Raw genomic sequence first — 72089 nt, 5'->3', positions numbered from 1 at the left:
TACCTTTAGATGCCATTTTTGATTCGGGAAAACTATCATGGCTTTGTCAGTTGACAGCGGAAGGACACAGGGACATTTATGCATTGAGTGTCTTATGAGCGCTGGGTTAGCCTTGAAAGGCAGAGGTTTCCCAATGAAGTTGGATTGAGCAAGGCATTGGTTGACTAGTTCCATGTGTATATGCATCCTGTGAGGGACAGCAGGGGTCCAGTTAAAGAAATGCTGCCTGAGGGACTGAACATCATTGGTCATAAGTTCAGTGGGTTGCTTACCATGGGTGGACTGGCCGTGGACCCAACAGGAAAATTTACCAGTGAGCCATGGCCCAGAGGGCCGCCCAAGCCCTGCCTCTTGGCCGACAGCCAGGCAGTGACGTAGCAGTGGGTAGCCAGCACCCAGGGAAAGCCACGTATTGTGCCCCCGAACCGGTGGCCACGCCCCTCTTTTGGTCAGATAATGTAGTAGATATAACTTGCAGTCATACGAAAAACCAAAGATAACATAGTGATAACTCTCTGAGTACAGATAATGTAGTAGATGGGTGTGAGCCCCCAGAATTCAGAACACACACAGTGTGACCTAAAGTCTGGGGCCAGGCTGCTACAGTGTGGGCCAAATTCTATATCCACCCTCCCATCACTACAGAACATATAGGCTAATACAGCACCCCATACCTCTTCTATCTAGTGACTTCGCTTTCCCCATCTTCTCCTTTCAGACCAGACCACCATTTTTTAGCCATTTCTCGTCACTGCAGTTTGACAAAAAAAAATAATCTTAGTTTACTACTTTTCCATCATCCTCCCATCTACTGGACAAATCATCCTACCACCCCCGATACTTTGCTCCCCAATATTATACTGCAGAAACAGATAAGCCCCCTGAAAATACTAGTACCACACAGATAATGCCCCCTTCCATAATTATTGGCACACAGTGCCCTAAAATAACTGTGCCCAGCAAATAGTGCCCCTGACACTAATAATGTAAACATAACGACCCCCAAATATAATTGTGGTAAGCTGATACTGTTCCACAGTAATAGTGCCCCCAAAAGTCTCACCAATAGGAATAATTCTCTGCTAGAGCAACCTAGTAGTAATAGTGCTCCTACAGTGTCCCAAACATGTCCCCACTGTGTCCAAGAAGTAATAATGCTCCCATAGTGCCCATACTAGTAATCATGTTCCCCATAGATCCCCAGTAGTAATAAAGCCCATCATAATACCCCCCGTAGTAATAATTCTCTTTATAACGTGACAGTACAAAAAATGCCCCCTTATAATGTGTGCCAGTGCAAAAAATACTCCCTTTTAATGCCCCCAGTTGAGCTAATGTCCCCATAGTGCCCCATAATGTGCCAGTATAAAATACCCCTATATAATGCCTCCAGTAAATGCCCCCATAGTGCTCCTCTCCCCCCTTCCTCTTATTGCCCCCCATAATGTACCAGTATAAAGTGTTCCATATATAGTGCCCCAGTAGATGCCCTCAGTGTCCCTCATAATTTTCAAGTACAAAATACCCCTTCTTAGTGCCCTGTATAGATGAGCCCATAGTACTCCTCTCCCCCCTACCCCATAGTACCCACCATAATATGTCCCAGTATAAAATCCTATACAGAGCCCCCCATATAAAATACCCCTTCTTTGTGGCCTCAGTAGAAGCCCCCATAGTGTTCCTCTCCCCGCTTCCCCCATAGTGCCCTCCATATAAAATACCCCTTTTTTGTGGCGTCAGTAGAAGCCTCCATAGTGCCGCCAATAATGTGCCTGTAAGAAAGGCCCCCATAGATGCCACCATAGTGCCACCCAATAATGTGCCAGTAAAGAGTGCCCCAATAATGTGCCAGGAAGAAGTGCCCCCATAGATGCCCCAACAGTGCCCCCCAATAATGTGCCAGTAAGACGTGCCCCATAGATGCCCCCCAATCATGTGCCAGTAAGAAGTGCCACCATAGATGCCCCCCAATCATGTGCCAGTAAGAATTGCCCCCCATAGATGCCCCCCAATCATATGCCAGTATGAAGTGCCCCCCAATCATGTGCCAGTAACAAGTATTGTACCATATAAAAAAATAAACACTTATACTTACCTCCATCAGGCTGGCAGCGATGCGATGCAGGCCTCTTCCGGCCTGTGTCCCATGCTGTACGGCTCAGGCAGCGTGATGACATCATCGCGCTGCGTGCATCAGCCTTTGATAGCCTGCAGGCCTAGTGCCTGCAGCCTATCAGAGGAACGGGGAAGGGAGAATGCCTCTCCCCTGCCCCGCTCCATCTACCTGAGGACAGCGATACAGATAACTATGAAGATGAGCGCTTCCACAATGGAAGAGCTCATCTCCCTGTGCCTGCCCCCGCCCCCCACTTGTAACAAGGTCCGCGCTGCCTGGGGCAATTGCCTCACTCTGTCTTATTGGCAGTATTTTGTGCTGCACTGTGGAATTTGGTTCTGACGAGTCAGTATTTAGTGCTGCACTGTAGTATTCGTTTCTTCGGGGGCAGTATTTTGTTCTGCACTGTGTTATTGCTGACGCCACCTACTTCTGTTGTCCCTTCTTCTGTCTACAACAAGCAAACAGCAATGTGTTGCCATCTGATGGTTTTCTACAAGTATGTATGTCCACTACCCCTGTATAAACATTACTAAAAAGTGAGAAATCCAAGAAATCTATATGATTGACATGATATTAGATTTTTATTGAGAAAACAAGTCACCTATGGTATAGCCATCACACTATACCCCCAAATAAATAGGATGTCATCAATATATTGGCCATACCAGAACAATGACTCCATAGGGCCCTCCCCATCAGGGGCAAAAAGGTGAAATTGTTCCCACCACACTACATAAAATCTGGTGAAGGAGTGCTCTTGTCAATCCACCTCTACATTCCCTTCTATAAGACTGATGGAACTCTGTCTATGTCAGTTCCATATCCATAGGTATAAATGGAATGGTGAGCCCAGATGAACACTACTGCTCCATTCATAGAGGGAACTCAGGGATCCTTGTGCTTAGGATCACTGTGGCCCCCTGCAGTAATATCGGCCTACAATATAAATTGTATAACTTATCTGGTGGACAACTCCTTTAAGATGTGCGAATTTACTGTATATAAAAAATAAAAATAAAAAATTCTTTATTTCTTCAACAATGTATCTCATATACAGTATCAAAGACCTATTAGCTCCACATGTTAAATAGTCAGGCATTTACACAAGACAGACATGATGCCACGATTATGCTGTTCAGTAGGGTTTATTAACAGGTGCTTTTTGCCACTACTACTGGATTCCTCTCGGCATTCTTACATTTCAATGTAATGATACAGTAAGCTGCTTTGCTTATGATCGGTGTTGCTGTTGATCACACACAGTATCTCCTATGATACACTTATGTATTATTCATGTGACAATATTGCTGCCACTGTAGTAACTATCCTTGTACTGGGAGTGATTTTCAGCACCACACAGGGTTTTCCCATCTTAAAATATCTGAACCATCTATTAAAAGCTAAGAATCTTTAACAACAGAAAATTAACTGACTGGTTTATAGCTCAGGATTCTCACAAGAGGAAACAGAATGACTTTTATTGTGCAGAATTTATTTTATAATAAAATCATCATATATTATGCACCAAGTTATGTTAAAGAGGAAATAACATGAAATTATAATGGAAAAATATTACGTAAGTTTTTTAAGCCGGGAAACATTATTGTTGAGATATTTTTTTCTTAGAATTAAAGTGTCCTTCATGAAAAATGTTTCTAGTTTTTAATTATACTTGTAGTGTACACACAGAACAGCTTGCTAGAGTTGGTGTTTTCACTAATATCGATATACATATTTTGTGTGTGCTTATATATAATTTTGATTGTACTCTTGAACAGGGGTAATATGAAGCTCTTGAGACAAAATCCTAAATCTTACCATGTGCCATTAATATTGGCATCTTCTTATGAGGACATAGGAACCCTTAAAGGGTGTCCCTGGATTAAATATGAATTCTCTATGTTTGATTCCATAAAATATAGCAATTTAACAGTCCATAGAAAATGCCCATTTCTAGATATTGCTGGTACATATGCCCCCTGGTGTTCTTTTGATTCCCTCTCAGAATATCCACCAAATTGTTTAGTGCATACCTTTTTTTAAACTATATTAATCTAAATTTGACTTTTTTTGCCCACTTCGAAACTTCAAGGGGTAGTTCATGCTTAGGGACCTTTTCTGCAGACCTCCCAGCAAATCATACTTACAGACTCCTGGGTTCATAGCTTCTGGTTCTTCTTCAGGGAGAGAATAATTGCATTACAAGTTTGAAACATGTCTTTTGTGAAAGTGTATTTTCAAACGCAAATAACACAGTATTCAGAAATCTTACCAGCGCCAATGTAGCATTATTCCCTAAGTGAATTATTTATTAGAAGTGGAAGGACCTTTAATTGCACCATTGTCTTCAAGTTACAGAAAACATGCTTGCAAGGTTGCCATAACCGTTCCATAATTTGTGTGACTATTTGCCAAACCCCTGACTTTTCATTTAGGAAAATCATGCGTTTAGATTAGGCCTTATAATAAAATGTCTAGAATAAGGAAGAGTTGAAATACCCAGGCCTTGTCCTCCCAGAGCCAGAATGTGGGAAGGGCGGCACCAGCTATTGGCTAGAAGTAGTAGTAGGCCATAGTTCTCCCTTGCTACGGAAAGGCGAAAGATTACAATTGAGAAGAAAAAGGATGAGATTGTGGATTGTGAGTGTATGACTCACTCCTGCTATCAGTGACAGCAGGATGATGCAACGCCCACTTCCTGAGTTTGACACCATGCCTTGGAGCCAGGGATGCATCTAGCCTTTCTGCTGCATGAGGCGAAAAACTGAAACGGCGCTCCCAACCTACAATGCCATTTTTTTTAACCTAAACCCTTCCCTCCAGCCCTACTGTTAAAGACATACTTGGAAAACATTACATACAGTGCTACAAAACATACAGGCTAATACAGCACCACATACTGTGCCCACTGTGATTCCCAATACTATACTGCAGAAACAGATAATCCCCCGTCTGCTGTCTACCTCTTGACCGCTACCTGGTGCTGCCTGAGGAAATCGCCTCACCTCATTGGTGGTGCACCTTTGCTCTGGAGCCAGAGGACCTGTCAACATAAAGTGCAATGCAATCTGAAAGCACCGTTTTATAGAGCAGGAGAAGCTGAGCAGATTGATATGTTTTATTCCTGTATTTTATGTATTTATCTATTTGCTATTAGTACAGGGAGGAGGTGTTATCAGTGACAGCTATCTCTGTATGGCCATTTTATGGACAGAACCTCAGTGCGGACAGCACAAAAGACTTTGTAAACAACAGCTCATACCTTATGAAATATAGAAAATGGTGCAGAATTTCAACAAAGGCTGTATGAGTAAGTGCTATATAATCGTATTATAAACACATGGATCAACAGTAACCAGAAAGTGGCCAACCTTTTAAAGGATAATAGATCGGGACTGCTCATCTTATGGTGTTACGGTGAGAACGTAACACATCTCTGTACCTTAATATATGTGGGTCAGATGCTCCATGCCTTCCTTCTAGGTCTGCGAACAGCCAGAGTACAATGACAATGCAAGAAGATAAATACTGGATGTGGCGCTGCTGAATACCCACAAGGATGAATCGTTGAAGAACTTTATATTTGTTGACAATAGAACAAGGGATGAACTACCCCCTTCATCAGGTTCACAAAAAATATATCAAATGTTGTTATTTGTTGTTTGTGAACATGACAAAAGGAACTGTTCGTCCTTGATATAAGCAATCGTCGTTGTGGGTATTCAGCAGCCCTGCATCCAGTATTCATCCTTTTGCATTGTCATTGGCAGCATATTGCCACTGCCAGGCACCCCCAAAGAGAGGGAGAGCACACTGTGCATGGACAGCATGCTCTCCATTTACTTCTATGACCTTCTGAACAGAGCTAAGCAAGCGCATTTGACTATTTATGGAACTCCCATAGAAGTAAATGTAGAACACAACACACAAGAGTATCCACTTCTCCATTCACCTCTATGGGAGTAGGAGTCGGCGCTTGGCTATTTTCAGTACTCCCATAGAAGTGAATAAAGTATGGCCATGCTTGTGTGGTGCACCCTCATTTACTTTTGGGGACCCTCTAGAGATAGATGCAGGTCCTAGCGATATACCACATGTTTGGGATGAGCCAACTTCTTTTAAACAAAATAAGAAAGTATGTGACATAAAATTGCCACTTGTGTATCCAATTGGGCTTGGGGAGATTGAGACTCTCAACCCAAGCTGGCAACATCCCCTTCACTATGTCTGGTCTCAACATATAAAGGAAACCCCTCTACTGAAGCACTGTTGTGGTAGAAAAAAAAGGACAATGGTGTTTTCACTTTTATCTGTTTCAAAAATCTGTTGTGCAACATCCCAATAGGCCCCAGAGGAAGTCATAGTTTAGGGCAATACAAGTTAGAGCATTCTCATAACTGCAGCATCTTTGCAGAACTATACAGGTGAAACTCGAAAAATTTGAATATCGTGAAAAAGTTCATTTATTTCAGTAATGCAAAGTAAAAGGAATTGCATTAATGCAGCTTAAAATTTGAATATTGTGAAAAGTTTCAATAGTCTAGGCTCAAAGTGTCACACTCTAGTCAGCTAATAAATCCATATCCCCTGAGCAAAGGGTACCTGAGATTGTGACTTTGGGGTTTCATAAGCTGTAAGCCATAATCATCCAAATTATACCAAATACAGGCTTGAAATATCTCGCTTTGCATGTAATAAGTCTATCACATGTGTTAGTTTCACCTTTTAATTTGCATTACTGAAATAAATTAATTTTGCACGATATTCACATTTTTTTCGAGTTTCGCCTGTATCACTATACCTACCAATATTTTTGAACATATGTACTAAGTAACATACATATAATCTTTGAGGAGATCCGCCTATGAATATTTCTGTTGGTTTTTTAAGATGAATTCATAATGTATTATTTAATTTCAGTTCAGCATGTCTGCAAAGAAAAACAATTGCATTACGCATTTGTACAGACCCATAGACTTCAATGGGGCCACCTCCTGATTTTCACTAACAAGTATAGGACATGTTTTATTTGTTTTGCGGAGCTGAAGAACGGAAGAAAAGGGACCCATAGAAATTAACAGTTCTGCATCTAATCTGCAAAAATCTACATTTTTGCGGACAGCATACGACCATCTAAATAAGCCATTATGGGGAGATTTATGAAACTGGTGTATAGTAGAACTGGCTTAGGTTGATCAGATTACACCTTCCATTTTACAAAAGAGCTGTGAAAAATAAATGGTGTAATCTGATTGGTTGCTATGGGCAACTAAGTCGGTTGTGCTTTACAACAGTTTCATAAATCTCCCCCTAAGTTTTTAAACTTGGGTCTGAACCAGCTGTTAAATTCTGTTCAGCGTTTTGAATCAGTATTTGTAACACTAGAGTGCAACATACAGTAAACACTAGAAAACTATAAAGATAAGATTTGCACTATCCATAGTTCAAGAATGCGTTTCCACCATCTGAATGGCACCTGTAGAGATGAATGAAGTTTTGAAAAATGTGATTCAGCCAATTTGCCAACGTTCACAGAGAAATTAGATTTGTAGAGTCGATTTGTCACAAATCACTATAAATCAGGTGTACCTAGGACACTCTGCCTAATCATATTCTTCTCACTTGGAGGACCAATCTCAGTGTGAAGGCTTTGAAGTTAACCCTTTCCCAACACTGATAGTAAATTTACGTCAGCTGCTGAGCATTTAAAAATTTCCCCCACTGGCCGCCGGGTGTCTGCTGTTTTACAGAGCAGACACTTGGCACTAATGTCCACGACCGATGGTCATGCTGGTCACAGACTTTTAACCTTTCAGATGCCGTGGTCATCCAGGTGTTCTCCGACTTCCCTGGCGGGGATCAGGGAGCCGGAGCGTGTACGTGGTAGCCCCTGTCCTCCTCTGTGATGGTACCAGAGATGTACAAAGCATTTAGGCTGGAAAACCTTCCTCAAAGCAATAAAATTGAGGGATTCACAACAGGGATGACCATAATCCCATGTGGATCCCACCATAAGGTCCAGGATCCCTCACTAGTGCATGGGCACTTGCCACCCCTCTCCCTATGCTCAGCTGACAGTACAATGGTGGAGACTGCATGGGATGAGGTTTTTATAGAGCTGTGACATCACAGGGGTTGGCTACCAGTGGATTGGCTGGCCGCACAGCATTATGGGTCTCACATTATTGGGCTTCTTACTTTCACTTTGTAACACGTGCAGCTACCATTTTAGGAAAACCTGATTTGTTACCACGAAGAGAGTGCTTTGCTTCGCTCAACACTAGGCACAAGTATTGTATTATGCAACCATCTTCCATATTGAATGCACTTGTTTCACTTGGTACCATTCGGCATATGTCACAGCACTCTCTCCAGTGAAATAGAGTTTTAATTCCTGATTTCATCTCTCCTTTTAATTTATAGTATACTGTACACATTTTGAACAGGAGGCTTCCCAAATGTGGATCACATCTAAATCATGAAGCGTACAATAAGATTTATTTATTTATTATTGTTTTAGCTGCTTGGTATAAACATTAAAAAAATTGACATTTTTGTAATTTTTGAGTATACCCCTACTTTTTGTGTGACCTCTCCAATGTGAATATTTGCCATGTGACTTATACAAATGTTACACCTGCTAAACATTTACTAGACTGTGCTCCCGTTACTTGTATATTTTGCCCCATGCCATGTTACCCCTCGTTCACATCTGTGATCACTTCTGAGTTCACCGGGTCGGGCATATTCAGATAGTGCCATGCACTGCCGAAACCCATTGACTATAATGGGATCCAACGGACATCTGGAGGCTCGTCAGTGTGAGTGCCGGTTTTTTGTCCAGCATAAACCCGGCACTCATGCCATAAACCAGATGGATCTCATTATAGTCAATGGGGTCTGGCATTGAACGGCAGTATCCAGGTATGCCAGTTATTGTGAAATCTGTTTGCTTATTACTCTAGTGGAACATAATACAGGATCATATAGAGCAAATACGCACGTTTTCATATATGCCCTTCTTTTATTCGCATGTTTCAGAGATATTGCTACCATAAGCAGCGTGTTCAAAGTTCTCATTCAGTTCTTAGCTTCTGCCAATCATCCCTCCTACAGCTTCTATTAACGGAGCATAAGAAATGAGTCTGGCAGAGGTCATGGTGTGCCCCATTAACTTCATTATCATAGGATACCAAATAGCATAAGCTGCTCTGTGAACCATTACTAGGATTTTTACACTTCTTCAAGTGCTGACTGATGGCTTGTACATGTTAATGCGTCTCTGCCTTTTTGTTCTCTCTATCACAATGCTCCTTAGGATTTCACTTAATGGGCTCCCCGGATCATATCACCTTAGTCCAGGCAATTTCTCTTGTAATTCATTAGATTGGGCATTAAGCTGGTTAACCATTTATGTTCCAAGACATTTTAGTTCCTAGAAAGGATATTAGTATGAAAAGTACTGCTGCCTCAATCCCACTGAAGTGTGTAAGATCATGATGATAATAAAAAGCAGTGAGACTGGCTCCAAAATAAATGAGTCGAAGAAAGCTGACATGGCTTTTTTTCTTAAATTGATCCCATTTAGGATAAAATCATTTCTAGCAACAGGAGGCCGGCAGTCAGATTATGGCACTCAACATGGATATAAGCAGCAGAGGCAGAGAGCTGATTTGAAGAACGTACCCCATGAATGTATAATGTATATCATAAAAGCTGCACGGCGTGGTATGCATGTGTCAATATCATATTTTAGTTGACTCGTGCTATTCTCTTTTTTTATGTAGTTCTCTTGCTTTTTGTATCATAATGTATTGCCTCCACGCCTTCTTAGGTAGAGCTTTTTGTGGGTGTAAAGTCTGAAAGGTAAAAGATCTTAGTCAGCTTTAGTAAGTAACCTGGTTCAAGGTAAGTTATGCGGCTGACTTGTCAACGATGATGCAGTTTTCAAAAAGCTCCTTGAATCAACGTGATCATTTTCAGTTCATACAGTGGGGAAGATTTACTGATCCTAATGATAGAATAGACTTGGTGTCCTTATATATGGACCAATGATCAGGCAGATTATTGGGAACCAAGCAGATATTCCTGATAATTGTCTGATCTTCAGTGGAGATGAGGGCTGCATTTATCTGACTTGCTTGGTTGTCATAATTTGTGAATTTAACTGCAGAACTTTGATGCAATTTTGGTTCTCCAGGCTAGGCTCAAAATATTTATCTAAGCCTAGAGGCTCCAAATAGTTCCACATAATGGTACAATATACAGTCAGACATCACTAACTTAATCAAGCACTGTTTTTGGTAAAAATTATATTTCTGCATGGCAAATAATTTACTAGAAGGTGTAGTAGAGTAATAGAAATCCAACAGACCCAACAGTCATGGCATGCATGCTGCTGATTCTGTGTAATTCAATCACTTATTGAAAGGGGCATGTTCAAAATAATAGCAGTGTGGAGTTCAATGAGTTAGGTAATTTATTCTTTGAAAAACAGGTGGCAATTATTGTCCTTATTTAAGGAAGGAAGGAAGCAATGTTGTACATGCTGGTTACAGTGCATTTCTCTCTGAAATTCTGAGGAAACTGGGTTGTACCAGACATTGGTCAGAAGAACAGTGTACCTTAATTAAAAAGTTGACTGGAGAGGGGAAAACATATAATGAAGTGCAGAAAATGATAGGCTGCTTAGCTAAAATGATTGCAAATGCTTTAAAAAGGCAACCAAAACCAAAGACGTGGAAGAAAGTGAAAAACTACCATTCGAATGGATAGAAGAATAGCCAAAATGGCAAGGACTCAACCAACAATCAGCTCCAGTAAGATCAAAGAAGGTCTAAAGTTACCTGTGAGTACTGTTACAATTAGAAGACACCTATGTGAAGCCAAGCAAGAAGCCCCCTCAAAGTCCCACTGTTGCAAAAAAAAAAAAAAAGACGTGCTGAAGAAGTTACAATTTGCCAAAGAGCACATTGACTGGCCTAAAGAGACATTTTGTGGACGGATGAAAGTAAGATTGTTCTTTTTGGGTCTAGTGGCCGGAGACAGTTTGCCAGACGACCACCAAACACTGAATTCAAGCCACAGTACACTGTGAAGACAGTGAAGCATGGTGGCGCAAGCATCATGATATGGGATGTTTCTCATACTACGGTGTTGGGCCTATTTATTGCATACCAGGGATCATGGATCAGTTTGAATACATCAGAATACTTGAAGAGGTCATGCTGCCTTATGCTGAAGAGGAAATGCCCTTGAAATGGGTGTTCCAACAAGAAAGACGACCCCAAACATACCAGTAAATGTGCAACATCTTGGTTCCAGACCAACAAGATTAACGTTATGGAGTGGCCAGCCCAATCTTGCATCTTAATCCAATAGAAAATTTGTGGGGTGACTTTAAAAAAAATGCAGTTTCTGAGGCAAAACCAAGAAATAGAGAAGAACTTTGGAATGTAGTCCAATTATCTTGGGCTGCAGTACCTGATTACAGGTGCCAGAAGTTGGTAGACTCCATGCAACACAGATGTACAGCAGTTCTCAGAAACAGTGGTTATACAACTAAATATTAGTTAAATGATTCAAAGGAAAGCAAAATCTTCAAACATTTTTCAGTTTATATAGTGAATGTTTGAGTTTGTAAATAGAATACAAACACTGCAATTTTTTTTTTAACAGTCTAATATTCACTTTTCTTAATTTTTTTTTTGAGGAACAACACAAATTTTATATATTTTTCTTCATGGTTTAATTTGGAATAGAATATGTAGTGTTCCTATTGCATTTGTGTGCATGGAAATAAAAGGTATTAGAAGGATTTTGAGCTTTATTAACTTTTTTTTAACATACTGCTATTATTTTGAACACAACTGTATATGCCAGAATCTAATTGCAGTCATATTAGTAAATGCGTCCATTAAGGTATTATGCAGCTGATAACTGTAAAATTCCAAGGCAAGGCACAATTCCAAGGCAAGTCACTATCAGTGTCGGACTGCGCTGCTTGGGGTCCACCAATAATCATTCTGAGGGCCCACTGTAAACTATATGAAATTTTACCTGCTTACACAGTGGCAGCAAAACTCTAAATATGATTATGGGGGCCCCTGTGGTGACATTTAGAGGGCAGGTTCTTAGGGAAGGATGGTATTGGCTGTCCTTCCTCTGAGCCTAGAAGTCATCTCAGGCCCTGATACACCTGTAATAATAATGTAGATACTTTGTTAACTAAAAGTGCTTATCAAGATGTAATACTATCAGTGCCATTTGTGTAGAGGTTGGGGAACTAGGGGCCACCTTGCTCGGGGGCCCACCAGGCTATTCACTTGTTCCCCTGTGGGCTTGTCCAAGTCTTGGCACTATGCAAATCTTCCCAGATAGTGATATATGGACATAAGCAAATATGGCAAGGATGGAGGTTCTGGTACTCCCTCTGTTTTTCCAAAGTCTCTCTGCAGAATCTAAGGTTGAACACCAAAAAGGAAGGATGGGTGGCACAAAAGAATATGGATAAGTATAAACTTTATTGAGGTCTCAACGAGACAATAAAAATAGAATACAGATAAGAAATAATATTGAGGTGGATACAGAGCACACTGGAAAAAGTATATACATATAAACACGGTACCACTGATGTATATACACGTACATATATAAAGGAATATCTGGACTAATAAAATCATCCAAATAGCATCATAAATAACATGAACCGGATACCTAAAAAGTATATATTAAGACAAAGCCACACTGACAACCCAGAATGGAGATCCAGAATGATACAAACAATATAAAGTGCATAGTGCAACCATATATCAAACCTGGATAACTACAGAACAACTGCCCACAATGGAGCCATGGCATAAGTACCTGAGTGGTAAACCGAAACCCCAACGCACGTTTCACGTAAAGCTTCTTCAGGGGGACACATATACCTTCTCCCCTTGAAGAAGCTTTACGTGTTCTAGCAGACGTCCTTCTCTACCTCTTGTATGATGTTCTTTGTTTTGGTTTCACTTTCTCATCTATTTTTCTTTCTGCCAGGTGTCACTTATTTAGACTAATCGTCTTCCTTTATATTCCCATCTATACTGCCTCACTTTGCGGTTTATACTACTTCCTGGATGAAGTGTTCACTGCTGGAGGCTGCTTCTGCTGTTTGCTCAGATAAGTCTTTTACTTTATTCTGTTTCCTTGCTGGCTTGATTCTAGATGACCCTGACTCCGTCCATATTAAGTGCAGGGAGCCAGTGGTCGTGTCCCCTCACTATTATAGGGTTTTCAGGTGTCGCACAGGCTTAGGTACGAGGGCATGCAATCGTCTACCATCGAGACCTTTGCATGTGCATAGCAGTCATAGAGAGCTCTTAGGGTTTTATAGGGCTCACCTATAAGCTTCTTAGTTTGGGATCAAGCCAGTCACTCGTATATTTATAACTTCCAGTTATCTGCAAACTTCATCCGTGACATTATAAACCGCCATAACCCTCTTAAGCATGGATCCGGTTTCAGCCTTGATTGACCGCATGCAAGCTCTTTCGCTGGAGGTAGCAGATCTCCGTAAAACTGTGTCTCAGTTTCAGATGACCAGTTCTGCTGGTGTTCATGGAGTTTGTTCCGAGCCTAAGATCTCGCTTCCGGATCCGTGGTAGTGAGATTTTTTTTCTCTTTAGAGAGGCTTGCAAACTCCATTTTCGCCTACTTCCCCATTCCTCTGGTGATGAGGAGCAGAGGGTGGGGATCATCATCTCACTGCTCAGGGATAACGCTCAGTCTTGGGCCTTTTCGCTGCCGGTGGGGGCACGGCCCCTCCGATCGGTGGATGAATTTTCTGTAGCCCTGGGGCAGATATATGATGACCCGGATCGTATTGCTCTGGTTGAATCTAAGCTGCGTTTTTTATGCCAGGGTAAACAGTCCGCAGAGATATATTGTTCTGAATTTTGGAGATGGGCAGCTGATACTGGTTGAAATGATGCTGCACTCCGAAGTCAATTTTGCCATGGTCTTTCAGAAAGATTGAAAGATGCATTTTCTTTTCATGAGAGACCAGCGTCATTAGAGTCAGCCATGTCTCTAGCTGTTCATATTGACAGGCGTCTTAGAGAGAGAGAGGAGACTACTCTTTCCTGTCATATTCAACCCAAGGACAGTGGGGCTGTCTTATTCAGTGCTCAGGGGTCTCAGTCTGTCTCAATCCCTTCTGAGGAGGAGGCCATGCAGATGGGTTTGCTTGCCTCTGATAGTAGAGGATTCAGCTCTCAGAGGAGGGTTTGTTTCTGTTGTGGGGGTATAAATCATTTAGCTAATGTTTGCCTCTCTAGGAGATTCATGAAGTTTTCTGAGGGTAATAAAAACAAAACAAAACCTCTAAAAACTTTCCATTTGCTACTATTGGCAAGTTTGATGCGGAAATTAAAGGTTTGCCGTTTGCTTGTAGTTCCCGTTTTTTCCTACCTGCCAGGGTGACGCCTATGTTGAGGATATGTCATGTTTCATCTTAAGCGGATTACCTACTCCTCTAGTGTTGGGGCTACCCTGGCTCACTAAACATAATCCCACCATTGATTGGCAAGCAAGGCAAATAAATGGTTGGAGTGAGTTTTGCAGAGAGAATTGCCTCACGGCATCTCTTTCAGAGGTTTCTACCAAGACAGTGCCATCTTTTCTCTCTGAATTTTGGGATGTTTTTTCTGAGAGTGGTGTCCAGGAGTTGCCCCCTCACCGGGAGTATGACTGCCCTATTAATCTCATCCTAGGCGCCAAGCTGCCAAAATCACGACTATACAATCTCTCCCAACCTAAAAGGGTCGCTATGCGTACTTATATCTCTGAGAGCCTGAGAAAGGGACACATCTGACCCTCGAACTCACCTGTTGCCGCTGTTTTTTTTTAGTTAAGAAAAAAGATGCTTCTTTAAGACCTTGTCTGGATTTCAGGGAGCTAAACCGTATCACGATTCGTGACCCATATCCGCTTCCTCTGATCCTGGATCTGTTTAACCATATTGTTGGGGCTAAAGTTTTTTCTAAGTTGGATTTAAGAGGGGCATACAACCTAGTCAGGGTCAGGGAAGGGGACGAATGGAAGATGGCCTTCAATACCCCTGAGGGTCATTTAGAAAATTATGCTCTTTGGTTTGATGAATGCTTCGGCCATCTTCCAACATTTTGTGAACAGCATTTTTTTATCATTTAATCGGGAAATTTGTACTGTTGTATTTAGATATTTAGATGACATTTTGATTTTTTCTCCTAATTTCAAGACTTATCGGGACCACCTGTGTCAGGTCTTGCTGATTCTGCAGGAGAATAAATTGTACGTTAAACTGGGAAAATGTGTGTTTGCGGTTCCAGAGAATTTCTTGGTTTTCTTCTCTCCGTTTCTGGTTTTCGGATGGACCCTGAGAAGGGTGCTTGATTAGGAGCTTCCTGAGAATCAGAAGGCGCTAATGCGGTTTTTGGGTTTTGACAATTATTACAGTAAATTAATTTTGAATTATTCCTCTGTTGTTAAGCCACTCACGAATATGACTAAAAAGGGGGTGGATTTTTCCTCGTGGTCGGTAGATGTGCTTAAAGCCTTTTCTAGTATTTTTTTTTTTTTTTTTAATCTCTTTTTTATTATTTCAGTATATCAAAATGACAAATCACAATATGACATTCCATAAAAATTGTCATGAGACATTCAATATCACTGTTACAAAGATTGCAATATATGGAAAATAATCATATCTTGAATTCAATAAATCCTTAGAGTACAATTTAAACAAGGGGATATAACACAGTGAAGGGGGTTGGAAAGTGAGACAGGGGGAAGGCACTTAGAGTTAAGCAGATAAATGACCCTGGAAGGGCTTGTTGCAACCGTAGGCTTACATTGGAATTTATGGCGAGTAAAAAAGAAATACTAAATCAACGTATTGTTCCCATTGATGTGATGTATTTTGCACCTTAATGGGATGTAGCAGTCCCCAACTGGTCCAAAACCTCAGTATCCTTCACCTCTAGTGCTTTTTTCCAAGGCGACCAAACCTCTAGGTATTTGCTTCTATTACCTCGGGCCCAGCCCATCAATTCCTCCATCCTATGCAGTTGGTGCATTCTATCATACCACATCCTTATATCTGGGGGATTGGTGTCTTCCCATTTAGTAGGGATAAGTAGTTTCGCTGTGGCAATCATGTGTGTAGGGAGATTATGTTTAGAAGGGCGAAGATCAGGGGTCGGGACCCACAGCAGTACTAATTCAGGAGAAAGTGTGATAGAGGTGGCACAGATCCTATTAATAGAGCTTTCAACCTCCTTCCAAAATTGCTTCAGTAGGGGACAAGACCACCAAATATGAACCATGGACCCACTTTCCGCAAGACATCTCCAACACCGGTCGCTAGGAGAGAGACCAATGGCGGACAGGTAAGCTGGGGTTCTGTACCACCTTGTGACTGTTTTATAGGAATTTTCCTGAAAGCGAGTACATGTGGAGAATCCAGTTGCATGAGACAAAATATATGAAGTTTCAGAGTCTGTAAAGCATCTCCCTAAATCTTTCTCCCATAGGCGTATGAAATATGGCTTAGCTCTGATAGACAACTTTAAAAGATTGTCATATATGATAGATATTGACCTCTTCAGAGGGTTAGGTAATATAGAGAAGTTTTCCAACCACGTAGGTTCGGAAAGTGTAAAACCTGGGTCTTTCTCAATTCTTTTACATGTGTTTTTTAAAATCCCATTTTTGGATTGGGGAAGGGAGCCTATTACCAAATTTGGTGAATATTTCTTCTAAAGGTAACATGCGTTTGGACTTCATCACCTCCCCTATTTTAACACCTCCCAGGGAATGCCACCAGCTCTTAACCCCACCACCCATTTTATCAAAGAGGTATGGAAGAACATCTACACTACGTGCAGAATTATTAGGCAAATGAGTATTTTGACCACATCATCCTCTTTATGCATGTTGTCTTACTCCAAGCTGTATAGGCTCGAAAGCCTACTACCAATTAAGCATATTAGGTGATGTGCATCTCTGTAATGAGAAGGGGTGTGGTCTAATGACATCAACACCCTATATCAGGTGTGCATAATTATTAGGCAACTTCCTTTGCTTTGGCAAAATTGGTCAAAAGAAGGACTTGACAGGCTCAGAAAAGTCAAAAATAGCGAGATATCTTGCAGTGGGATGCAGCACTCTTAAAATTGCAAAGCTTCTGAAGCGTGATCATCGAACAATCAAGCGTTTCATTCAAAATAGTCAACAGGGTCGCAAGAAGTGTGTGGAAAAACCAAGGCGCAAAATAACTGCCCATGAACTGAGAAAAGTCAAGCGTGCAGCTGCCAAGATGCCACTTGCCACCAGTTTGGCCATATTTCAGAGCTGCAACATCACTGGAGTGCCCAAAAGCACAAGGTGTGCAATACTCAGAGACATGGCCAAGGTAAGAAAGGCTGAAAGACGACCACCACTGAACAAGACACACAAGCTGAAACGTCAAGACTGGGCCAAGAAATATCTTAAGACTGATTTTTCTAAGGTTTTATGGACTGATGAAATGAGAGTGAGTCTTGATGGGCCAGATGGCTGGATTGGTAAAGGGCAGAGAGCTCTAGTCCGACTCAGACGCCAGCAAGGTGGAGGTGGAGTACTGGTTTGGGCTGGTATCATCAAAGATGAGCTTGTGGGGCCTTTTTGGGTTGAGGATGGAGTCAAGCTCAACTCCCAGTCCTACTGCCAGTTTCTGGAAGACACCTTCTTCAAGCAGTGGTACAGGAAGAAGTCTGCAAGGTAAGAAAAACATGATTTTCATGCAGGACAATGCTCCATCACACGCGTCCAAGTACTCCACAACGTGGCTGGCAAGAAAGGGTATAAAAGAAGAAAATCTAATGACATGGCCTCCTTGTTCACCTGATCTGAACCCCATTGAGAACCTGTGGTCCATCATCAAATGTGAGATTTACAAGGAGGGAAAACAGTACACCTCTCTGAACAGTGTCTGGGAGGCTGTGGTTGCTGCTGCACGCAATGTTGATGGTGAACAGATCAAAACACTGACAGAATCCATGGATGGCAGGCTTTTGAGTGTCCTGGCAAAGAAAGGTGGCTATATTGGTCACTGATTTGTTTTTGTTTTGTTTTTGAATGTCAGAAATGTATATTTGTGAATGTTGAGATGTTATATTGGTTTCACTGGTAAAAATAAATAATTGAAATGGGTATATATTTGTTTTTTGTTAAGTTGCCTAATAATTATGTACAGTAATAGTCACCTGCACACACAGATATCCCCCTAAAATGGCTAAAACTAAAAACAAACTAAAAACTACTTCCAAAAATATTCAGCTTTGATATTAATGAGTTTTTTGGGTTCATTGAGAACATGGTTGTTGTTCAATAATAAAATTAATCCTCAAAAATACAACTTGCCTAATAATTCTGCACTCCCTGTAATGGGGCTAGTTTAGATAATTTATTCCCTTTAGGGGGGCCAATGGAGAGTTGTAATGGCAGAGAATCATACTTTTGGTTAGCACACCCATCCCCGGACAAAGAGAGAGAGGGGCTTCTTGTGACCAAAGGATAGCATTCCCGTGTATCCCAAGCATCGCCCTTTCAATATCAAGAAAGGGGTTATTTATTTTGTCATTGGTCAAGAGCGCCCATCTAGCCAATTGGATGGCTCTGTGATATAGTGCCATATCCGGTAGTGATATACCCCCTTTATAACTTTTCTGGGAGAGGATGGAATAAGCCAGTCTAGGTCTCTTAGTATTCCACAAAAAAGTAGAAAATAAGCTTCTGATCTGAGAGTAGTAGGACGCAGGGATATGTATCGGGAGGGCCTGGAATAGATATAGAAATTGTGGAAGGACAAATGTGGAAAGGAGGTTTTTCTTTCCAAACCACGACATATAGGGTACTTTTAAAGAGGAGACAAAGGATCTAATTTTAGAGATTAATGGGGTATAATTTAGTTTAAACACTAAGTTCAAGTTAGCGGGGACATTTACACCTAGGAACTTAATTGATGATGTGGGCCAATTAAACACAGAGGAGCGTTTAAGTGAGGATAAAACATTATTAGGAATGTTAATAGGGAGGGCCTCAGATTTAGAAAAATTGATCTTAAAATTGGACACTGTACTGTATTCATCAAATAAGGACATAATGGTGGGGAGTGCTTCTTCAGGATTAGAGATTACTAATAACAGGTCATCTGCAAATGCTGCAGACCTATGGTGGTATTGACCTATAGATATGCCTTGTATCTTGTTTGATTGCCTAAATTTAAGAAGAAGCATTTCCAGGCATAAAATAAAAAGAGAGGGTAAGAAGGGGGCAACCTTGCCTGGTCCCATTTTTAATGGGGAAGGCGTCCGACAAGGTCCCACTAACCAGCACTTGCGCTGTAGGACACAAATATAGTGAAAAAATGGCCGAGACAAAAATTGAGGGGAAGCCAAATTTTTGCAAGGTGGCTCTCATGAAATCCCAGCTAACCCTGTTGAATGCCTTCTCCGCATCTGTACCTAATAATAGCATAGGTGTTTTTGTGACATGGGAATTGTGAATCAAGTGGATCAACCTCCATATGTTATGTTTCCCTTCTCTTCCTGGGACAAACCCCACCTGTTCCGGGTCGATAAGTTTATTAAGAAGAGGGGAAATCCTGTATGCTAGCAGTTTAATAGAGAGATAGGTCTGTAGCTCCCACATTCCTCAGGGTCTTTCCCCTCTTTATGTAGGATAGTTATATGAGCCCTTAAGGCCTGAGGAGCTAGAGACGCACCCCTCAACAGTGAGTTGCATAGATTTGTAAAGTGGGGGAGCAACCGCTCCTTGAACTTCTTGTAATAAATGATGGGGAGGCCATCTGGACCTGGGCTCTTCCCTACGGGATAGAGCCAAGTACCCTCTCTACCTCAGTTATGGAAAAGGGCTCAAGGAGCGACTGCTGTTCTTCTTCTGAAAGCGAGGGAACCTTAAGCGAGGATAGAAATTTCTCTATGGGACTCATGCTGGTTCTCTCACCGGGGTCTAAGTCAGTGTTTGGGACAGAAAGATTGTATAGATTGGAATAAAATGTCTGGAAAGCTTTAGCTATGAGGGGAGTGGAGGTAACTCTTAAGGAGGGGTCGCATTTAATTGATGAGATGAAGGTTTTATCTCTCCTCTTCTTAATTAGGTGTGCCATCATTTTATTTCCCTTATCTCCGTGTTCATAAATTTTACTCTTTAAGTGTAAGAGGGACTTGGTTTCTTTAATATTGAGAAGGTCTTTAACTTTCCGTCTGACGATTGTTAGAGCTTCTTTGTGGACTTCTAAGTTTGTTAATTTATGCAGTTTTTCTTGTGTCTGTATCTGAGATAATAGAGATAGTAGCTCCTTTGTCGATTTCTTTTTAACATATGAACCCAAGGCAATCAGTTCTCCCCTAATATAGGCTTTGTGGGCCTCCCAGAGTATTGGGGTAGAGGTTTCAGGGGTGGCATTATATTTGAAATAGTTCTCTAATTTGTCCCCTAAAGCGTCAAGGTGGTTTTGTGATTCTAGTAGTGTGGTATTTAACCGCCATGACCATGCCTTATGTGGGAGGCACTGTAAGGATAAAGACATATGGATGGGGGCATGATCCGAAACCACTATGTTCCCTATCTCAGTACCTTGAACACATTGAATATAGGAATCTGGTACAAATAGATAATCTAACCTACTGTACGAGTTGTGGACATGTGAAAAGAAAGTAAAATCTTTCTCTGTAGGGTGTAAAGTCCTCCAGACATCAATCAGATGCAACTCTGCCAAGGCAGTCATCAATCTCACAGTTTGTTTTCTATTTAGGCTGGAGGATTTATTCGTGGGGGTATCAAGCGAAATGTTTTGATCAGCCATGGGACCTGGCGAGAATTAGGAGCATAAATGTTTGCTATTGTAATCTTAAAGTTGAAAATGGTACCTTGGATTATAAGTAGACGACCTTCTGGGTCAATATAAGTTTTAACAAGGTGGAAAGGAATAGATGGGCTTATAGCTATCGAAACTCCTCTAGAGGCAGATGAGTGGGTGGCATGGAACCATTGGGAGTATTTGGACTCGGGAAGACGGGGAATATGGTTGTGACGGAAATGGGTTTCCTGCCATAAAACTATATCAGCCTTCTGTTTATAAAGCAAGTTGATGATCTGTCTTCTCTTTTGAGGAGCATTGAGCCCATTCACATTATGGGACAAAACTTTTAAGCTAGCCATATCGCTTCAAGACCAATGACATTGTTTGCATTCTAAGCGCCTTGAGGGTATGAATAACTAGGGGAAACCAATTTTTACAGAAAACATTAGTAAAGAACCAGGTGTAAGCGTACCAAAGAAGTGTGTTCTGAAGTTGAGGTGGTGGCGTTTCCTTGGGCCAAGCCCCGCCACCCCCAGATGAAATCCGAGGAGGGCAGGACCGCCCCGCAGAAACACCCCACCCCGGCTGAGAGGGGGGGGGTAACCTTTGGCATCTAGACTGGCTGCCTTATGCAAATATATAATAATACACCTTAAATATAAACGGGTTGAGAAACCTGTAAACAAATGCAGGTAAATCTGAAAATGTGTGAAAAGTCATTATAAGTGAAAAGACTGTCGCAGTTAATATAAGATATGACACTAAAGAAAGAGTACAGATGTGAACTCAGACCTACCTACCACCCTAAATTGATGACTAGTGAGTCCGGCCCAATCATAAGCTCACACAAGTGATCTATCAACAGTGTCATAAGGTGATTATAGAAAAAACATTTATGTATAACCGTCAGACCATAACGTATGGAACCTTAAACAGTTATTTTTAGAGGGTCTCCAAATGACCCTCTACGGTCAACAGAGCTAGGTGACCATGGGATTGAGAAGGAGAAGCTCAGGAATGCTGCACAGTTCCTCAAGTGATCCTCCTGTTCTTTGGAGACTTCGGCTTCTTTACAACCTGCCATGTAGGAATCTCCGGCAGGTCAGGAATACCCAGGTCTTCAGGTATTGGCATCCAGGGTTGTACCTCTACAGGATCAATCTCAAGCTTTTCCCATGCATCCGCTAAGTCCTGCGGTGTTCTTATAGTAATCTGTTGTCCCGCTTTAGAAGTGGCCAGGCCAAAGGGAAACAACCACCTTACTGGGAGCTTATGCGATCTGAGCGCTTCCGTTACAGGTTTTAGTGCTCTTCTTTTCGCCAATGTGCTGGAAGCTAAATCTTGATAGACCTGTATGCGGGCTCCATTATATAAAGTCTCCTTCGATTCTCTTGCAGCCCGTAATATAGCAGCAGTGTCCAGATAGTTCAAAAGTCTGCAGATTATATCCCTTGGGGGACCATTCTCAGGTGGTTTTGACCTCAGGGCCCTGTGGGCTCTCTCAATTATAATCTGGGAGGCTTTTTCCTCTCCCACTAGAGAAGTGAAAATGGCCGCAACCACATTAGAGATCTTTCCAGGAGGCACGGTCTCAGGAACACCCCTTATGCGGACATTCTTCCGCCTGCTTCTATTCTCCTGATCTTCTAAGTGGAGAAGAGCAGAAGTAATATAGGAGTTATGGCCTTGTAGGACCTTTCGGACAGCTTCCCCGTGGGAGACAACCGCCGCCTGCGTTTCTTATAATGCCAAGACGCGCCCCCCGATCTGTTTTACCTCAGTCTTAATGTCCGAGATGTCTTTGTGCAGGGGTTGCAGCGCTTTGTACAATGTCTTCTTGAAGAAGGCTCTGGACAGCGGGAGATCCACATTCTCTGCCCCTTCCGACATGGCGCATGAACTTTCTCCATCCGAGTCTTCGGTCTGCGCAGCAGCTCTGGCACGCTCCGGCGCCATCTTGGATCTGTGTGCCGGGGAGAAACTTCTCTTTTTAAGAAAACGGTCCATCTCCGCTTGGGTATGACTCGGTCTCTGCATGCCTGAGGCAGAGTCGCTTCTGTCCTTCTTAGTTTTTACCATGACAAGGAAATATATCACCCGTTATGCTAGAAAGGCAGCAGCGTCTGTGAGGAGCTCTGAGACTAAGCGGCCATCTCGGCTCACGGCTAGCTCCGCCCCCCACCTTTTCTAGTATTAAAGAGAGTTTTGCTTCCGCTCCCATTTTGGTACAACCTGATGTCTCTCTAGCTTTGATTGTTGAGGTGGATGCTTCTGAGGTGGGTGTGGGTGTGGTTTTATCTCAGGGTCCCTCTCCTGCCAAATGGCGACCGTGTGCCTTTTTCTCAAGGAAACTATCCTCTGCAGATAGAAATTACGATGTGGGAGATGGGGAGTTGTTGGACATCAAATTAGCTTTTGAGGAATGGCGCCATTGGTTAGAGGGAGCCAGACACCCTATTACTGTGTTTACCGACCATAAGAATCTGGCCTACTTGGAAATGGCCAAGCGCCTGAACCCGAGACAGGCCAGATGGTCTTTGTTCTTTTCTAGGTTTAATTTTGATGTTACGTTCCATCCCGGGGTTAAAAATGTGAAGGTGGATGCCCTGTCACGTTGTTTTCCGGGAGGGGGGAACTTTGAAGACCCGAGTCCCATTTTGGCTGAAGGGGTGGTCGTCTCTGCTCTTTAGCCACAGTGGATCTTATTGCTCGGAGATTCTGCTGGCCGGCTCTTCGTAAGATGGTTGAGGGTTTCGTGGCAGCCTGCGAGACCTGCGCTCGTGCCAAGGTCCCTCATTCACGGCCATCGGGTTCTCTCCTCCCATTACCCATTCCTTCCCGTCCTTGGACACATCTGTCAATGGACTTCATTACGGACCTGCCTCGTTCCTCGGGGAAGTCTGTGATTCTGGTGGTAGTGGACCGTTTTAGCAAAATGGCACATTTCATTCCCTTTCCTGGGTTACCCAATGCTAAGACGCTGGCGCAAGCGTTTGTTGATCATATTGTTAAATTGCATGGCATCCCTTTAGACATCGTTTCTGATAGGGGCACGCAATTTGTTTCCAGATTCTGGAAGGCCTTCTGTTCTCGCTTGGGAGTTCGGTTGACGTTCTCTTCTGTTTTTCCCCCGCAGTCGAATGGTCAGACTGAACGCGTCAATCAGAATCTGGAGAAATATATGCGCTGTTTTGTGGCAGAGAATAAGGAGGATTGGTATTCTTTTTTGTCCCTTGCTGAGTATGCTTTAAATAACCGTCGCCAGGAGTTCTCTGATAAGTCACAATTTTTTGGTGCATATGGGTTTTATCCGCAGTTTGGGACATTCTCTGGAGAGGAGTCTTTTGGTTTACCTGATGAGGAGAGATTTTCCTCGTCTTTGTCATTTATTTGGCAAAAGATTCAGGGTAATCTGAAGAGGATGAGAAAGAGATATAAGCGTGTGGCAGATAAGAGACGTGTGCCTGGTCCGGACCTGAATGTGGGTGATCTGGTGTGGTTGTCTACAAAGAATATCAAACTAAAGATTCCCTCCTGTAAGTTGGGTCCTAAGTTTATTGGGCCTTACAAGATCTTGTCCGTCATCAATCCCGTTGCCTTCCGTCTTGATCTTCCTCAGACTTGGAAGATCCATAATGTTTTTCACAAGTCCCTATTAAAACCTTATGTCCAACCCACTGTACCCTCCTCTTTTCCTCCTGCTCTGATTATTGTTGATGGTAATCTTTAATTTCAGGTCTCTAGGATTGTGGATTCTCGCATTATCCGCGGTTCTCTTCAGTACCTCGTTCATTGGGAGGGTTATGGTCCTGAGGAGAGGATGTGGCTCCCAGTGGTGGACATTAAGGCCACTCGTCTTCTCAGGGCTTTCCATAGGTCTCATCCTGAGAAGGTGGGCTCTGAGTGTCCGGAGTCCACCCGTAGAGGGAGGGGTACTGTCACCGCCAGTTCTGTGAGAAGGTCTGGCAGACGTTCTTCTCTACCTCTTGTATGATGTTCTTTGTTTTGGTTTCACGTTCTCATCTCTTTTCCTTCTGTCAGGTGTCACTTATTTAGACTAATCGTCTTCCTTTATATTCCCTCCCATACTGCTTCACTTTGTGGTTTATACTACTTCCTGGATGAAGTGTTCACTGCTGGAGGCTGCTTCTGCTGTTTGCTCAGATAAGTCCTTTACTTTATTGTGTTTTCTTGCTGGCTTGATTGTAGGTGACCCTGACTCCATCCGTATTAAGTGCCGGTGGTCGTGTCCCCTCACTATTATAGGGTTTTCAGGTGTCATACAGGCTTAGGTACGAGGGCATGCAATTGTCTACCATCGAGACCCTTGCATGTGCATAGCAGTCAGGGAGAGCTCTTAGGGTTTTATAGGGCTCACCTATAAGCTCCTTAGTTTGGGATCAAGCCAGTCGCTTGTTTATTTATAAGTTCCAGCTATCTGCAAACTTCATCCGTGACAAGACCATAGAGTGTTGAGGTAGCAGCAGCATGAGGAGACCTCAGAGTGGCCCAGTGAAAGAGTGGGAAGGTGGGGGGTAATACCAGTACCAGTTGAAGATGTTGGGTGGCAGTAGGAGCTCCTGGCAGGTGTGTGGCATCAGACGGGTTGAATCATCAGAATAGTAGCTGAAGTAGATAGCAAGAAGAAACGGGTCTCTTTTGACAATGTTTTGGTGTGGCACTATTAATTATCTAGTCTGATGCATCAGGCACTTGTGTGTGGAAATCCTGGCTGATCCACGCCTGATTCATCTTTGCAAAGGTCAGTTTCTCCACATTTTAGGTGGACAGGCGAGTTCTCCTTGGGGTAACTATGGCCCCCTCCGCACTAAACACCAGCTCTGATGCCACACTACTGGCAGGGCAGGAATTCTTGTCCAGAGCAAACTCGGCCAGTTGTTGTTACAAATCGAGCTTGGCTGCCCAGTAGTCCAGGGAATCTTCAATGTGGGGTGGCAAGGTGCAGTCCAAGTATGCCACAACCTGCTGGTTCAGGTTCTGCTCCATGTCTAGCTGCTGCTGGTGAGTAGTTTCTGCACTAGGCGGGTGAACAAAACTGCTCATCAGCTAATCTAGACTTAAGTTGCTGCTGAAGGACATGGTACTGCCCCTGTCAGCAGCCATGGCGGTGGAACGTGAGTGCAGAGGGTACTCCCAGTCAGACCTGCATGAGGATTGGTGATTGCACACATAGGCAGCAGCCAACTGACTACATAGGATGTCTCAATAGTAGTTTAGTTTCTCCTCCCTCTCAGCGGGTTTAAAAAAGGCTCCCATTTTGGACTGGTAGTGAGGGTCTAACATGGTGGAGAGCCAGTAGTCATCCCTCTGCCGAATGGTGACAATTCAGCTGTCACTACACAAGCACCTGAGCATGCATCAGGCCATTTGCGCAAGAGACTCAGAGGGACTCCCTGTCTCCATTTCCACTACATACTGCCACAGTGTGTCTGAGTCATCTGCCTTGTCTTCCTCATCCCCCTGTAGCTCCTCTGGCTGATCCTGCTCCTACTCTCCTGTCACCTGTGTAGAAAAACCATGCATTTCTCTACTCATTGCTTGTGCTCAAATGTCCTCCTCCTCTAGTTCAGCCCCCACAGGGCTCATGTGGCCGTGAGATGTTGTCAACACGTCTCCTGGCCAGCCAGATTTAGCAGCATGTGTTCCAGGACATGAAGCAATGGAATGACGTTGTTCATCTCGTAGTCCTGGCGACTGACAAATAAAGTGGCCCGAGCAAACGGCAGGTGTCACACATGAGCTGCCGCTGGCTAACATCAAAGTTACACAGGGGAGTACCTCTGTCTGCCTGTATCATCAAGAAATAGTTTATGGCCTTTCTCTGTTCATATAGTCTAACATATGGAGGGTGGAGTTCCAACGGGTGGAAACGTCGCATATCAGACATTGTTGGGGAACTCCATTCTGCCTTTGCAGCTCAAGGAAGGTGTGCTTTGCAGTGTGTTAGTGGCTGAAGTGCATGCACATTTTCAGGATGTCTTGCGGATGGGTGGAAGACTTCAGGAACCTCTTTACAATCAGATTGAACACATCCGCCATGCAGGGCGCATGGCTCAGACCTCCGTGACTTAGCGCCAACACCATGTTCTTCCCATTGTCGGTGGCAATGGTTCCAATTTTGAGTTGTCGAGGAGAAAGCCAGAATTCTATTTCTTGATGAAGGACACAAAGCAGATCCTCACCTGTGTGACTCCATTCACCCAGGCAAACTAGGTGCAAAACAGCGTGGCACCGCCATGCCCTGCACATGTGGTATGCTGGAGGAGCACTGTGAAGTATCCCTGCAGTGGAGGCTGAGGACATGGTGGAGGATGAGGAGGCAGAAGCGGACATTGTCACAGGACCAACGGCGTTAGAACGTGGAGGCGGAAGAGGCGTCACCTGACCAAGTTGCTGGTGTGGCTGGATAGGAACCACATTTACCCAGTGGGCTGTAAAGGACATATATCATTCTTGACCATAGTTATAGTTCAACACTTTGGCGCTGCCTTGCACTTTGGTGGACGCCATCGGAGCCTGAGCACCGTGCCAAGATTTCTCAAGTAACTCAAGACCTAATGCTAAACCTACCTGTGCCGTATGGGCAATACTAGGAGCCAATGGGCAAATTACAGGAGCGCAAGGTTTGACTCACAGCAAACTCCAAATTACCTCCTGCATGCAGCCATGCTTACAATGGGAGGAGGGAGAGAGCTCTGATCCATGAGCTCTGCACAGTGCTCGGGGTCCAATATGTCCTCCACAGTAGGATATAGTCTCAATTTTAACATCAGGTTGAGGGTCTAGTCAGACCGCAAAGTGCACCTGTCTTTGTAAGGTTCCATTCACTCATCCGCAATTTTTTTTCCGCATCCGACCCACAAAATTATGGAACGGATGCAGAATACATGCAGACCCATTCAATTCAATGGGGCTGCAAAAGATGCGGACAGCATTCAGTATGCTGTCCGCATCCGCAATTCCATTCCGTTCCGTTATGTTGATCCGCAAAAAAAGTATAGCATGTCCTACTTTTGCCCGCAAATTGCGGTCCATGGCCCCATTGAAGTAAATGGGTCCGCAAAAATGCGGATAACATGCGGAAAGGTACCAAATGTCATCTGCAATTGCGGATCCACTGGAAATAGTAAAAAAAGATTCTTCCCCATGTGACCTTCAGCACCAGACAGGGTCTAGGTCTGAATCATATATACTGTTTTACTTTTTTACTGTTGTAATCCCCATTTAGTATGTGTTGCACAATTTACAACACAGTCCAGTGCACATCTTGCATGATGTATGCAGTCCTGGAACAGGAGTTCAAGGGTGCATATCTTTGTTCTAGATGTGAGCAAATAACCCGTTTGGAATCGCAAATCGAGTCTCTAAATGGGCAAGTTGCAACACTGAGAGGCATTGATAATTTGCAAAAGAGTTTGCTTCTCACCGAGCAAGCACTCTTTGGGGTAGATGAGGGGGAGGGTGACAGAGAGGAGGCTGAGGAAAGTGAGGTAGCTAGCTGGGTAACAGTTAGAAAGCGGGGTAGAGGGAAGAGTGCCAGGGAGGCTAGCCCTGATCTGACACACCCCAACAAGTTTGCACGTTTGGCAGATGAGGGGGATGTCAGTCCGGGGACAGCACTGCTGCAGCCGGACACTTCCTCTGCCAGTCAGGGGAATGTCAGCTCCAGTAAGCAGGGAACCAGGAGAGCAGGCCAGACAGGTGCTGGTAGTGGGCGACTCCATTATTAGGGGAACAAATAGGGAAATCTGTCACAAAGACCGTGATCGCCGAACAGTGTGCTGTCTTCCTGGCGCTAGAGTTCGACACATTGCGGATCGGGTTGACAGATTACTGGGAGGGGCTGGAGAAGATCCAGCGGTCATGGTCCATATCGGAACCAATGACAAAGTTAGAGGTAGGTGGAGAGTCCTTAAAAATGATTTCAGGGATTTAGGTCAAAAGCTGAGGGCAAGGACCTCAAAGGTAGTATTTTCCGAAATACTGCCTGTACCACGAGCCACACAAGAAAGGCAACGGGAGATTATGGAGATTAACAAGTGGCTCAAGAACTGGTGTAGGAAGGAGGGGTTTGGGTTCCTGGAGAACTGGGCCGATTTTTCTATCGGCTACAGGCTCTATCGTAGGGACGGGCTGCACCTCAATGGGGAAGGGGCAGCTGTGCTGGGGAGAAAGATGGCTAGAAGGTTGGAGGAGTGTTTAAACTAGGGACTGGGGGGGAGGGTAATTACGTTATAGGACGGGAAGATAGTGCAGATAGAGACCGGGGGCAAAGTAATGGGACTGGGGGAGGAATGGAAGGAGGGACTAGAACAGTTCAGAAGGAAAGGTGTAGGGTAAAAAATATACATAAACCTCTCAAATGTATGTATACTAATGCCAGAAGCCTGACTAATAAAACTGGTGAACTGGAATTAGTGATGTGTGAGGAGAACTATGACATAGTGGGAATAACTGAGACATGGCTGGATGATAGCTATGACTGGGTGGTTAATGTACAAGGTTACAGTCTGTTTAGAAAGGATCGTCAAAACCGGAGAGGAGGAGGGGTCTGCCTCTATGTAAAGTCCGGTCTAAAGCCCACACTCCGCGAAGATATAAATGAGGGACATGAACATGTGGAGTCACTGTGGGTAGAGATACATGGAGCTAAAAACAACAATAAAATTACTAATAGGAGTTTACTATAAACCACCTAATATACCAGAGTCCACAGAAAATCTATTACTAAACGAGATAGACGAGGCAGCAAATCATAATGAGGTGGTTATTATGGGGGACTTCAACTACCCAGATATAGACTGGGAAACTGAAACTTGTATATCTCATAAAGGAAACAGGTTCTTGGCAATAACCAAAGACAATTACCTCTCCCAACTGGTTCAGGACCCGACTAGAGGGACGGCCATACTGGACTTAGTATTAACCAATAGGCCGGACAGAACAACAGACGTGCAGGTTGGGGGACACCTGGGAAATAGTGACCACAAAGTAATAACCTTCCAATTATCATTCAAAAGAGCGTTTCTACAGGGAGGAACAAAAATACCAAACTTCAAAAAAGCTAAATTTAGCCAACTAAGAGAGGCCATAGGCCAAACTAACTGGGACAAAGTCCTCAAAAATAAAAATACAGCCACAAAATGGGATATATTTAAAAACATCCTAAAATCTCATTGTGAGAGGTACATACCGTATGGTAATAAAAGGTTAAGGAATAAAAAGAAACCAATGTGGATAAATAGAACTGTAACGAAAGCAATAAATGACAAAAAGAAAGCATATCATTCACTGAAACAGGAGGGGAGCATGGAAGCACTGAAAAACTATAAGGAAAAAAATAGAACATGTAAAAAACAAATAAAAGCGGCCAAACTAGAGACCGAGAGATTAATTGCCAAAGAGAGTAAAACTAACCCTAAAATGTTCTTCAATTATATAAATGTTAAAAAGTATAAATCTGAAGGTGTCGGCCCTTTAAAGAGTAATGAGGGGGAAGTCGCAGAGAGCGATGAGGAGAAAGCAAAGCTGTTAAATATTTTTTTCTCGGGGGCGGAGCCTGCAGCCGTGCTGAATGGCTGTGTGAAGACAGAGCTCCGTTACAAAAGTGCCCTTACAGCCTGTATTACAGCGTGATTAGGCCGAATCATGGTCAAGATCGGAGGCTCCAAGGCAGGGGAATCTGCTGCCCAAGTGAAATCTGCTCCAGCAAGCGGCGATATGGATAAATTCATTAAAAAAGCTGCCGCTACCTACGTTAGCAGAGAAGCTAAGATGGCGCCGGCGTCTCCACATGCGGCCAGCAGAAGACAAGGTGAGGAGATTATGGGCGCGCACGGAGGTGAGGATGACTCCGATACCCTCCCGATCTCCCGTTCTTACCTCAGGGACACCCTGACTGCATCGCTGGCATCTGCTTTAGAACCGATCAGCACTGACATTGGGGCGATAAAACAAGATGTCCGCCACATAGGCCGCAGGGTGGAAGCGCTGGAGGAGACACAAATAGCCCTGTTGGATCATCAATCAGTAGTGGCGCAAAAGCTGCAGGCGGTACAGATAAATCTGAACACAATTTATAGCTCCTTAGAAGATCAGGAGAATAGAGGCCGCCGCAACAACCTCCGTTTCAGGGGGATACCTGAAACGGTTAATCAGAGTGATATCCCTAACACTGTGATGCAAATATGCTCTTCCTTGCTGGGCCCAGACTCAGTTCATGAGGTGTTATTGGAAAGAGCCCACAGGGCTTTGAAGCCCAAGCCTGCTCCCCCAGCACCACCGAGAGATGTCATCTGCAAATTTTTAAGCTTCCCAGTAAAAGAAGCAGTGCTAAATAAAGCCAGAGATATGCAAACGGTGCAGTGGGATGGTTATGAGATCCTTGTCTTTCAGGACTTAGCCCAATCTACACTGAGGAAAAGGAGATCCCTTAAGCCACTAACGGATTGGCTTAGACGGAACAGCATCATGTATAGATGGACCTTTCCCTTTGGCCTTACGTTTGTGCATGATGGCCGCAGGATGTCGGTCTCCTCATATGTGGATCTGGAGGCGGTGTATGAACATTTGAACATAGCTCCACTGGATATCCAGGACTGGGATCCGGTCCAAGATCTCTGCGGATTACCTGCTCTCCCTCCTATTGAAACCTGGGATAAACAGCATACACCCAAACAGCAGAGAAACAGGAGAGGGATCCAGAAAACCACCCCGAGAAGACTTCCAATGGGAGAATAATTCTCCTCCAGCTTAATGAAGGACTAGAGGTCTTATTCTATCCGCACTTCTCCTCCTACTGGGGTATTTCCCCCTTAATTTCTCGCTTGCATCTTATTTTTCCCCTTCTTGATATAGATCTTTACACTCCCTCCTTGATCTAACCAGGCCACTTTCTTGTCATAAGGGCACTGATACTGATCATATTTTTTTTTTCTCCCCCCTACTTTACCTTTCCTACGGGATACTATTTTCAAATTCCTTCCTCTATCCTATGATTGTATTTGAATTTCTATTCAATCCTTTATGTTTCCATTTTTTACCACATGACCTCTTTGCTGAGTGTAAAGCAAAAGAGTATGCGGTATAACAGTTACCTGTTATCATTGGTTATATATGTTGTTCTTATAGGTAGGATTATCACTGACATTTTCGATTTGATATATTATTTTAGGATGATGACGATGCAGTTGATGGCTGTATCTGGGAAGGCACATCTATACCCCTGGCTTCTATGGTCACTCGAGCATTCAATGGGTCAGGCACTCCCACCTCTGAGGTAACTAGATGGCGGATTTAAATATTGTCTCTTACAATGTAAAAGGTTTCAACGCGCCTTCCAAAAGATGCCAGATTCTTTCCCTACTTAAAAAAAAAGACTGCTCGATCCTGATGTTGCAGGAAACACATTTCAGATTTGATCATTATCCAAATTTATCCCACTCAAAATTTCCGCTATGGTTCCACTGTGGCTCCAACTCCTCGGCATCCAGGGGAGTCAGTGTGGGAATCAGGGATGATGTGCCTTTCCAATTGTGTTCTCAATTACAGGATCCAGAAGGACGCTACATCTTGATTAAGGGATGTATTTCAAACCAGGTATACACGTTTATTAATATATACGCCCCAAACACTAACCAACAACAATGGTTCCAGGGTCTCTCCCCAATAATTGAATCCTTTAAAGAGGGTATCACTGTGTTGGGCGGAGACTTTAATCTGGTCATGGACCCCTTGAAAGATACATCTTCCCATAAATCAGCCCTCTCCCATAAAGCCTTGGTGTCCATTAAGAAGCAAATTCATAACCACGACTTCATTGATGTCTGGAGAACCCTCAATCCAGAAACTAGAGATTATACCTTTTTTTCCCAGGCCCATGGCTCATATCAAAGGCTAGACCATATTATGATCTCCAGGGAGCATATTCATTTGTGTTCTAAAGCATGGATCGATTCTATCCATTTATCCGATCACTCCCCTATTTTAGTTAACATTTCTACGCCTCAATTATCCCCAAGGTCTTTTATGTGGAGGCTTAATGAACAGCTCCTATCGTCTAAAGAACAAATTCTGGATATCCAGAATTCCATGGAAGAATTTTTTACATTTAATGCGCTTCCTGAAACTTCCCCCCATGTAGTCTGGGACACTCACAAGGCCTTCATACGAGGTCAGTTCATCAAGGCAGGCTCGATTCTTAAGAAAAAGAGGAAGAAACATATGGACCACCTAATGTTGGAAATCCGTAAATTAGAGACCCTTCATAAAAGGTTTTTGCAAGATTCCCAGCTCACCAGACTTAGCGAACTGAGAGCGGAACTGAAAAATTATCTTAACACACAATCCGCGAAACTTTTTTTGCATTCTCAGTATAAGTTCTTTGCTCATGGTGATAAAACATCTAGATTTATGATGAGTAGAATAAAAAAAAGAAGAGCCCATAATTATATACATAAAATTATCAAGGCTGGAGGTGACCAGGCTTTAACTACAAAGGAGATAGCCCACCAATTCCATGAGTATTACAGGGCCCTATATAATATTCCTCAAACGAGCGGGGATACAGACTCCACATTATCACCTTTATTAATTTAACAATTCCTCGGTCGGATCCCCTTACCCAGCCTAGATGACTCCCAAAGAAGTAAACTTAGCTCTCCATTTACTTTAGAAGAATTGCTGCTCACTATCAAGCAGCTCCCTAAGAATAAAGCCCCTGGCCCAGATGGCTTGCCTGCTCTTTACTATCGTACCTTTAGTGGAATTCTAGCCCCCCCACCTGCTGAAAATTTGTAATCTGTCCCTAAAAGGCCACCCTTTGACCCCTGAAATGTCCAAAGCGCACATAACTATTATTCCCAAAGAAGGGAAGGATCCCTCCGCTTGCGCTAATTATCGCCCCATATCTCTCCTAAATTTGGACCTAAAGTTACTTGCGAAAATGTTAGCTAACCGCCTATCCCCTTTACTTCCCCTGCTGGTACACAGAGATCAGACGGGCTTTGTTACTGGGAGAGAGGGTAAAGATAACTCAGCTAGACTGCTAAATGCCCTGTTTTCTGCTAAAAAACACTCCACCCCTCTAGTCTTTCTCAGCACAGATGCTGAGAAAGCATTTGACCGGGTCAAATGGGATTATATGACACTCACCCTGGGAAAGTTTGGCCTACCTCCAGAGTTCGTGGATGCTATCCACTCAATGTACAATAGAGCCTCAGCAGCGGTAATAGTCAACAGCTCCCTCTCTCTTCCTTTCTCTATTCAGAATGGAACGAGACAGGGATGCCCCCTCTCTCCCTTCTTGTTTGTTCTGGTTATGGAGCCCCTTTTACAACTTATCCGTCAGGAAAGGAGGATAGAGGGTGTTAAATTAGGGGGTCAAGACCATAAAGTTGCCGCATTTGCGGATGACCTTATGATCACTACAACAAACCCGGAGATATCTTTGCCTATCATCTATGGGATATTGGAGACCTTCAGCCCGATCTCAAACTTTAAGATTAACCTGAAGAAGTCCAACGTTTTGGCTGTGGGCATGAAACCCTCAGTTAAATTAAAACTAGCTAGTACTTCCCCCTTTAATTGGGACACGCCTTATATTACTTACATTGGCATCAAAATACCCGATGATTCAGATAAGCTTTTCTCCCTTAACTATACTCCTCTCCTTAAATCAATACAGGACCAACTAGCCACGTTACACTCTCCCTTTCTATCCTGGTTTGGTCGTAAGAATATGGTGATGTCCCTGGTCCTCCCCAGACTTAATTACCTTCAACAAGTCCTCCCTATCCCTATTCCGACAAAGTTTTATGATACCCTCTCTAGGGCGATTAGAATGTTTATTTTGAATAAAAAGAGGCCTAGGATTTCGTTACCAGCTCTCCAGAAACATAGATCAGAAGGTGGTATAGGCCTCCCAAACCCACTTATGTATAATAGGGCTATTCTCTTGACGAGAGTCCTAGATTGGTTCAGGCAACCTCCTCATAAGTCTTGGGTAGGCATGGAAGTCTCCCAATCCGGCTACTTCTTCAGAGGTCTTCTGGTCGATACCACTAGTTTTCCTTTTAAGGATATAATGGCTAGCCCTTCAACTAAGGCGACTCTAGAAGCGTGGAAATGGTTTCAGGCCTCCAATTTGGGTATACCCACCCCCTCGCCGTTGGTTCAGATAAGGGACGTTCTCGACCTAGCCTCCAAGGCATTGAAGCAACATATTCCAACAGCTCTTCGCCTTTCAACTACTCCCATCATATCTCTATATACAGAGTCTGGAGTTCTGCTGGAGGGAGATGCCTTTTGTGCGGCCTTGAATGTCCCTTATGCCAACCCTCTCATTATTTCCTTTTTAAAGAACCATATCACTAGACTTGTTCCATTTCATTCTCTTCTAAGACCTATCACATGGTTAGAACATATGATCCAGACTCAATCTCCCCCTGTCAAACCTATATCACAAATATATAAAAGGCTTAACTCACCTGTCATGCCACCAAAACCGGCTTTCATAAGCCTTTGGGAGAAGGACCTTGACTGTAGTTTTTCCTTGAGGGAACTGACACGCATGTACATGACCCCGCACTCCTCATCCCGTTGCGTAAGGATACAGGAGAACGGGTATAAGGTATTAACCAGGTGGTATAAGACCCCGGATATAACATGCAGATATAAAGAAGGGAACTCGGATATCTGCTGGCGATGTGGCCAAGCAAGAGGTACCTTTTACCATATTTGGTGGCTATGTCCGATTATCTATAAGTGGTGGGTCACAATTTTCGATAAATGCAACCTGATCTGTGGCTCAAAAGTTCCACTGTCCCCCCTACTTGCCCTCTTAGGTAGCCCTGAAGGGGTCAAACCAATTAAAGTTCCCTTCCTCTTCTACCAGCTAATTATAGCTGCACGTTTGTTGGTCCCGCTGCAATGGCTGTCTCCAGACACCCCATCGGAGACTTCTTGGGTTAACAAAGAAGATGCCTTATACCGCTTTGAGGAGATAGCCTCATGGGAAAATAGATCCCATGCTAGATTTAAGAGAAAGTGGGCGCTATGGGAAAGGTTTAGGAAGTTCTAAACCTGTTTGTTTGCCGTCTTGCCATTAAAACATTGTCCGTATTGTCCTCTTATAACTCAAATTTGCCTACATGTCAGTCACTTCATACATGCTTTTAATGTGTGCGCTTTCTACCTATTATTTGTGTTTGTGTATGTTCTGTTCGGCCTAGGTCGACAAATATTTCTTGATATGCTTATTGCTATGTATCACATCTTATTTGCTCAATAAAAGTTTATTAAAAAAAAAAAATATATATATTTTTTTTTCTCCAATGTATTCACTGAGGAAAATAAACTGTCAGATGACATGCAGAATGCAAAAATAAATTCCCCATTAAAAGTGTCCTGTCTGACCCAGGAAGAAGTACATCAGCGACTTAAAAAGATTAAAATAGACAAATCGCCAGGACCGGATGACATATACCCCCGTATCCTAAAGGAATTAAGTAATGTCATAGCCAGACCCTTATTTCTGATATTTGCAGATTCTATATTGACAGGGAATGTCCCACAGGATTGGCGCATGGCATATGTGGTGCCAATATTCAAAAAGGGGCCAAAAACAGACCCTGGAAACTATAGGCCGGTAAGTTTAACATCTGTTGTGGGTAAACTGTTTGAAGGTTTTCTGAGAGATGCTATATTAGAGCATCTCAACAGAAATAAGCAAATAACGCCATATCAGCATGGCTTCGTGAGGGATCGGTCATGTCAGACTAATTTAATCAGTTTCTATGAGGAGGTAAGTTCTATACTTGACAGCAGCGAATCAATGGATGTCGTATATCTGGACTTCTCCAAAGCATTTGACACTGTACCACATAAAAGGTTAGTATATAAAATGAGAATGCTCGGACTGGGAGAAAACATCTGTATGTGGGTAAGTAACTGGCTGAGTGATAGAAAACAGAGGGTGGTTATTAACGGTACACACTCAGATTGGGTCACTGTCACTAGTGGGGTACCTCAGGGGTCAGTATTGGGCCCTATTCTCTTCAATATATTTATTAATGATCTTGTAGTAGGCTTGCATAGTAAAGTATCAATTTTCGCAGATGACACTAAACTGTGTAAAGTAATTTACACTGATGAGGACAGTATACTACTACAGAGGGATCTGGATAGATTGGAGGCTTGGGCAGATAAGTGGCAGATGGGGTTTAACACTGATAAATGTAAAGTTATGCACATGGAAAGGAAAAATGCAAGTCAACCGTACATACTAAATGGTAAAACACTCGGTAACACTGACATGGAAAAGGATCTAGGAATTTTAATAAACAGCAAACTAAGCTGCAAAAACCAGTGTCAGGCAGCTGCTGCCAAGGCCAACAAGATAATGGGTTGCATCAGAAGGGGCATAGATTCCCGTGATAAGAACATAGTCCTACCACTTTACAAATCGCTAGTCAGACCACACATGGAGTACTGTGTACAGTTCTGGGCTCCTGTAAACAAGGCAGACATAGCAGAGCTGGAGAAGGTCCAGAGGAGGGCAACTAAAGTAATAACTGGAATGGGGCAACTACAGTACCCTGAAAGATTATCAAAATTAGGGTTATTCACTTTAGAAAAAAGACGACTGAGGGGAGATCTAATTAATATGTATAAATATATCAAGGGTCAGTACAGAGATCTATCCCATCAGCTATTTATCCCCAGGACTGTGACTGTGACCAGGGGACATCCTCTGCGTCTGGAGGAAAGAAGGTTTGTACACAAACATAGAAAAGGATTCTTTACGGTAAGAGCAGTGAGAATATGGAACTCTCTGCCTGAGGAGGTGGTGATGGTGAGTACAATAAAGGAATTCAAGAGCGGCCTGGATGTATTTCTGGAGCGTAATAATATTACAGGCTATAGCTACTAGAGAGGGGTCTTCCTCTGGATCAACTTGCGGGATAACAGGCCGAACTGGATGGACAAATGTCTTTTTTCGGCCTTATGTACTATGTTACTATGTTACCAGGGAGAGCTGTGGAGAAGTGGCCAGAAGGGAGACTGAATCTGAAAGTGATACCAAAATGAGTTCCTATGATGTGAAAAAGCTAATAATTCTAATCCAGGAGCAGCCAACCTTGTGGGACACAAGAGCTGAAGAAGTTTATCATGACCGGATAAGTAAGGATAGATCATGGGAGGAAAAAGCAAAAGAGTTGCTTAAAACCACATGGACCTCTGCCTCAGTTTCAAAGAAAGAAAAAATCTGTGAGTACATAATTTTATAAAAAAATGTATTAGTGTATTTTTAATTGCTTCATACTCACATCCATGGAGCACGGTCTCCCAGCCTGCCATGCTCTGGAGTGCAGGAGTGCACTGCGTCATTTGCTGCTATGATGCTGTGTGCTCCTGCACTCAGCAGCATGGCAGGCTAGTTTTACAAATTTTTTAATAAAAATAAATAAAAAGATATTTTCTTTTATTATTTTCTTTATAGAACAACAAATCAAGAAACATTGGAATACTTGTCAGGGTGATAACGGAGGCAAAAAGAAAAAAAACTGCATGTACAATTGTCACCTACCTAAAACCTATTATGGATTTGTGTTTTATATTTTTAGTATAGTGGAGTTTTCACCAGTTTATAATTAATAAAAGCAGTACCTCACACTGTAGCCCATGTAACCTAGATGTCATATTGCAATTTTTTTTATATGCTCCTTTGTTGCACCGCTGTGCCCCTCGTTCTGTTTATGCATCCTGTATGCTGAAACGATCCAACCAAACCCTGAACACAGCCATGAAGCAGCAGCTGCACCCGTTTGCTGTTCTTCTGGCAGACAAGGCCGTAGAGTCATAACCAATTCTGGTTTAGATCTTCGAGGGCAGGTAGATATGATGGTAATGGAATATCTAAACTGGAATCGTTCTGACTGCAAGGAAGAAGCGACTTTAAAAGGGCTTGCTCCTTCCTTGCGCCGTGTGCCACAAGAATGGCAAACATGGTGCCTTTCTGCATTGGCCATGGTTATTGTTGAGTTTGCCGGTCCTCTAGAACCACAATAAGTACTTCCCTTTTTGGAGAAGTGCAGGGACAAAAGACTAACCTTTATCACCCCATATTACCAGATCGAAACCCCCAATATTTCACAGCCCTGGCCCTTTTTCAAGAGAATTATTTGATATATATATATATATATATATTTATTTTTTTAAATAAAATATTGTTCTATCGTTACTATTGCGTCAGTGTTTAATCTATTCAAAAGTGTAAAAAAATGTGTTTTTAATAATGATGACCTATTATCTATTTAGATCATTATTATAAAAAAAAGTTACAATTATAATAAAGGACACATGCATATGACCATGTCCGTATTGTGGCCCAAAAACAGAGAGTCCACAATATGCATGCACCTTCCGTGTGCACCCTGTATCACAAATGCGGACCCATTCTTTTGAATGGGTCCACATCTGGAAGATGCAATACTTTGTGGAATGGAAGCACGGTTTGGAAGCCCACATAAGCACTACCGAGTTTCGGTACGTGCCTCCGCACCACAAAATTTTTGAAAAATTTCTATTTATTTGCGTTGTGGACGGATCACAGACCCATTCAAGTTGAATGGGTCTGGATACGTCCCAGTCACAGCATGGACGTTGCCCGTACCTTGGGGACTGCAAATTGTGATCCAAAATACACGCAACGGCCACACAGCAGAGAATCATCTCTCTGATGATACGGTACATAATGACTTCAAATTTTTTAATCACAACAATGCTTGAGCAGAATTGAGTTTGATTAAACAATAGAAGTTATGAAGTTATCATGTACTCTCCCCTTTTAGATTTTAGGTTCATAGCTGAACCCAGACGTAACCATATTTTCACCCAGGCAGTCCCCCCATATTTTCACCCAGGCAGTCCCCCCATATTTTCACCCAAGCAGTCCCCTCATATTTTCACCCTGGCAGCTTGATTGTGTATGGAAATGGGTCGTTATGTTAAAAAATCACACTGTCGGGCAGATGCTTATGGCAAGTAGTGTGTTTGTTGACATCACCAGCACTAATGTGGGGGCTTTAGCGCTGACCTAGCTAAAAAGGCTAGGGCAGTGTTGAAGCCGGCCCATCACAGCCAGTGATGTCACCAAGCACACTGTTTGCCAGAAGCATCTGCCCGGCAGTGTGATTTTTTAACATAAAGAGCCATTTCCATGCGGGATCAAGCGCATGGCAAGGGAGAGCATCAAGGGGGGCTGTCTGCCAAATACTGTCTTGCGTTTTCTGTCCAGACAAGAGGTACTCGTATTAATGAGTAAAACACTCTAAAGGTTGCTAACAACTTGTGGCCTGTCTTTTTCACAAAGACCCTCTGTTTCCCACCTATCAAGCTTTACGACTGTCAAACTTGTTCTGCTCTTAAAGCTTCAGTCAGCCTTTGGACTGAATAAGCAGTTCTGGGAGACGCACACCATGCCCCCCACACCTTTTGAAATTTGGGCGAGCAGCCTCTGTTCTTATATACTATGTTCTCATATGGTATAACAGTGTTGACCAGTTGTTTCCATTGCGCTAAGGTAGGCGCCCTATCACCCATCCATCTCATGGCTATTGCCTTTCGCGCTAAAAACAATGTTTCTCTCAAAAATATCCTAGTGTGATGAGAATACACAGTTTCATCTAATATTCCAAAGAGACAAGTTTTCGGATGTAATGGAACTGTGCTATCGAGGATATCCAGGAGTGTAAATTTATTACCTCACCCCAAAATGTTTGTATAACTGGACACGCCCAGACAAGGTGCCAGAAGTCAGCGCCCTCTGACATGCATCTGTGGCACTCAGAATGAGTACGCCTGCCCATCCTATGTAATCTAAGCGGGGTTAGGTAACTTTGATGTATTATACACATTTGAATAAACTTGTTATTTATGGCTGGTGACACTAGTGTGGGGGATTCCAGCACGTCCTCCTCATCTTCATTAGATAAATCAGGAATCACAGCTTTCCATTTATTTAATGCTAACATTGGGGTACCTTTCAGTTTGACATCTAAGAGGTGGGTATATAGTGCTGATATGAAGCCACGCGGTCCTTGAGAGCGTAAAACACCAATCATTGGAAATGAGGACAAAAGGATTGGGGTATCTCAGTAGTGTGTCTGCAGGGCATGCCTCAATTGTAGGAATCTATAAAATGCCTGTCTCAGAAGTCCATATCTGCGACTCATGGATTCATAATCATTGAAAACATTATTACTGTATAGGTTTCCCATGATAACCCCATGTTCCTTCCAGAATGTTCCATCCCGCAGTGTCATCAGATTGGGGAACATGGGGTTATCCCAAATCGGGGTTTCCAATAGATCCGCCTCCACATTATGTATCCGCTTGCAAGCTGTCCAAACTTGGACCGCCACTCTATGAATTGGTAACAGCTTACGTAGTAACAGTTTAGGTTGCTCTAGAAGCGGCCATAGGTTAGTGAGGCCCAGGTAATCAGCGAGCTGTTTCTCCTGTCTATAGAGAGAACCTCCCGGATATAACCACGACTTAATATTCCTCAATTGCCCCGCTAGGTAGTATAAGTAAATGTCAGGCAAAGACATGCCCCCTTCTTTTTTAAAGCGAGTTAGGTTCACCTCCGACAACTTGGGCCTATTTGCACCCCAGATAAAAGGTGAGACCAAGGAGGTAAGTTTCTGAAAAAATTATTTTGGTACTAAGTATGGAGCGTGTTGCAGGACATACAGACACTTCGGCAATATGATAAATTTTATCAGATTTATCCTCCCTGACACTGACAAAGGTAATCCCTGCCACACCCTACATTTTTCTTTACAATATGTTATGAGTGGCTGAATATTGAGGGTATGAAAGGATGTGACATCCTTTGTTATGTATATACCTAGATATTTATAACTATTCACAATGGGTAGCTCTCCTCGGGTGAAAGTATCTTCCAGCTGATATAGTGGACACAGGGTCGATTTGGACCAGTTTATCCTTAGTCCGGAGAACTAGCTGAATAATTCTATTATAGTAATCACCCTAGGGAGTGTGGATTCTGTCTGTGACATGAAGAGCACGATATCATCAGCGTATAGACCTACCCTATCTTCCTGCTCCCCTATTTGGATTCCACGGAATTGCGAGTCCGCCCTTAAACTATCTGACAGCATCCCATTCACTAATATATCCGCCCTGGGGTGTTTGCACAGCATTTCCACCCACTGTATAAAGTTAGGGCCGAAACCAAATTTTTTAAGGACCTGAAATAAATAGGGCCATTCAACAGAGTCAAATGCCTTTGCTGTGTCCAAAGACGCTAAGGCCCATTTCTCCTGCCTCTGGAGTCCTATCTGGGTCACCACTTGCACCCTCCTAATGTTGTCAGTGGTGGACCTGCCTGGCAAAAACCCGGATTGATCCGGGTGCACCAAAGTGTTGGCTACTTTACCAAGGCGCATGGCCAAAATCTTTGCTATGATCTTATAGTCAATGTTTAATAAGGATATCGGACGATATGATCCACACTCATCCGCATCCTTGCCTGGTTTCAAAAGCACAACTATAGTTGCATCATATAATGACGGTGGGAAGCATCTATTTCTAAATGCGTCCCCATACATACGTAGCAGAAGCAGGTTGATGTGGGCCGCATATTTAATATACACTTCCAGGGGAAGTCCGTCAGGACCGGGAGCTTTCCCCCTAGCCAGCTGTGCTATGGATTCCTGCAACTCCAAAACAGTTATTGGGGCCTCCAGACCCTCCGCCGCCTCGTGCGTCAAAGTAGGGAACTCCAAATCCTCAAGATATTGCATGACATCATCTACCTCATAGTTTACTTTGGACTCATACAAATCCCTGTAGTACTCTTGAAATCTACTTGCTATAGTTTCCGGGTCAGACAGTATCTGTCCATCTAGTGCTTTGGCTCGCAGTACGGCGGTGGAGGTCTGGTTTTGCTTAACAATGTGGGCTAGAAGCTTGCTAGATTGATTGCCCAGTTCAAAATATGTTTGTTTGTCAAAAAACATTTTCCTTTGAGCTTTTTCTTTAAGTAAGGCTAGGTATTGCCTCCCTGTTGTTAGCCAAGACTCTCTATTTATATCACTGGGATCGGCTATATATGCTGCTTCTAGTATAGAACATTCTGTCGCTAATCCCTTCTCCTGTCTAGCCGCCGATTTTTTAATATACAATATAGTGGATCGCAGGCAGAATCTAAGGTATGCCTTCATAGTTTCCCACAACAATGTACTATCCGCTTCTTCTTCATGACCCTCCAGAAAAACCGCCAATTGATCGGGAATGCAATCAGACGGTCCGAACAGGGTCAACCAAAAAGGATTAATCCGTGTTGAGCATCTGATCACACCCCCACCTAGCATCAGCTTTAGTTGCACTGGCGCATGATCGGATATACCCCTAGACCCATATTCTATATTGTACGCTAAGGAACACATATGTGAGTTGCCCAGGGCATAATCTATTTGTGATAACGTATTGTGACTGGCTGAATGACATGAGTACTGCCTGACGTCAGGATATTTAAGGCGCCACATATCCAACCATCCCACCTCCTCCAAAAGTGCTGCAAGGGACGTCTTATTATTAAAGCGATTATCAGCAGCCTCTGCCTGAAGGTGTCTATCCAGTTCCCTGTCTAGAGTCATATTGAGATCTTCAAGACCCACTATACGAGCTGATGGATATGAGGCTGCGAAACTCACAGCCTGTTGTATCACCTGCAAGGAAAAAGGCGGTGGGACGTATATATACCAAGAATAACATACAATGTACAATTAATATACGTCGCTACAAACACATATCTCCCCGCCGAGTCTATCTGACACTTTTCCAGTTCCCATCTAAGGGACTTATGCACCATTAGAGACACTCCCCTGGACAGATTCGTATAGCATGAATGTTGTGCCCATTGTGCCCAGGGCTTTTGTATCCGCCTTGTATTTTCGGCTGTCAAGTGGGTTTCTTGCAGGCAGAGAATATGTGGATTGAAACTCCTGACAGCCGAAAATACCATGGTGTGTTTCCTTGCAGTTCCCAATCCTCTGACATTCCAGGACATTAAACGCAATTCTGACATGTTAATTTGACGTTAAGGACCTCATTTACCTCTCGTCCCTCCCCCAACACTACTTCATGATTGATACAGCACAGAACAAATAACGATTAAACTGTCAGGCTCTCCCTGACATAAACTGTGAGTGCCTGCATGATGTAACTGAGGACCATACACAGCACTCTCGGCACATAAAGACAAAATACCACGTTTGTTAGGTGGCACTTCAAGCACTATAGATCTTGTAACTGATATGAAGGTAAACTGTAACTAAAGCAGGAACTCAATCCCTAACTTCTAACGGGGATCCGGTACAGGTCCCGGATAACTAGGCCAGCAGGGGACTTCATGCCCATCCGGATTTCTCAGCTTGCACTTAACGTCCATATCATGTGAAGCTATAATCCTATCCATCCCACTCTTCTCCTATCACATTTCTCTGTCCCTATCTGACTATTGTCATATACAGATATTCATATAGGAGGATCAATATAACAGGGACTGAAATCAACTGAGCTTCCAAAAGGCTGGGTACTTAGTCATTTAAAACGTTACCGCTGGTAACAGGTTCAAGTCCCCGGGTCCCCTTGTCATGCCGTCAACAAAACTTAACTGTCCACAACTTTATCTTGGAGCTCTTGCGTTTCTTCCTCTTCCATCCAGCCAGTCAGTGGCCTCTTCGGGGTTGTTAAAGAACCGACTCACATCCCCATCCACTACTCTTAAACGGGCCGGGTACACCATGGAATAGGGCAGATTCTTCTCTCGCAGCCTCCTGTTCACTGTGCCGAACGTCGCCCTTCGTTTCTGCAGTTCAGATGAAAAATCCGGGAATATCATGATTTTACTGTTCTCGTACTTGAGCTTCCGCTTGGTACGCGCCATCTGTAGCACATGATCCCTGTCCATAAAATTCAGGAGTCTTGCAAGCAGGGGTCTCGGTGGGGTCCCTGGTGGAAGGGGTTTGGCGGGTACGCGATGTGCGCGCTCTATAATAAACGCTGCTGAGAAAGTCGCCTCTGGGAAGGGGTTGCGCAGCCAAGTAGTGATGAACTCGCACAGATTATTGCCCTCTGCTTTTTCAGGCATTCCAATTATCCGCAAGTTACTGCAACGTGTGCGATTCTCGTAATCGTCAAATTTTTGTTGCCAAAAGTTGACCTTCTGCTCCAGCTCCTGTATTTTCATAGGAATTGGCTGCAAGCGGTCTTCCACATCAGAGATCCTGTTCTCAGACTCTTTCACGCAATCCCGTATAGCCTGCATGTCATGGCGGAGTAGGCCTATGTCCACCTTCACTTCCTCCAGCTTACCCACCATTGACGTGCGGCAGGTAGCTATTGTTTGCAGTAGCTGCTCAGTGACCTGCTTAAGGGATGGTTCGGCGGTTGTATGTTCCTCTCCCACATGCGCAGGATCCTCCATTGCCCCTTCTAATGATGAAGAGCGTGAGCCCGCGCCATCTTGGTCTTCCACACGGGCAAACTCTCGGAGCCGGTCTGCAGCAGACTGCGCTCTGTTCGGGACATGTTTACGTTGCGGGACTTTCCCGACCTCCTGCTCGATCTGGAGGTAATTTTTGCGGCAGATAAGTGTCAGAATAAAGTAGAAGTTAGGGATTTGGGTCCGGAGCTTCTCTACATTCGTCCGCTCATACCAGCTTCCGGCCACGTCCCCCCCAGGAATACACACATTTACAGTAATATTAAAATGATTAAATAATTATTATAAGCAGTAATTAGAAATGAGGTAATAGAAGGTATTTAAACCAAATTTTTTACCTCAGCCCGCAAGCCCACGTCAAGGGTCCTCATTCTCTTGCGAGTCCCTAATCTAAACTAACAACAGGGGATCTAACTAAACTAAGAAATAATATTTTGTTTTAAAATTTTAACCAGATTCCAGCTGAAATCAACGACTTCCATGGATGGTGTCCAACTGCCACGACAATGTTACCTCAGGGATGCAGAAGTAGTTGGCATACAGTTCCCGAACAGCTAGTCCAGCTGTTCCAGGGCGTCCAGGCTGGCTCAGGTCTAAACTAACAGAAGAAGTCATATTTAGGCCCAAATCTGCATCTGTGGAGGTATCATGAATCCTTTTGAAGTTGTGTAGCAGCACACAAGCCTGTATCACTAGGGTGGCATTGTCCAGATTCATCTGTAGGGATGACATGAATACTCTCCACTTAGTGGACAGTATTCTGAAAGCGCACTCCACATACCGACGGGCGCAAGTCAATCGATAGTTGAAGATGCACTTCCGGTCATCCAGATCGCGTCTAGGAAAGGGCCGCATCATGTGGGTGACAATGCAAATCCTTTGTCTGCCACAATCACAAATGGAGCTGGCGGACCTGCAGATCCGGGTAGTCTTCTGGGCTCTTGCAGGGAAAGCTGGTTTGTCTGAAGCTGTTGACCTATTCTGGAAGCACTAAAGATGCGGGTGTCTGAAGTGCTCCCATAGGTCCGATAACAACAATTACAAACTTGTAGTTACTGTCAGCCAAGGCTATCAGCACTACAGAAAAATATTGCTTGTATTTAAAGTACCGGGACCCTGAGTGTGGCTGCTTCTTTACACGGATGTGCTTACCGTCCAGTTCCCAAATGCAATTAGGAAACTGCGCAGATTGGTGAAATCCCTCGGCGATACGAAGCCAATCTTCCGCCTTGGGGGTGGGCATCAACGCTTCCCTGAGACTCTGCCATATCACTTTGCAGGTATGACAGACAATCCCAGAGATTGTTGAGATCCCAAGGAGAAACTCAAAATGCAATGAAGCAAATGAGTTTACAGGTAGCAAGGAATCTAACAAAAAAAATAATGTTTTTACATTCATTTTCATATATTAATATTCAATATACAGTATATAAAAAAGGAACATTCACTTACCTCAAGGTGACAATCAACCGTTGTTCAGCAGATATGCAGCGCCTCATACTGGTGTCCAGGAAACTCAGGTCAAGATAAAGACGGACCAGCAGATGATTGAATGCTTCCATGGGCATCCGGCAATAGCTTTTGAATTTAATGGGGTCACGTCGCAGATCGTTATATAAATTATGAAATTGTCCTTCCTAAAAGGCGCTGAGCGACAATGGGATGGACCCACTGCCGTCTCCTCTTTCTCCCCAGTTCTTCATCCAGCATTGGTGACTGCCGTCTGAATTGCCGAGAAAAAATCCAGTAAAATAGTAAGTTATCAAGGTCTTCTGCCATGATGATCGCTGAGAAATCGGTAGAAAACAATGCCAGCCGAGCAAAGGTTTCTCACACAGCTCTGAACGACACCAAAAAGCACAATAAAATGGCGTATGTACTATCACATGTCCTCTGTTTTAAACATCTTTTTTTTTTTTACAGAAACACGGAACGGATGCGAATGCACTTTTGTAAAAACGGGAGGTTTTTGTGGAAACACGGATCCGCAAAAAAAGGACCGTATATCTGGAAAGGATATGAATGTGCCTTTATTTCCATCTACAGGCAACATTCTGGTGCACATGTGAGGCCTGGGCTATATCAGCCAGTCTTGGGTGGGGCTCAGAGCTCTCTCCATCCTCCCATTGTAAGCATGGCTGCATCTTGGAGGTAACTGGGGGTTTGCTGTGAGTCAGACCTTGTGCTCCTATAATTTGCCCACTGGCTCTTGGTATTGCCCATACGACACAGGTAGATTTAGCGTTAGGTCCTGAGCTACTTGAGAAACCTTGGCGCGGTGCTCAGTCTCTGATATGTCCTCCACAGTAGGATATATTGGCTAAACTCTCAATTTTAACATCAGGATGAGGGTCTAGTCAGACCGCAGAGTGCACCTGACTTTGTAAATGTTATTGTTATATTGTTTCTGTCTTTTTCGCAAAGAAATGACGGTTTAGGACTCTCCACCTCAGCTCGGCAAAAGCCATCAGTTCTCTGAAAGGTGCAGAGTCCACCATTTGGAAAGGGAGGGACTGCAGCACCAGCAACTTGGCCAGGAGCACGTTCAGCTTCTGCGCCATTGGATGAGTGCACGCATACTGTTGTTTTTTTGGCAGTCGCTTTGGTGATCGAATGCTGATGAAATGACTGATGAGGAGTAGGAGGACAAGGAGTAGGAGCATCAGGACCAGTAGATGATGGGAAGGACAGACAGCTACCTTCCACTAAGGTGGTGGAGCCTTGACTTGCGGAAAAGGGGTGTGTGCCACTGCGGCAGGCTGGACCACTACATTAGCACCACGGTTCTCCCAGGCCACTTAATGGTGATGCTTCATGTGTTGACTCAGTGCCATGGTACCAACATTGGCACCATGGCCACGCTTCACCCTCTGCCCACAGATTCAGCAAATGGCCTTGTTTACCTCCTCCGGCTGCTTGACAAAAAACTGCCAGACTGCCAAGTATGGCATTTTCCCCCCAACACTCTGCACTGACTGCTTGCTACCACTGCCTCTGTGAACCCCTGCACCACTACTTTCCAGGCAGGTAGGCTCCTGTGAAGCAGGCAGTCTGCCCTGGGCACGTTTGGCTCCCGACCTCCCACTTTTGCCTCCCTGCTGACTCACGGCCACGCTACCACCTTGCTGGCTCAGCCGCCGCCTCACAAGCAAGCTACCACCCTCTTCTCCTGATGATGATAAAGCCAATTCTTCACCCGGCTCCCAAGTGCAATCGTCTACATCATCATCATCTGCTACTGTCTGCACGACACTGATGTCCCCCTCATTGGTTCCAGGGCCAGGAGCCTGACTGCTTGCAACATTAGCTCCCACACAACTCTCATCATCACTGCTTGCCCACCTACGGATAGAGTAGAGTTAACACTCCTGTTTTCTGAGATTTCTGAGTTGTGTTATCTAATCTAAGCCAACACCTTCAATTTATTTTCAATGGCTTTTGTCTCAAGATAACGCGATAAGTAAAGAAATTTGAGTTAAGAGCTGGAGTGCTAACCCTGCTCCATCTGGAGGAAGCAGCAGATGTCTCCTCCAGATCTTGGCTGGGCAGTAGCCGCTGACTGTCCTCTAGTAGCTCGTCTTCGCTGAAAAGTGGAGCCGAGCCTACAGCATATAATACTTCTCGCACTAAGGGAACAGAAAATGACAAAGGCAGGTTAAAGACAGTTGGGGGCACATGGGCCTGTTCTCGGCCATGCCAACTAAACAACTAAAACAATGTATGTTCACCGCTAAATGGCAAATAATACGTACTATTTTTTTCTAATTAATACACCAGAAAAATGTCTATAAAACAATGTATGTTCACTGCTGAACGGCTAATAACACGCTCTTTTTTTTCTTATTAATACACCGAAACATTTCTATAAAACAATATACGTTCACCGCTGAATGGCTAACTAGATGTACTTTTTCTCTTAATACACCAGAAAAATGTCTATAAAACAATGTGCGTTCACCGCTGAATGGCTAATTAGACATACAGTTGCAAGAAAAAGTACAACAATAGACAATCACAGTCTGCTTAAACTAATAATACAAATAATTAAATGTTTTTACCATGATTTTATTGAACACGCCATATAAACAATCATAATGCAGGTGGAAAAAGTATGTTAACGCCTAGACTATGTGAATCCTTGGATTTAATAACTGGTTGAACCTCCTTTGACAGCAATAACTTCAACCAAACATTTCCTGTAGTTGCAGATCAGACGTGCACAACGGTCAGGAGTAATTCTTGACCATTCCTCTTTACAGAACTATTTCAGTTCAGCAATATTCTTAGGATGTCTGGTGTGAATCATTTTCTTGAGGTCATGCCACAGCATCTCAATCGGGTTGAGATCAGGACTCTGACTGGGCCACTCCAGAAGGCGTATTTTCTTCTGTTTAAGCCTCTCTGGCTCCTAGGGAGAGTAGCAGCAGTGCTGAACTTTCTCCATTTATAGAGATACTTTTATAACCCTTTCCAGCTTTATGCAAGTCAACAATTCTTAATCGTAGGTCTTCTGAGAGGCTTCATTCACATCAGGCAATGCTTCTTGTGAAAAGCAAACCCAGAAATGGTGTGTGTTGTTTTTATAGGGCAGGGCAGCTGTAACCAACATCTCTAAGAATTAACCAGAAAAATTACAGAAATTTATTAACCTGTCTACTTGGTAAGAGCAGGGGTCTATGACAGAAAAAAAATGTTTATTGTCACCCTAAAATGTAAAATAAAAAATATTGAAATGTATTAAGATTTCAACTTAGTTAGAGGAGGTGTATATTACACCTCAAAATTTGTGAATTTCACCCAAAAATGTAAAAGACATGTTTTTTTTTTTAACTGTCTACTCTGTATAGTAGTGGTACATCATACCCCAAAAATGGGTGAATTTCACCAGAAAATGTAACTGACAAATATATATTTTTTGACCTGTCTTCTAGGTATAGCAGTGGTTGAATTTCAACTGAAAATGTAACTGACATTTTTTTATTTTTTTTACCTGTCTACTGGTTATAGCAGTGGTACATTACACCCAAAAATTGGTGAATTTCACCAGAAAATGTACAGTCGTGGCCAAAAGTTTTGAGAATGACACAAATATTAGTTTTCACAAAGTTTGCTGCTAAACTGCTTTAAGATCTTTGTTTCAGTTGTTTCTATGATGTAGTGAAATATAATTACACGAACTTCATACGTTTCAGTGGCTTTTTTTCGACAATTACATGACATTTATGCAAAGAGTCAGTATTTGCAGTGTTGGCCCTTCTTTTTCAGGACCTCTGCAATTCGACTGGGCATGCTCTCAATCAACTTCTGGGCCAATTCCTGACTGATAGAAACCCATTCTTTCATAATCACTTCTTGGAGTTTGTCAGAATTAGTGGGTTTTCGTTTGTCCACCCACCTCTTGAGGATTGACCACAAGTTCTCAATGGGATTAATATCTGGGGAGTTTCCAGGCCATGGACCCAAAATGTCAACGTTTTGGTCCCCAAGCCACTTAGATCACTTTTGCTTTATGGCACAATGCTCCATCGTGCTGGAAAATGCATTGTTCTTCACCAAACTGTTGTTGGATTGTTGGAAGAAGTTGCTGTTGGAGGGTGTTTTGGTACCATTCTTTATTCATGGCTGTGTTTTGGGGCAAAATTGGGAGTGAACCCACTCCCTTGGATGAGAAGCAACCCCACACATGAATGGTCTCAGGATGCTTTACTGTTGGCATGACACAGGACTGATGGTAGCGCTCAACCTTTTCTACTCTGGACAAACCTTTTTCCTGATGCCCCAAACAATCGGAAAGAGGCTTCATCAGAGAATATGACTTTGCCCCAGTCCTCAGCAGTCCATTCACCATATTTTCTGCAGAAGATCAATCTGTCCCTGATGTTTTTTTGGGAGAGAAGTGGCTTCTTTGCTGCCCTTCTTGACACCAGGCCATCTTCCAAAAGTCTTCGCCTCACTGTGCGTGCAGATGTGCTCACACCTGCCTGCTGCCATTCCTGAGCAAGCTCTACACTGGTGGCACTCCGATCCCGCAGCTGAATACTCTTTAGGAGACGATCCTGGCGCTTGCTGGACTTTCTTGGATGCCCTGAAGCCCTCTTAACAAGAATTGAACCTCTTTCCTTGATCATCACCCTCCTTTTAACTGGTTCAAGTCTGCCATTTTAACCCAATCAGCAAGACATAATGATCTCCAGCCTTGTGCTCGTTGAAATAGAAATCTAAATAGTTGTAATCTGCTCTCCAATATCTTTGTGTAAGGAAAGCTAAAAATCTCAACCGCAGTCAGCCAAAGGTGTTCTCATGTTAAGTTCTGCTGAGCATCTGCCCCACCCTACTCAGTCTGTTCTCTTTTATTTACTAACAAAAGGTGTAAAAGGGGCTGGCCCAAAACAAGGGAACAGGAAGTAATGACATACACGAAGTGATGACATAGGAAGACAAGATACAATCATTTAGAATAACATAGCCAGCAAACACATGTATACAATAATCTACCATTATCACTGGAGCAAACTTTATCCAGCCTTGCTCAGTGATCAATGCCAGATATAGTAACTATAATCCTCATGCATGTTTATTTACAGTACAGCGTCATTATCTCCAGCGGCTGATCAGGCCCACTAGAGACAACAAACGCACGTTCCTTTCATTATATTGTTCTCTTAACAAACGCATCCACGCCAAGACAATAAATCTGCATCTTGCGCGGGGGCCCTAGCCGGCATCCATACATGAGCCAACAAAACACTGCTCTGCTAAACACATCAGTCTCCCCCTGCCCACAGCCCAGTGCTTAGCACATGGACCATTCGCCGACGGAGACCCCTGCGCCCAGCAGCTGTGACAGGACATACACGGGAAGATATCCACTTCAATGGTTTACCTGACACTAAGAGACATGATGACAATACACAATATATTAAATACACATCCTAATAAAATTTCCACAACATCGTCAACATTCTCACCTGAGTTAACAAGACAATTACTGAAATTATCTCAGCAGGTCCTTTAACGACAGCAATGAAATGCAGTGGAAAGATTTTTTTGGGGGATTAAGTTAATTTTCATGGCAAAGAAGGACTATGCAATTCATCTGATCACTCTTCATTAGAGATGTCGCGAACATAAAAAAATTCTGAAACGTATGGAAAGAGTGAGGGGGCACACACAACAGGGAAACAATAGATGGATGAATAATTGATATTTAATACTCTAAAAACAACCCCCTAAAAAAACATAAAACGTACATAAAATTACATATATACTGATAGCAGCCTATAATTCATGTACACATAAACCCACTATTGTGAATGGTAATATCCACTGTGCAGCTGCAGTGATCTGGACACTACTATGGGTACGATGGAATAAAGTTCATCCAGACAATGTCCCAATTCGTACGGTGCTGCACAGATTTGTGGCAGCACAAGGTGACCAATAGTAGTAATGATGTAAAATATCCAGAAGATAGCACCAACGAATATATTGAATTCGAATCAGATGAGGCGATAATAATGACTGTATGTCAATGTCCGGTGTTCAGAGATGCGTACAGGTGTAAATGCACTGGTCTCCAGGTTACTTACAGTGTCCAGCCGCTTGTAGTCTCCCGGTCTCACCCCTCCTTGCTGCCTGGCCGCAGCGCTGATTTCCCAGGTGGCCGAACACGGCCGTCTGTGGCGTCCCACGTGACCTGGTGATCTGGGGCTCCGGGCGGACGCTTGGATGACGTCACTGATATGCGGCGGTAATTTCAAATCTGGATATAGATCTCTTGTGCTTACAGCTTGATGTCCAATTTCTTTATCCTTTTCTTTTCCTTGAATCCACGCTCACTCTGTAATGCCAGACGCGTTTCAGGGTCTTGCGCCCCTTCCTCAGTGGCTTTTTACCTTGCCAAATAAATTTCCGGATCTGGGAGTTCAAAGACCTAAAAAAGGACCTAGGGATGGCGATTGGGAGGACCTGCAGGAGGTGAGTGAGTCTTGGAATTACCAGGGACATCACCAGGTTCTTTCTACCAAACCAAGACAAATAGGGGTAGTCCAGAGAATCAAGCTGAGCAACAATGGCCCTCAGGAGGGGGGTGTAGTTAAGCTGAAACAATTTTCAGAGATGGGAGGTTAATTAAATGCCCAAGTAGGTCAGATGCCTGTTAGACCAGTAAAAAGGGGAGTTTAATTGGAGTTTAGAGATTTGGGTTGGGGGTAATCCAATATGAAGGATCTGGGACTTTTGGGGATTAATTTTGAAATTTGAGAGGAGGCCGAATCTGTTTAGGAGGGATACTATTAGGAGCATAGATTTAATGGGGTTCGTTGTAATGATAAGCAGATCGTCTGCGAAAGCCGCCAATTTAAATTCTTTTGGGCCTAATTTTAGTCCGATGATGCCTTCTCTTGTCTCAAAGCCTGCAAAAGGGTCTCCATCACTAGGACAAATATGAGGGGGGAGAGAGGACATCCTTGACGTGTACCGTTTTTAATTGACAAGCGGGTGGAGATGAGGTTATTTACCAGGACTGAGGCAGAGGAATTTGTGTACATTGCAAAAACAGCATTAATGTAGGAGCTGGGAATATGGAATTTGTGCAGGGTATGCCTTATGAATGACCAGTCTATTCGGTCGAATGCTTTCTCAGCATCGGTACCAAGTAAGACCAAGGGCCTTTTTTTGTGAGAGGCATAGAAGAGGGCATCAAGAACTTTAGTAGTGTTATCTTTTCCCTCCCGCCCTTTCACAAATCCCACTTGATCAGTGTGGATTAGGTTGGGGAGAAAGGATTGGAGTCTAGTGGCTAACATTTACGCCAGGATTTTTAAGTCTGTATTCAGTAAAGATATGGGACGATAATTAGCGCAGGAGGAAGGGTCCTTACCTTCTTTAAGTATTATAGTAATTAGTGCGTTGGTCATATCAACTAATAAAGCTTGGTTGCGAAGGGAAGAGTTATAGACGGGGAGGAAGTAAGGGATTAACCGCTTCAACCCCGCTAGCTGAAACCCCCTTAATGACCAGGCCACTTTTTACACTTCTGCACTGCACTACTTTCACCGTTTATCGCTCGGTCATGCAACTTACCACCCAAATGAATTTTACCTCCTTTTCTTCTCACTAATAGAGCTTTCATTTGGTGGTATTTCATTGCTGCTGACATTTTTACTTTTTTTGTTATTAATCAAAATGTAATGATTTTTTTGCAAAAAAATGACATTTTTCACTTTCAGCTGTAAAATTTTGGAAAAAAAACGACATCCATATATAAATTTTTCGCAAAATTTATTGTTCTACATGTCTTTGATAAAAAAAAAAATGTTTGGGCAAAAAAAAATGGTTTGGGTAAACGTTATAGCGTTTACAAACTATGGTACAAAAATGTGAATTTCCGCTTTTTGAAGCAGCTCTGACTTTCTGAGCACCTGTCATGTTTCCTGAGGTTCTACAATGCCCAAACAGTAGAAAAAAAGTGTCATTTTACATATACCCATGCTGGGTGAGATAAATATCTTGGCAAAAGACAACTTTTCCAATTTTTCTATACAAAGTTGGCATTCGACCAAGATATTTATCTCACCCAGCATGGGTATATGTAAAATGACACCCCAAAACACATTCCCCAACTTCTCCTGAGTACGGCAATACCAGATGTGTGACACTTTTTTGCAGCCAAGGTGGGCAAAGGGGCACATATTCCAAAGTGCACCTTTCGGATTTTGCAGGCCATTTTTTTTACACATTTTGATTGCAAAGTACTTCTCACACATTTGGGCCCCTAAATTGCCAGGGCAGCATAACTACGCCACAAGTGACCCCATTTTGGAAAGAAGACACCCCAAGGTATTCCGTGAGGGGCACGGCGAGTTCCTAGAATTTTTTATTTTTTGTCACAAGTTAGCGGAAAATGATGATTTTATTATTTTTTTTCCTTACAAAGTCCCATATTCCAACATCTCCGCCCAACATCCATACCCACTTAGCTCGAATGCCCTGGCAAACCAGATTTCTCCATTCACATCAATCGATGTGGATGAATAAATCATTGCCGGGATTTTATTTTTATTTTTTTATATACAAAGTGTTTGCCAAAGCATAGGAACGCCGCCTCCTCCTCAGCTCGTATGCCTTGGCAAATGTATCTTTTACTGCAGAGTATAAATCTCGTCTTGCAGCGCCGCATACACCGACTTGCGTGTAATCAGACAGCAGCGCAATGCTGCTGTCAGAATGCACATCAGTGCTGCAGCTAGTCGATCGGTTGGTCAACCTGGAAGGTAAAAAAAAAGAAAAAACCAGGCCGCAACGCAATAATTTTATTAACTTTGGAACAGAACATATAAACTTTAACTTTTTGAACTAAACATTAACCTTTTTGCTTACTGGTGTTTTTACCTTTATAGAACAAACCTCTCCTTCCCCATGGGTCAATGTGCAAAGCGCAAATCGCCCAAAATGTGGTGAAGTGCGTTATGCACTTTGTCCCAGGTGAAAGGAGAGGTTTGCAGCAGCTGTATGTGAATGGGCCCTAATAGCCCTGTGTGCCTGTCCTGGTGAGATGTGATCCCTATGCTAAGTGTACCTGTGTGTGGTACTTCCGGAAACACTCTCCAAAGCATAGGGCAGGGTGGTCAGGACAGTCAGGACAGAAATAGCGGGTGTCACGCCTTATTCCACTCCTGCTACAGACACGACATTTTTTTCGGGGTGGCGGTCGGTTTGAGGTACCAGGAACGACACTGGGGAAATGTTGCTCATGTAGACGGCTAACTACACTGGTGGATGGGGCCACGGAACCTCCTGGGTACAGGAGGTTCGCGATGATCTCTTCCTGAAATTTGAGGAAGGATCCAGTTCTCCCAGCCTTACTGTAGAGAACAAAACTATTATACAGAGCCAATTGAATTAAATATACAGACACCTTCTTATACCAGCGTCTGGTTCTGCGGGACACTAAATACGGAGCCAACATCTGGTCATTGAAGTCCACCCCTCCCATGTGAAGGTTATAGTTGTGGACTGAGAGGGGCTTTTCAATGACACGGGTTGCTCGCTCAATTTGGATTGTCGTGTCTGCGTGAATGGAGGAGAGCATGTAAACGTCACGCTTGTCTCTCCATTTCACCGCGAGCAGTTCTTCGTTACACAATGCAGCCCTCTGCCCCCTTGCAAGACGGGTGGTAACGAGCCATTGGGGAAAGCCCGCGCAACTAGTTCGCGCGGTGCCACAGGCGCCAATCCGTTCTAGAAACAAATGCCTAAAGAGGGCCACACTTGTGTAGAAATTGTCCACATAAAGATGGTACCCCTTGCCGAATAAGGGTGACACCAAGTCCCAGACTGTCTTCCCACTGCTCCCCAGGTAGTCAGGGAAACCGACCGGCTCCAGGGTCTGATCTTTTCCCTCATAGATCCGAAATTTGTGGGTATAGCCTGTGGTCCTTTCACAGAGCTTATACAATTTGACCCCATACCGGGCGCGCTTGCTTGGGATGTATTGTTTGAAGCCAAGGCACCCGGTAAAATGTATAAGGGACTCGTCTACGCAGATGTTTTGCTCAGGGGTATACAAATCTGCAAATTTCTGGTTGAAATGGTCTATGAGGGTCCGAATTTTGTGGAGCCGGTCAAAAGCTGGGTGGCCTCTGGGACGGGAGGTGGTGTTGTCGCTAAAGTGCAGGAAACGCAGGATGGTCTCAAATCGTGTCCTGGACATAGCAGCAGAGAACATGGGCATGTGATGAATTGGGTTCGTGGACCAATATGACCGCAATTCATGCTTTTTAGTAAGACCCATACTGAGGAGAAGGCCCAGAAATGTTTTAATTTCGGAAACTTGGACTGGTTTCCACCGGAAAGACTGGGCATAAGAGCTTCCCGGGTTGGCGGATATAAATTGTGTGGCATACCGATTTGTTTCGGCCACGACTAAGTCCAAGAGCTCCGCAGTCAAGAACAGCTCAAAAAATCCCAGGGCCGAACCGATCTGAGCTGTCTCAACCCGAACTCCAGACTGGGCGGTGAAAGGGGGAACTACAGGTGCGGCTGAAGTTGGGGACTGCCAATCAGGGTTTGCCAGCACCTCAGGGATTCTAGGGGCTCTACGGGCACGTCTTTACGGTGGCTGCGACGGGGTCACTACTGCTCGTGCCACCGTACCAGCTTCAACTGCTCTTCTGGTGCTCGCCACTTCACCAGGTAGTACGGCAGTGCTGGTACTAGGTCCAGGAAGGGCTGCGCTGCTGGTGTATGCCTCACCGCGTAATCCGACAGCACCAGCCTTACTCTGCTGCTCTTGAAGCGGATCCTGCGCAACCTGTGGTCTAGCGACACGGGGCCGGGTACGCCTGGTGCTATCAGGGACCTCAGCCTCCTCGTCCGAACTTTGGGTCAGAGAGCCACTGCTTTCTACAGGTTCGTATTCTGACCCGCTAGATTCATCAGATGAGGGTTCCCATTCCTCATCCGACTGGGTCAGAAGCCTGTAGGCCTCTTCAGAAGAATACCCCCTGTTTGACATTTGGGCAACTAAATTTAGGGGTATTCCCTGAGACTACCCAAGAAAAAAAGAAAGCCTGTCTTACAAAGGGGAGGCTAGCGAAGTACCGGAGGCCGCTGCGGTTGATAAAAAATATCAAAACTGACTTTATCGCCGCAGCGCGTGTAAAGTGAATGTGCAGTGATCAAAAAAATATATATTTTTTTGTCACTGCGGTGGGGCGGGCGTGGGTGAACGCACGTGTGGGCGACCGATCAGGCCTGATCGGGCAAACACTGCGTTTTGGGTGGAGGGCGAACTAAAGTGACACTAATACTATTATAGATCTGACCGTGATCAGTTTTGATCACTTACAGATACTATAAAAGTACAAATGCTGATTAGCGATACGCTAATCAGCGAATAAGGGACTGCGGTGCGGTGGGCTGGGCGCTAACCGATCGCTAAACTACCTAACCAAGGGACCTAAACTATACTAAAACCTATCAGTCAATACCAGTGAAAAAATCACTTTTTTCCTTTTCACTAGTGATTGACAGGGGCAAGAACGGGTGATCAAGGGGTTAATTGGGGTGCTGGGAGGTGATCTGGGGGCTAAGTGTGGTGTTGGTGGGTACTCACAGTGATGTGTGCTCCTCTGCTGGAACCAACCGACCAAAAGAAGGAGCAGAGGAGCACAGCAGCCATATAACACATCATATTTACTAAATATGATGTGTTATCTGGCTGCTGATTCGTTTTTTTGAAAATAAACAACCTGCCAGCCACGATCATTGGCTGGCAGGTTGATGACGAACTTGTCTTTGAAATTTTGCTGGCCCGCGATGCGCATGCGCGGGCCGGCTTTCCCCGAAATCTCGCGTCTCGCGAGAGGACGCACCGGCGCGTCCACCCAGAGAAACAGGACCGCAGCAAAGACGGTGGTCCTGAGCAGGTTAAAGAGTCTTAGAATGTGTTATAGTAAGTGGTGGGGAAGCCATCCGGGCCCGGGCATTTATCTTTTGGGGAGGCTTTAAGGGCTGCTACTAATTCAGATGAAGTAAAGGGCTTTTCTAGCCCTCCTCTTATGTTAGGGTCAGAACCGAACGGTTTTCAGGTTTTGAATGTCTATAAGTATCACATAAATTTGTTTATTGCATCAAGATTTTTTTACTTTGTCAGGAACCTCTATTTAAACAATGTAATAGAAAAAGAATCCTTTTGACTAAATTATAAAATACTGTGGTTAAAATTAAGACCTTTATGGTGTTAGGGTCAATTCTGACCCAGTTATAATATAGGATTATAGGACACTAATAAGTGCCAAAACTGAAATCTCTCTGCTTAGTAACACTGACAGCCAATCACCTCTCAACCCTGTGAGCTGTAGTTAGGGAGGGGCCTATCTCTTTGCCTGCTTGTCTGCTTCTCTAAATAAAGTAAAGAAACATAGGACCAATACATTTCAGAGTTGCTGACTTGCAGAGTAATCATCTCCAATATGCAGCATGGGAGGTATGCTATCAAAAGAAAGGTCTCAGGGTCACACCAAAAATATTAAAACCAATATTTTCAAGGATAAAGAAGCCTAACAAGGTAACCAAGAGGTAAGAAACAAATTGGATGATAAATAATTGTTCAGAGGGTATTTTATGGATGATTTAAGACACGGGTCAAAACCGACCTGTTAACATCATGGATAGTAACAGAAAGCTAACATAAGAGGAGTGTTAAGGCGTTTTGCTGACCTGGGGATAGCTTTGGAAGGTTTAGTGTATCCAGAAAGGCTTTAACTGACGAGTCTCTACCCTGAGTGAGTAAGTCCTCTGCAGGGGGAGGTAAATTATACAGGGTCTCGTAAAAAAGCTTACATTGCTCCGCTATAGCCTCTGAGGAGAAGACCTGTTGGCCTTGGGGAGTTTTGATGGAAGATACATGTCTAGCTAATTTTCTATGTTTAATATGTTGCATCATGAATTTAGAGGCCTTGTTGCTAGAGTTGAGTGAACACCTGGATGTTCGGGTTCGAGAAGTTCGGCCGAACTTCCCGAAAATGTTCGGGTTCGGGATCCGAACCCGATCCGAACTTCGTCCCGAACCCGAACCCCATTAAAGTCAATGGGGACCCGAACTTTTCGGCACTAAAACGGCTGTAAAACAGCTGAGGAAAGGGCTAGAGGGCTGCAAAAGGCAGCAACATGTAGGTAAATCCCCTGCAAACAAATGTGGATAGGGAAATGAATTAAAATAAAAATTTAATAAATAAAAATTAACCAAAATCAATTGGAGAGAGGTCCCATAGCAGAGAATCTGGCTTCCCGTCACCCACCACTGGAACAGTCCATTCTCAGATATTTAGGCCCCGGCACCCAGGCAGAGGAGAGAGGTCCCGTAACAGACAATCTGGCTTCATGTCAGCAGAGAATCAGTCTTCATGTCATAGCAGAGAATCAGGCTTCACGTCACCCACCACTGCAACAGTCCATTTTCATAAATTTAGGCCCAGCACCCAGGCAGAGGAGAGAGGTCCCGTAACAGACAATCTGGCTTCATGTCAGCAGAGAATTAGTCTGCATGTCATAGCAGAGAATCAGGCTTCACGTCAGCCACCAATGCAACAGTCCATTGTCAGATATTTAGGCCCAGCACCCAGGCAGAGGAGAGAGTTCCCGTAACAGAGGATCTGGCTTCATGTCAGCAGAGAATCAGTCTTCATATCATAGCAGAGAATCAGGCTTCACGTCACCCACCACTGCAACAGTCCATTTTCATAAATTTAGGCCCAGCACCCAGGCAGAGGAGAGAGGTCCCGTAACAGAGGATCTGGCTTCATGTCAGCAGAGAATCAGTCTGCATGTCATAGCAGAGAATCAGGCTTCACGTCAGCCACCAATGCAACAGTCCATTGTCAGATATTTAGGCCCAGCACCCAGGCAGAGGAGAGAGGTCCCGTAACAGAGGATCTGGCTTCATGTCAGCAGAGAATCAGTCTTCATATCATAGCAGAGAATCAGGCTTCACGTCACCCACCACTGCAACAGTCCATTTTCATAAATTTAGGCCCAGCACCCAGGCAGAGGAGAGAGGTCCCGTAACAGACAATCTGGCTTCATGTCAGCAGAGAATCAGTCTTCATGTCATAGCAGAGAATCAGTCTTCATGTCATAGCAGAGAATCAGGCTTCACGTCACCCACCACTGTAAGAGTCCATTTTCATAAATTTAGGCCCAGCACCCAGGCAGAGGAGAGAGGTCCCGTAACAGAGGATCTGGCTTCATGTCAGCAGAGAATCAGTCTGCATGTCATAGCAGAGAATCAGGCTTCACGTCAGCCACCACTGCAACAGTCCATTGTCATAAATTTAGGCCCAGCACCCAGGCAGAGGAGAGAGGTCCCGTAACAGACAATCTGGCTTCATGTCAGCAGAGAATCAGTCTTCATGTCATAGCAGAGAATCAGTCTTCATGTCATAGCAGAGAATCAGGCATCACGTCACCCACCACTGTAAGAGTCCATTTTCATAAATTTAGGCCCAGCACCCAGGCAGAGGAGAGAGGTCCCGTAACAGACAATCTGGCTTCATGTCAGCAGAGAATCAGTCTTTATGTCATAGCAGAGAATCAGGCTTCACGTCACCCACCACTGTAAGAGTCCATTTTCATAAATTTAGGCCCAGCACCCAGGCAGAGGAGAGAGGTCCCGTAACAGACAATCTGGCTTCATGTCAGCAGAGAATTAGTCTGCATGTCATAGCAGAGAATAAGGCTTCACGTCAGCCACCACTGCAACAGTCCATTGGCATATATTTAGGCCCAGCACCCAGGCAGAGGAGAGAGGTCCCGTAACAGACAATCTGGCTTCATGTCAGCAGAGAATTAGTCTGCATGTCATAGCAGAGAATCAGGCTTCACGTCAGCCACCAATGCAACAGTCCATTGTCAGATATTTAGGCCCAGCACCCAGGCAGAGGAGAGAGGTCCCGTAACAGAGGATCTGGCTTCATGTCAGCAGAGAATCAGTCTTCATATAATAGCAGAGAATCAGGCTTCACGTCACCCACCACTGCAACAGTCCATTTTCATAAATTTAGGCCCAGCACCCAGGCAGAGGAGAGAGGTCCCGTAACAGAGGATCTGGCTTCATGTCAGCAGAGAATCAGTCTGCATGTCATAGCAGAGAATCAGGCTTCACGTCAGCCACCACTGCAACAGTCCATTGTCATAAATTTAGGCCCAGCACCCAGGCAGAGGAGAGAGGTCCCGTAACAGACAATCTGGCTTCATGTCAGCAGAGAATCAGTCTGCATGTCATAGCAGAGAATCAGTCTTCATATCATAGCAGAGAATCAGGCTTCACGTCACCCACCACTGCAACAGTCCATTTTCATAAATTTAGGCCCAGCACCCAGGCAGAGGAGAGAGGTCCCGTAACAGAGGATCTGGCTTCATGTCAGCAGAGAATCAGTCTGCATGTCATAGCAGAGAATCAGGCTTCACGTCAGCCACCACTGCAACAGTCCATTGTCATAAATTTAGGCCCAGCACCCAGGCAGAGGAGAGAGGTCCCGTAACAGACAATCTGGCTTCATGTCAGCAGAGAATCAGTCTTCATGTCATAGCAGAGAATCAGGCTTCACGTCACCCACCACTGTAAGAGTCCATTTTCATAAATTTAGGCCCAGCACCCAGGCAGAGGAGAGAGGTCCCGTAACAGAGGATCTGGCTTCATGTCAGCAGAGAATCAGTCTGCATGTCATAGCAGAGAATCAGGCTTCACGTCAGCCACCACTGCAACAGTCCATTTTCATAAATTTAGGCCCAGCACCCAGGCAGAGGAGAGAGGTCCCGTAACAGACAATCTGGCTTCATGTCAGCAGAGAATCAGTCTTCATGTCATAGCAGAGAATCAGTCTTCATGTCATAGCAGAGAATCAGGCATCACGTCACCCACCACTGTAAGAGTCCATTTTCATAAATTTAGGCCCAGCACCCAGGCAGAGGAGAGAGGTCCCGTAACAGACAATCTGGCTTCATGTCAGCAGAGAATCAGTCTTTATGTCATAGCAGAGAATCAGGCTTCACGTCACCCACCACTGTAAAAGTCCATTTTCATAAATTTAGGCCCAGCACCCAGGCAGAGGAGAGAGGTCCCGTAACAGACAATCTGGCTTCATGTCAGCAGAGAATTAGTCTGCATGTCATAGCAGAGAATAAGGCTTCACGTCAGCCACCACTGCAACAGTCCATTGGCATATATTTAGGCCCAGCACCCAGGCAGAGGAGAGAGGTCCCGTAACAGACAATCTGGCTTCATGTCAGCAGAGAATTAGTCTGCATGTCATAGCAGAGAATCAGGCTTCACGTCAGCCACCAATGCAACAGTCCATTGTCAGATATTTAGGCCCAGCACCCAGGCAGAGGAAAGAGGTCCCGTAACAGAGGATCTGGCTTCATGTCAGCAGAGAATCAGTCTTCATATAATAGCAGAGAATCAGGCTTCACGTCACCCACCACTGCAACAGTCCATTTTCATAAATTTAGGCCCAGCACCCAGGCAGAGGAGAGAGGTCCCGTAACAGAGGATCTGGCTTCATGTCAGCAGAGAATCAGTCTGCATGTCATAGCAGAGAATCAGGCTTCACGTCAGCCACCACTGCAACAGTCCATTGTCATAAATTTAGGCCCAGCACCCAGGCAGAGGAGAGAGGTCCCGTAATAGACAATCTGGCTTCATGTCAGCAGAGAATCAGTCTCCATGTCATAGCAGAGAATCAGTCTTCATATCATAGCAGAGAATCAGGCTTCACGTCACCCACCACTGCAACAGTCCATTTTCATAAATTTAGGCCCAGCACCCAGGCAGAGGAGAGAGGTCCCGTAACAGAGGATCTGGCTTCATGTCAGCAGAGAATCAGTCTGCATGTCATAGCAGAGAATCAGGCTTCACGTCAGCCACCACTGCAACAGTCCATTGTCATAAATTTAGGCCCAGCACCCAGGCAGAGGAGAGAGGTCCCGTAACAGACAATCTGGCTTCATGTCAGCAGAGAATCAGTCTCCATGTCATAGCAGAGAATCAGTCTTCATGTCATAGCAGAGAATCAGGCTTCACGTCACCCACCACTGCAACAGTCCATTTTCATAAATTTAGGCCCAGCACCCAGGCAGAGGAGAGAGGTCCCGTAACAGAGGATCTGGCTTCATGTCAGCAGAGAATCAGTCTGCATGTCATAGCAGAGAATCAGGCTTCACGTCAGCCACCACTGCAACAGTCCATTGTCATAAATTTAGGCCCAGCACCCAGGCAGAGGAGAGAGGTCCCGTAACAGACAATCTGGCTTCATGTCAGCAGAGAATCAGTCTTCATGTCATAGCAGAGAATCAGTCTTCATGTCATAGCAGAGAATCAGGCATCACGTCACCCACCACTGCAAGAGTCCATTTTCATAAATTTAGGCCCAGCACCCAGGCAGAGAAGAGAGGTCCCGTAACAGAGGATCTGGCTTCATGTCAGCAGAGAATTAGTCTGCATGTCATAGCAGAGAATCAGGCTTCACGTCAGCCACCACTGCAACAGTGCATTCTCATAACTTTAGGCCCAGCACCCAGGCAGAGGAGAGAGGTCCCGTAACAGACAATCTGGCTTCATGTCAGCAGAGAATCAGTCTTCATGTCATAGCAGAGAATCAGTCTTCATATCATAGCAGAGAATCAGGCTTCACGTCACCCACCACTGTAAGAGTCCATTTTCATAAATTTAGGCCCAGGCAGAGGAGAGAGGTCCCGTAACAGAGAATCTGTCTTCATGTCAGCAGAGAATTAGTCTGCATGTCATAGCAGAGAATCAGGCTTCACGTCACCCAACATTGGAACAATCCATTGGCATATATTTAGGCCCCGGCACCCAGACAGAGGAGAGGTTCATTCAACTTTGGGTAGCCTCGCAATATAATGGTAAAATGAAAATAAAAATAGGATTGAATGAGGAAGTGCCCTGGAGTCCAATAATATATGGTTAAGGGGAGGTAGTTAATGTCTAATCTGGACAAGGGACGGACAGGTCCTGTGGGATCCATGCCTGGTTCATTTTTATGAACGTCAGCTTGTCCACATTGGCTGTAGACAGGCGGCTGCGTTTGTCTGTAATGACGCCCCCTGCCGTGCTCCATACACGTTCAGACAAAACGCTGGCCGCCGGGCAGGCCAGCACCTCCAAGGCATAAAAGGCTAGCTCTGGCCACGTGGACAATTTAGAGACCCAAAAGTTGAATGGGGCCGAACCATCAGTCAGTACGTGGAGGGGTGTGCACACGTACTGTTCCACCATGTTAGTGAAATGTTGCCTCCTGCTAACACGTTGCGTATCAGGTGGTGGTGCAGTTAGCTGTGGCGTGTTGACAAAAGTTTTCCACATCTCTGCCATGCTAACCCTGCCCTCAGAGGAGCTGGCCGTGACACAGCTGCCTTGGCGACCTCTTGCTCCTCCTCTGCCTTGGCCTTGGGCTTCCACTTGTTCCCCTGTGACATTTGGGAATGCTCTCAGTAGCGTGTCTACCAACGTGCGCTTGTACTCGCGCATCTTCCTATCACGCTCCAGTGCAGGAAGTAAGGTGGGCACATTGTCTTTGTAGCGTGGATCCAGCAGGGTGGCAACCCAGTAGTCCGCACAGGTTAAAATGTGGGCAACTCTGCTGTCGTTGCGCAGGCACTGCAGCATGTAGTCGCTCATGTGTGCCAGGCTGCCCAGGGGTAAGGACAAGCTGTCCTCTGTGGGAGGCGTATCGTCATTGTCCTGCCTTTCCCCCCAGCCACGCACCAGTGATGGACCCGAGCTGCGTTGGGTGCCACCCCGCTGTGACCATGCTTCATCCTCATCCTCCTCCACCTCCTCCTCATCCTCATCCTCCTCGTCCTCCAGTAGTGGGCCCTGGCTGGCCACATTTGTACCTGGCCTCTGCTGTTGCCAAAAACCTCCCTCTGAGTCACTTCGAAGAGACTGGCCTGAAAGTGCTAAAAATGACCCCTCTTCCTCCTCCTCCTCCTCCTCCTGGGCCACCTCCTCTTCCATCATCGCCCTAAGTGTTTTCTCAAGGAGACATAGAAGTGGTATTGTAACGCTGATAACGGCGTCATCGCCACTGGCCATGTTGGTGGAGTACTCGAAACAGCGCAACAGGGCACACAGGTCTCACATGGAGGCCCAGTCATTGGTGGTGAAGTGGTGCTGTTCTGTAGTGCGACTGACCCGTGCGTGCTGCAGCTGAAACTCCACTATGGCCTGCTGCTGCTCGCACAGTCTGTCCAGCATGTGCAAGGTGGAGTTCCACCTGGTGGGCACGTCGCATATGAGGCGGTGAGCGGGAAGGCCGAAGTTACGCTGTAGCGCAGACAGGCGAGCAGCAGCAGGATGTGAACGCCGGAAGCGCGAACAGATGGCCCGCACTTTATGCAGCAGCTCTGACATGTCGGGGTAGTTGTGAATGAACTTCTGCACCACCAAATTCAGCACATGCGCCAACCAAGGGATGTGCGTCAAATTGGCTAGTCCCAGAGCTGCAACGAGATTTCGCCCATTATCACACACCACCAGGCCGGGCTTGAGGCTCACCGGCAGCAACCACTCGTCGGTCTGTTGTTCTATACCCCGCCACAACTCCTGTGCGGTGTGGGGCCTGTCCCCCAAACATATGAGTTTCAGAATGGCCTGCTGACGTTTACCCCGGGCTGTGCTGAAGTTGGTGGTGAAGGTGTGTGGCTGACTGGATGAGCAGGTGGAAGAAGAGGAGGAGGAAGCCGAGAAGGAGGAGGTGGCAACAGGAGGCAAAGAATGTTGCCCTGCGATCCTTGGCGGCGGAAGGACGTGCGCTAAACAGCTCTCCGCCTGGGGCCCAGCTGCCACTACATTTACCCAGTGTGCAGTTAGGGAGATATAGCGTCCCTGGCCGTGCTTACTGGTCCACGTATCTGTGGTTAGGTGGACCTTGCTACAGATGGCGTTGCGCAGTGCACACTTGATTTTATCGGATACTTGGTTGTGCAGGGAAGGCACGGCTCTCTTGGAGAAGTAGTGGCGGCTGGGAACAACATACTGTGGGACAGCAAGCGACATGAGCTGTTTGAAGCTGTCTGTGTCCACCAGCCTAAATGACAGCATTTCATAGGCCAGTAGTTTAGAAATGCTGGCATTCAGGGCCAGGGATCGAGGGTGGCTAGGTGGGAATTTACGCTTTCTCTCAAATGTTTGTGAGATGGAGAGCTGAACGCTGCCGTGTGACATGGTTGAGACGCTTGGTGACGGAGGTGGTGGTGGTGTTGGTGGTACATCCCCTGTTTGCTGGGCGGCAGGTGCCAACGTTCCTCCAGAGGCAGAGGAAGAGGCCGAGGCGGCAGCAGCAGAAGAGGTAGCAGGGGGAGCCTGAGTGACTTCCTTGGTTTTAAGGTGTTTACTCCACTGCAGTTCATGCTTTGCATGCAGGTGCCTGGTCATGCAGGTTGTGCTCAGGTTCAGAACGTTAATGCCTCGCTTCAGGCTCTGATGGCACAGCGTGCAAACCACTCGGGTCTTGTCGTCAGCACATTGTTTGAAGAAGTGCCATGCCAGGGAACTCCTTGAAGCTGCCTTTGGGGTGCTCGGTCCCAGATGGCGGCGGTCAGTAGCAGGCGGAGTCTCTTGGCGGCGGGTGTTCTGCTTTTGCCCACTGCTCCCTCTTTTGCTACGCTGTTGGCTCGGTCTCACCACTGCCTCTTCCTCCGAACTGTGAAAGTCAGTGGCACGACCTTCATTCCATGTGGGGTCTAGGACCTCATCGTCCCCTGCATCGTCTTCCACCCAGTCTTGATCCCTGACCTCCTGTTCAGTCTGCACACTGCAGAAAGACGCAGCAGTTGGCACCTGTGTTTCGTCATCATCAGAGACATGCTGAGGTGTTATTCCCATGTCCTCATCATCAGGAAACATAAGTGGTTGTGCGTCAGTGCATTCTATGTCTTTCACCGCTGGGGAAGGGCTAGGTGGATGCCCTTGGGAAACCCTGCCAACGGAGTCTTCAAACAGCATAAGAGACTGCTGCATAACTTGAGGCTGAGACAGTTTCCCTGGTATGCATGGGGGTGATGTGACAGACTGATGGGGTTGGTTTTCAGGCGCCATCTGTGCGCTTTCTGCAGAAGACTGGGTGGGAGATAATGTGAACGTGCTGGATCCACTGTCGGCCACCCAATTGACTAATGCCTGTACCTGCTCAGGCCTTACCATCCTTAGAACGGCATTGGGCCCCACCATATATCGCTGTAAATTCTGGCGGCTACTGGGTCCTGAGGTAGTTGGTACACTAGGACGTGTGGATGTGGCAGAACGGCCACGTCCTCTCCCAGCACCAGAGGGTCCACTAACACCACCACGACCATGTCCACGTCCGCGTCCCTTACTAGATGTTTTCCTCATTGTTATGGTTCACCACAACAACAAAAATATTATTTAGCCCAATGTATTGTATTCAAATTCAGCGGGATATAAATTTGAGGCCTAGTATTTAGGCGCTGGGTGACCGGTATGGATTTAGTGACAGAATTAGACTTGGAAATGCACAGTAGCGTGTGTGTGAAGTTATTCTGAATGACCCTATGTGCACCTTGAATATTATATACCCTTTTAGGGATAGATTTCAAATAGCTCTGATATAGCAGAAACCACTAAAAAATAACCACACTATTGCTGGTTAATTGCACTTGGTGTGACAGCTTGACCAACCACACTACTGAGGGTTAAATGCACTTGGTGACGGGCGCAGCTTGCCCCTAATGTAGTATATGGCCAAAAAATGAACAGACTATTGCTGGTTAAATGCACTTGGTGTGACAGCTTGACCAACCACACTACTGAGGGTTAAATGCACTTGGTGACGGGCGCAGCTTGCCCCTGATGTAGTATATGGCCAAAAAATGAACAGACTATTGCTGGTTAAATGCACTTGGTGACGGGCGCAGCTTGCCCCTGATTTAGTATATGGCCAAAAAATGAACAGACTATTGCTGGTTAAATGCACTTGGTGATGGGCGCAGCTTGCCCCTGATGTAGTATATGGCCAAAAAATTAACAGACTATTGCTGGTTAAATGCACTTGGTGACGGGCGCAGCTTGCCCCTGATGTAGTATATGGCCAAAAAATGAACAGACTATTGCTGGTTAAATGCACTTGGTGTGACAGCTTCACCCTGATGTAGGCTTTAGCCAAAAAACAACCACACCATTGAGGGTTAAATGCACTTGGTGACAGGCGCAGCTTGCCCCTGATGTAGTATATGGCCAAAAAATGAACAGACTATTGCTGGTTAAATGCACTTGGTGTGACAGCTTGACCAACCACACTACTGAGGGTTAAATGCACTTGGTGACGGGCGCAGCTTGCCCCTGATGTAGTATATGGCCAAAAAATGAACAGACTATTGCTGGTTAAATGCACTTGGTGTGACAGCTTGACCAACCACACTACTGAGGGTTAAATGCACTTGGTGACGGGCGCAGCTTGCCCCTGATGTAGTATATGGCCAAAAAATGAACAGACTATTGCTGGTTAAATGCACTTGGTGACAGGCGCAGCTTGCCCCTGATTTAGTATATGGCCAAAAAATGAACAGACTATTGCTGGTTAAATGCACTTGGTGATGGGCGCAGCTTGCCCCTGATGTAGTATATGGCCAAAAAATGAACAGACTATTGCTGGTTAAATGCACTTGGTGACGGGCGCAGCTTGCCCCTGATGTAGTATATGGCCAAAAAATGAACAGACTATTGCTGGTTAAATGCACTTGGTGTGACAGCTTCACCCTGATGTAGGCTTTAGCCAAAAAACAACCACACCATTGAGCGTTAAATGCACTTGGTGACGGGCGCAGCTTGCCCCTGATGTAGTAAATGGCCAAAAAATAAACAGACTATTGCTGGTTAAATGCACTTGGTGTGACAGCTTCACCCTGATGTAGGCTTTAGCCAAAAAACAACCACACCATTGAGGGTTAAATGCACTTGGTCGCAGCTTGGATGCACTTGGTCGCAGCACCGCACAAGACACAAAATGGCCGCCGATCACCCCAGAAAAAAGTGACTGACAAACGGTCTGGGCAGCCTAAAAACAGTGAGCATTTGAATTTCAGCAGCTCAATGATGCACAGCTGCAGATCGATCGATTAATCAAGTCCTTTGGAGGAGTTAATCTGCCTAATCTCGCCCTACTATCGGAGCCGCAACCTCTCCCTAGGCTAATCAGAGCAGAGTGACGGGCGGCGCTATGTGACTCCAGCTTAAATAGAGGCTGGGTCACATGGTGCTCTGGCCAATCACAGCCATGCCAATAGTAGGCATGGCTGTGACGGCTCTTGGGGCAAGTAGTATGACGCTTGTTGATTGGCTGCTTTGCAGCCTTTCAAAAAGCGCCAAGAAAGCGTCACAAAAGCGCCAAGAAAGCGACGAACACCGAACCCGAACTTTTACGAAAATGTATACAGTTCGAGTTCGCTCATCCCTACTTGTTGCCATGAGCGAAAAACTTTGGGAGGATAAATAGTATTTAGCGGCTTTGGCATTTAGGAGGTTTTTAAGCTCTGATCTAAGAGTGGTAAGTTCTGCTAAGTGATGGATTGCGAGGGATCTCTTATGGAGAGACTCCAATACATGGATCTGGTCCAAAAGAGAGGAAAGGTGTTTATCTGCTTGCTTCTTCAGATAGGAACATTTGCTAATGAAATGCCCTTGTATAAAAACTTTGTGGGCGTCCCAAAGGGTCTGGGGGGAAATATCTGGATTATTATTGAGAGAAAAATATTCCTCTAAAAGGGATTTAAAGTGTTTTTTAAGGCCATCGTTGCTCAGCACAGATTCATTAAGTCTCCAAATAGGAGTCCTACCTGGTTCAGAAGACAGACGTATAGTACAGAAAATAGGGGAGTGATCTGATAAGGTGATGTTACCAATTTTTGCATCCAAGAAGAGAGGTATCTGGTCCTTCGGTACGAATATATAGTCTATCCTGCTATAGGAGTGACCTGGAGCGGAGTAAAAGGAATAATCAGTGTGATTAGGGTTAAGGCAACGCCATATATCTATTAGTCCTAGGTCGTATAATCTAGAGTTCAGCTTTTTGAGAGATTTAGCAGAGAAAGAAGACTTTATGGAGGACGTATCAACAAGGGGCTGTAAGGCGACGTTAAAGTCACCTGCCAAGACAAGGGTTCCCTCCTGCAGGTCCTCCACCAGGGTCAAAAGGGACAGGAGCCAACCAATTTGGTCGGCGTTAGGGGTGTAAATATTGACAAAAGTGTACATTTTACGACCAATAGTACCTTTGAGTATGATGTATCTGCCATCTGGGTCTTGTGTGTGTGCAGAATAAGTGAAGGGGACATTTCCTCTGAAACCTATACTCACTCCTCTAGAGGCCGCTCCCCCTGCTCCACAATGATACCAATTTGGAAATTTGGAAAATGACAGGTCAGGGTAGTTGCCATATTTATAATGGGTTTCCTGTAAAAACAAGACTGAACATCTTTCCTTCCAAAGGAGGGAGAAAATTTGAGATCTTTTAGATGGAGATCTAAGGCCCTTTACATTAAAGGACACTAACTTAAGGTCATTCATGGATAAGTAGTAGGGCCGTAGTGGCGGCCCCTAGAGAAGTGAGCATACTCTCCCCACTTAACATATATAGATGTGACAGATATTCAGGTGTTCCACAAATGTAAAAACTAAAAATAAAAACATAAACATTAATAGAACAGTAACGCGGCATTAAGATGTCAATTTGCCGCATTGAGAACAACATGAAGCTTAATGGCTTCTTCACAGAGGGGGGGGGGGGAAATGGGGTTAACCCAAATATAGGGTCCTGCTAATAATGGGAACAAATAAGGCATTTGGATATGTACTCCAGATAAAAGGAGGGGGTGGGAAGAGGGGAGGGGTATATATGGAAAAAGGAATAGTGAAGGAAAGAAATGGGAGAGAGGTAGGAAGGTGGACTTAGTGGAAAATAGAGACAGAAATATTGCTTATATTG

Source organism: Bufo gargarizans, chromosome 3 (assembly GCF_014858855.1).
Source record: "Bufo gargarizans isolate SCDJY-AF-19 chromosome 3, ASM1485885v1, whole genome shotgun sequence".
NCBI classification, from domain to species: Eukaryota; Metazoa; Chordata; class Amphibia; order Anura; family Bufonidae; genus Bufo; species Bufo gargarizans.
Note: the sequence above shows the minus strand (reverse complement) of the source record.